General features: G+C 36.3%; 2 protein-coding genes across 4 annotated transcripts; both read right to left on the reverse strand.

The window, feature by feature from the left end:
• Positions 1-7,499: 7,499 nt before the first annotated feature.
• LOC131031015 (methylesterase 1) lies at positions 7,500-9,935 on the reverse strand. 3 transcript variants are annotated; one of them, XM_057962015.1, is made up of 4 exons: positions 9,588-9,935; positions 9,126-9,266; positions 8,024-8,155; positions 7,500-7,932 (listed from the first exon to the last, which is right to left on the reverse strand). In XM_057962015.1, exons 1-4 carry the CDS (start codon positions 9,810-9,812, stop codon positions 7,657-7,659), a joined length of 774 nt encoding a protein of 257 aa, XP_057817998.1. In that variant the 5' UTR covers positions 9,813-9,935; the 3' UTR covers positions 7,500-7,656. The 3 variants fall into 3 exon arrangements, with proteins under 3 accessions (XP_057817998.1, XP_057817999.1, XP_057818000.1); XM_057962016.2 differs by lacking the exon at positions 8,024-8,155 and having other exon boundaries at positions 9,588-9,931; XM_057962017.2 differs by lacking the exon at positions 9,126-9,266 and having other exon boundaries at positions 9,588-9,927.
• A 55,019-nt stretch (positions 9,936-64,954) lies between these two features.
• On the reverse strand, positions 64,955-67,047 carry LOC131031014 (methylesterase 1). The gene is made up of 4 exons (XM_057962014.2): positions 66,688-67,047; positions 66,469-66,609; positions 65,454-65,585; positions 64,955-65,370 (listed from the first exon to the last, which is right to left on the reverse strand). Exons 1-4 carry the CDS (start codon positions 66,916-66,918, stop codon positions 65,095-65,097), a joined length of 780 nt encoding a protein of 259 aa, XP_057817997.1. The 5' UTR covers positions 66,919-67,047; the 3' UTR covers positions 64,955-65,094.
• Positions 67,048-72,089: the final 5,042 nt, after the last annotated feature.

A 72,089-nucleotide genomic window follows, 5' to 3' on the forward strand; every position in this document is an offset into this window, starting at 1 on the left:
CTTATCTCAACCACCAAGGGAGTATCAATGTTGGATGAAGATGAAGCCATTGTAACCAAACATGAAAGCTAGGGTTTTTGAAAACACGAAAAATACCTTGAAAATGCTACCGAGAGATCAAATTGCTTGAAAGAAAGTGCTTGCTCAATTCGCTCTAGAACTCTGAAATGCTCTAGAAATTCGCACACTTGAATACTCGATCATTGTGTGAAGAAAATAACTTAACTTCCCCTTTTTATCGTCGTTAACCCTATTTTTCCATTGTAATAAATGTTACCGGTTAGGCTTGACCATGTCACATGATCTACAAGTGGATTTCGGTAAACTACTAAAATCTCCTCAATATCCATCCGCAATCAGAATCTTCTGACTACAGACCTAATCTGAGGTATCTACATGATCTTCAATGATTTGCCTACCCCTAAGGCCGAGTGCCTTAGTTACCAGTTGAATCTACTGCCGGTGTAGGACTTGATGACTCTGTCGGTTGTTCTATTGATGGTGTATCAAATCTTCTTACCCATCTCATCTCATGTTGTTTCTTGATATCTTCCACTTTTTCTTTTCCTTTCTCATATGCATTTCCTGTAGTTGCCAGTGGTTTCTTACTTCTGCAATATTTAACAATGCGCCCAATCTTGTTCCATGCATAACAAACAATATTTTTTTTTTGTACTGCTTTGTTAACTCCTTGGTTTACTTTATTTCCTTTTCATCTTCATTGGTTAGGCATATGTCCAAATCTACTACATGCATGACATCTTACATTTCCAAGACCGGTGAGCGATGCATTGTTCTGATTATTCCTATTTTTGCACTGACTAGCCATATGACCAAATTTATTGCAAATAAAGCATGTACCATTGAATTTGTGAGAATTAGGCTATCTTACCAGTGATTTATAATTTTGGTTGACATGATTCTTCTTCTGTCTGGTTGATGTATCTTGTCGTGCAGTACCAAAGCTTTCTCCTTCTTCATAACCAAGACCTCTTTTGTCATTAGCATCTCTCTGATTGTTCAGTAGTTCATCAAGTTTAGAAGAGCTATCCTTGAAATTGTCCTTGTACTCATTTTCAATAACCAAATCATCCCTCATGATTATAATCTATCTTTCAAGTTCATGTTCATTGTTTTGGGGCTGGATCAACTCAAGTTTCAGCATATCATTCTCATGAGTCAATCTGTTGCATTCCTTAGATCTATTCTTCAATGCTTGAGTTAGGTTTTCTTCATTTTTCTTTCTGTCCTCAATCTCCTTGCACATCCTCATAGTTACGGCTTGCATCTCATTCTTCAAGACAATGTTCTCCTGAGTAAGTTTATGACAATGATCCTTCATAGCATCTTCCTCATCATTGCTCTGATTTTGCAATTGATCACAAAGTTCTCTTCTCTTAGCCTTGACAACTAGAAGCTTTCCTTGCAATGAAATGATGTGTTCACGAGCTTGCTTCAATTCATTTTTCAGTTTACTGTTCTCTATTTTCTCATTATCAAGATCCTCAAGAGCAAGTCTAAGTTGCTGTTGCAGACCAGTTTCCATTGATTCCAAATTCTGGATCTTCCTCAAGTGGTTAAACTTATTCTGAGGAACCAAGCTCTGATACCAATTGTTGGAATCTAAGAACACTGAGAGCGGGGGGGGGGGGGGGGGGGGGGTGGTGAATTAGTGTTTTACTGATATTTAGTTATTTTTTTAACTTATTCCTTATTAACCGCTTAACAGTAAATAAAATTAGAATGCATACACAAAATAACACAATGAAAGGCAACACCATAACACCAAAATTTATACGTGAAAAACCTTGCAAAGGGAAAAACCACGGTGGGGTTGATACCCACAATATCTATATACTTGATCAAGGTATTCAAATATTACATAAGAGGGTCAACACATGCAGAAAGGCCAACCGCCTAGAGCTCACTGCTCAAACACAAAATATAGAAAGTCTCACTAACTTACATAACACATAAAAGTGTTTACAACTGAAAATGAACTTATAAATAGCATCTGACCATGCTGGTTAAGTTTCGGTGAATGCTCTGATAACCTCATCTGTATTTCGGTTCTCTGATACTCTGTTATGCTATTGGTTAAGTAGTGCATGAGAAACTACACATAGTCGCTTCCAATCGCATACCAAAACTCACTGAAAATGTTCGCAATCAAAAGCTCTCATAACATCTAACACATATCTAATCTATCGCTGAAGTGATCTTCTTAAATATCTATCTAACTTAACCATGTTGACTTCAACAAGAAATATAAAAACGTTGGCTGCCGGAACATAATGAAAATCAAACATAAATCCAATGACCATGTCAGCCATCACACGTTACCACCAAAATCCATGAAGACATAATTGGGACCAAAACATTTCCTTAGTTGGGTCCTATCCATTACCAGGTTCTATATACACGTTACCGGGATCATGACTTAGTCGGCTATGAAATGAATGTCAGAGCCGAAGCTGGTGCCGATGTAAAGCAATGTGAATACCAATACCAGTTAAGTGCAATGTATGCCGGTTAACCAAACTATGAAACCATTTACCCTGAGATGATGAGTTGCCATCAATGACAACCCATAATACCATGAACCTTACCAGATGAGTGTCAATTGCCAATAATAAGGATAAATCACCAAATCAATTTTCCCTTTGGGGGAGGGATTCCTTTACATTCAAAAGAGGGGAGGAATCCACTAGATTCAGTCAAAAATCAATAAAGACTGAATACTAAGTGAAGTGATTGATTATGATGTGTTTTTCCCTCTTTTGTAAGTTGAAATGTTGATTTAGGGTACAATGCTGAAATTGAAGACAAAACTGAGAAAATAATGAGCTACAGGTTTGGGATTTTGTTGTGCACCTGGATCTGAATAATATAAGTTGATTCGGATATGCCTTGAAAAAGTTGGGATTGTAGCATAGCAACACGGTCCTCCTAATTTATGCACACCAAAAGGGTTGTTCTGTCTCTATGTCTGAAGCTTATTTAGAGAAGTACAACTATGCACCTGTTTCCTGCACATAGAAAGAAAGGGAAATATGTTGGGAGTAGGGGTTTTCCTAAGTCAAATCCTGGTTTAGAATCAACCTTGAATGAAATATTGAAATAAAATGATGGAAGGATATACCTTAGTTCTACAATAACTGATAATGATGCTTTGCTTCTTGAATATAATTATGTATATGTTGTATGAAATGGCATGAACGTGACAAAACCCTAATCACACACACATGCTTGCAAATGAATGATGTAATGTTTCTCCACAATGGATAGATGAAGAATATGCAGCCTTGAAGACCTCTAGAAATGCTTGATGATGAAATTTTCAATGCTTGGATGCTTGATTTCTTGAGATCCAATTTTTCCTTCATGAATGTATCTGCCTTCTTGTCCCCTTATCACCTTATTCCAAATGAGAGGGGAAGACCTCCTTATATACTTGCCTGTCATCAAACATATTAATTTTCTGACATAAGCCGACATGGAAGTAATTTATGCCCAAATTTTGGATAGGGCCAAGGGTTCAAATTAGGCCCCAATTAGGGAGGACCATGGTGTTGCACCATGGTCCTAATGAGGACCAAGACACCACGCCCTGGTCCTACCCCAAATTGGGTCGGGGTTAAGGGGTCCCAATAAGGTAAAATATAATAATATGACATTTATTGCATGGTAGAGACGTAAATAGGTCCTGATCAAATGTGAGGATGAGAACACTAAGGTGAGGGCCCCAAATGCAGTCAAAACTGCAAAGGGTGCAATTTTAGGATGCTTCAGTGATAGAGGAAAATATAATTGTGATCTTTAATTTCTTGAAGTACTTTATTTTCTACAAGTAGCATGACAAGATAATGTGTAATTGTTAATGGTGATAATTGTAGCATCATAATTTGTAACCATGTACAAATTAATGCTACTTTTTGTGCCCTTGCCTTAGTGTTGCCTAGCTCTTATCCAAGCCTATTTTTAGCCTTTGTATTGCAAAACTAATGCCATATGTCTGCATGGTGATTCAAACCTTTTCCCTAGATTGAGTACACCTTATCCACGACATATTCAGGGAACTCTTGTCCTAGACAAGGGTGCCCTCAAAACTAGGCCCAAATTTTAATATGTTAGTTCTTGGTTCCTTCCAATTGGTTATCGAATCGAATGTCTCAATATGATCATTAAAGGTCGACCTAATTTATAAAATACCTCGATAACCCTATATAAGAGTATTCTTTCATTTCATTTTCATATTACAAGCACTCTATCATACCCTCATCATCTTCAAGTATCAGGGTGACATTTCATCCCAATGCTACATCCTTCAAGCATTCTTTAGATTTGAGAATTATGGAGCAAAAAGTTGCAACAATATTTGAATGCAAGCATGTTTTCATGATTGATTCCTGTATACAGTGAAATTGGAAGACTAAAATTGTAAAACCAAATAAAGATATGACCAAATAAACCCTAGTTCTACAATGAAATCCACCGTACACCAATGAAGAACCTAAAAACATGTGAATAACAAATATAAAAATATACCTTTCACATGCTCATTAAGGTTTGATCTCTATTGTTTCCTATCTTCATTGATCTTGTTTTGATATATTGGTTGCTCTTAGATTTTATGTGTGCACAAGGGCTCAACAAAGAGCAAATTGTGTTTGTGTAGATGATTGATAGCTATGAGGATTCATGCGAGCTTTAAAATTCATTAGGGATTGATAAGGATGAAAGGATCCTATTATATAGAGAATGCCCTAGAAACAGAGGGATATGATTAAGAGGTGGGGGGATAAATGGTTGGCTAGGATTGAAGGGTATAGAAAATAGGAAAATATTAGAGAGATGGTTAAAGGTTAATTAAGAGATTAATGATAAGTGTCATGGAGGGAAAAAGCTAATGAATTAATTAAATAAATAAAGATTTATTTAATTAATAGAAGATGTGGTAAAGGATAATTTAAATAAATAAAAATATTTCTTTAAATGGAGAAAGGCTAGAAAAGGTTAAATGAATGAATTAAATAAATAAAGATGTATTTAATTAATAGAAGGCTTAGGATAATAATTAAATAAATAAAATATTTATTTAATTAGGCTAGGACGATTTTAAGTTTCTACAATTCCTTTATGTCTTGTCATGTCATGCTATTGCATCAACACTTATGATCACATTAAAAAAAGAACATTACATAATCAACCTTCAATTAAATTAAGAAAGCTTGAGGTATAATATTCAACATTTTACTTAAGAGCTTTCTTTTCAATTTCAATTCAATTATAGGGTTAATTCCAATCCTAGGGTTTGAACTAGGCAAACTCCTATCAACTAAACCATTTCCCTCCTTTGAATGTGCAGGTGATAGGATCTAGAGATGACAGATATAGATTCAAAAAGTGCTAACTTGACACATAAAACCAACTTTTGCAGAGGCAGAAATTGGAGGACAAGGTTGCCCTAGGCACATTTGTTTGACACATTTTTGATGAAACTTTAAGGAAACACTTAGAACAACATCATGATCCTCAAAATATTCCTTGTATTAGGGGAATAAATATTAAAAATATTTGAAGACAAAGTAGTGGGCATGAACTTAACATCCAGGCTAATTTTGGAGTGTGAAAAGAGAGCTCCCATAAATTATTTTAGGTTCTAGATAATGACTATACCCCCCAAAACCCCATGTGAAATTCATAAATGAAAAAAACAACATTAGTCCATATATATTTAGCAATAGCTTGAAATTTGTTCTCTATCATTTTAACTTCTTGAAGGAGATAAATATCTATCTTATTCTCAAGAATGCAATTCTTGAGTGAAAATTGTTTTTGAGGACTATGAAGTCCTTTGAAATTCTGGGAGGGTATCTTCACTTACAGGTCTTTTCGGAGGATGTTTTTGATGTTATTTTCATTCCAATTAGAGCTATTTTTTTAGCTACTTCTCTGTCTTGTCTTGTCTTGTCCTAAGAAGGTCTGCCCACCTTAATGTCAAATCTAATGCCTACTTTTTTCTTATTTCCTTTCTTTCAAGGGTTTGACCATCCTTCTTGGTCTAAAGAGTTTTGAGTGTCACTTATCTTTCTTGGAACTTCCCATTAAGAAAAATATAAGCATTATTTCAGTAGGGAGTGAGACTCCATTTTATTCATTTCAGTTGCCTTTAGCAAGATGCCTTCAAATTGAAGGGAATATGTTTTAAGGAAAGAGAGGTAGGGGTTTCATTGGTGAGCTCCCCTTCTTATTTATCCTCCAATATAGGGGAGCCCCTTCTATGTTGTCATTTGTTTATTTGTCAGTCAACTATTAAGCCCAAAACATAGAGGTATCATTCCTAACAGGGGTCGGGGCTATGGGTGTCTTCATTTCTAAGAGATAGTTCTTATCACCAGTACCCTCATATGTAGTTCTATCATTTTTAATATGCATTTGGTTGTGGGAGTCTTCTTCTCTAAGATAAATTTATCATCACCATAGCCTGGTTGCTAAGTTTCAAACTTGTGAATTGATGATATTTAAAATATGTTCTTTAAATGGGTATTCAATTGACCCACTATCCTAAACTATCACGTTTTATTTCAAATTTTTAGTCTGCTTCAACGGTGATTTATAATTAGTGATAAGGTAAACAACTTTTGAGAATTTTTTATATTAGTAGTATTTTCATATATGTTAGGTTGAGTCCACTTGAATCTGAATTGGGAATCAAGAATATTTGATTCAAAAGGGTTTTGTAGATATCAATATTAACACAAAACCAAGAAAAGCCAAACTTGGATTTATCCTTTGTGATGTTGTCGATAGAGGTAAAGTGTTCAAGGGAGTTGCCAATTTATATGAAAATCTCTTCATCCCAAAAGTTAAGTGAGAGGCCAAACAACCTAATCCAATAGGGACTATTTTGTTCAGGTTTACAATAGGGTCAATACCTAGCTTCCATATATAGAAAGAGACTGTACTTGAGATAGATCCACGAGCCAATGGTGAGGACTAGAAGGAGAGCTTCCTTAGAAATAAATCGAAAAAGGAAGAGACGGCTTACCATCACGCTTACAATTTAATATCACACATTAGGTTGCATCCACATGTACTCTAATTGAAAGTGAGGATTGTAGAATTGAAGTTTACATAATTTAAATATTGCACAAGTTTTACTATATTCATTAATTCAAAGAAAATCAATTCCTACATTATAATAAATATATCTTACATGATATAAGTAATCTTATGCTATTATTAATTCTAGAACAAATACCCTATCCTGTTATTTGATTATAACAATTATTATAAACGAGTTAAATTTTGTCTAAATTAAATATATACTTAATGATTACGTTCTTTTAATTAACCTAAATAACTTAAGAGAAGCATTATATTTTTTCCAAAAAAAATGTAGGTTATCATAGAGAATTTAAAAAATTACTTCTTACAAATATTTTGGCTTAAACAACATGTTCTAAGATTTGAATCAGGTCTAAACGACTCATATAAAATCAGATTAATAGATGAACCAAATATGCTATTTAAACTTGCCCCTTCCTACTGAATCCACACTTCAAATATGAGTATAAACTTTAGTAAGGCTATTCTTTAGAGGATTTTTAAAGTATCATATGGAGAAATATGAAAAGAAAACGAGGCACAACGTTAGTCACACAGGAATCTATTAGCAATTTGTAGGAGTGTGTGAGCAAGTTGATCAGGCTTGGAGAAGAATGGAGAATGATCAGATCCTTCTATCTCGTATACCATTTGTGGAAGATTCTCTGCAATCATTTTTCTCTGGAATTCCTCCGATAAAATTTTATCATCTTTGGCCACAACATATGCTCGGGGAACTCGTCCATAGTTTTCATTCGAGTAGGAAATGGCTTCTTCCCCCAAAGGAAATGTTTTGAGCAGAGAATCAGTCAAACAAATATCCTGCATGAATTCCATTATATGAACCAGTTAAACAAGCAATAATTTAATTCGATAAAATCAAGCCTAGGAGTTGTTGATTTAAATAGTTTACCGAGGAGGGCGTGTTTTGCATCAAAAATTCTCGTGTAAACTGTTTGCCAAACTTAAAGGATCTGGGTTTATTTTCTGCTCCATTCACAAAGGAAATTGTAGAGTCTCCGAAGTTTCCAACTCTAGATAGAACCTATAGATGCATAAAACTATTATAAATATAAAAATAAAAATTGAAATTAAAATTTTATATATAAAATGTTTATTGCATTATTAGATCAAATCTATAAACAATTAGAAATATAAAATAACAATTTTTTTACCATATTTTGTGAGTGTTGATATGGATAAGGTGCTGTGAACTATGTTTTAAATTTTGGGCTTTGAAATAGAGAATTAAAACAAGTTCTCCTTGCAGATTTGCTTTCATTGTCATAAAGTTAGGTGCACCATATTCAGGCAAGAAGTATTATTCCATCTCCCAATCATAAGAAATAGATTCAGAATGTTGAGAGAATTTCAGAATTTAAGAAGAATTTAAGAAGTGCTCTGTTATGATGAATTTAGGGAATTAGTTTGGTACTATAGTTGTGGGTCTCATGGGGAATGCGTTCGTTCCATAGGGAGCACCCATGGATCTTCATTAAGGACAAGAGAGAATCAGATGCAGAGACTAGGAATTGTCCTCTGGGAGAGCCTAGATCTTCTTTGAAAAAGGGCAAGATGGTTCTTCATATGGATCAAGCTGATTCCACTTTAGAGTTCTTTTGAAATCAGATGCAGAGACTAGGAATTATCCTTTGGTTGAGTCTAGATCTTCTTTGAAAAAGTAGAAGATGGTTCTTCATATGGGTCAAGCTGATTCCACTTTAGAGTACTTTGGATAGGTTCGGATTCAACCCTCCACCATTGTTATGGCAGCTCTCTTTTTATTTAGGATTTGGTTTTGTATTTCAAGGTCGTTCTGAATTTGAAACTTATTTCTTTATAACTTCTAATCTCATGTTACATTTGCTCTTTCTTGATGTTCATGTTTTCAAAATCCAATCAAAACCCTCTTTCGATTTATAACTTTAAGATAAAAAACACACATCTGTGCAACCAAATAAACAAAACATTCACCAGAAGATTGCAAGATTGAAAACGGAAAACTAGAAATAAACCTCTTTGAAACTGTCATTGACAGTCGGTCCGCTGAGGGCCATAACTGCAGTAACAAAAACAGCAGCAGCAATTTTATGTGGGAAGCGCTCCATGGTATAAGTTACATTGATGCCACCAGCGCTATGGCCAACCAGTATCACCTATACAATATTGTCCTCTCAGATTTAGACTACTGTCATGCCACTTGTTTTATAGATCAGCTTTATAAAAAATGCACACCTTATGATGGGAAGAAAGAACAATAATGTAGTCTGCCAGAGGTTGATTGTGATGCTATTTATTAATGTCCAGAGGCATTTAGGACATAATAATATTAGTGTTTTAATGAAAGTATATCTTTTATATGTCTAAATCATTATCTTTTTGAGAGATGTATTTAAGATATCTATGCTAATTTTTCATCGACTGTAAACAAATGTAAAAAATAAAATAAAAATAACTGTTTGCACTGAAACACACACCTTATGATGGGAAGGAAGAGCAGTAAAGAATTCTGTGAGAGGCTGATTGTACTCCTCTAATGTGGAAATGTGATCTGCATCAGTGGGGTTAATGCCTTGGCTAGCCATGTCAAGTGCAGAGACAATATGACCGCCCTTAATAAGGAGGTCTGCAACTTTGTACCAACACCAGGCGCCAAAGCAGGCTCCATGGACCAACACAAAGTGGAAGCTTCTGGAATCCATTACTTTTACCCTTCTCCTAATTTCTATTTGTAGGCTCTCTAATATTTCATACTGAATTGTATAGATCTATAGATTCATATATTAACATATAGAGACAAAATTGCGTAGCATCCAGCTTGATTAATATCACATCTGTGCCGTGTAGTGTACAATTATATGTTTGAACTTTGTCCAATTTTTCTTAGAAACTAGTTGAGATGTCCACTCGTTTTATGTGGTACACAATGCTTTTATGTTTAAAAATCTCTGTTGTTTTTATTGTCCACCTGTATAGCAAAGTCTACGTGGGTCAATTGCTGGTTAATGAATGATGTGTACTTATTCTAGTTTGACAGGCACATTAATCTCTCTTTCCAGCTACCAGTCTTGCCATCTAATACATTTAATCTTTCACACCTAAGTTTACATATAATGCATATAAGAAATACGATATTATTGAGCAATTTAGAATAACAAGTTGATAGATCCTTTTTAAGATTTAGTGTGTTTGATCTAGAGATATCATGTAGACAGTTTCATAAAAGTGTCATATTTCTTTATAAGAATCCTGATATTTTTCTTGCGTCTGCCTTTTACCTATGTGCATGTGTAATGATTGCTACTATATTGATAATACTTTTGAGTTATTCATATTGATAAATTGGTTAGTGGGTTTGTGTGATAATTTTGGTCGGTTACAGGGATCTATTTGGATTGTAAGTTGAAGTAAATTTTATGGTCTTAGTGATAAGAGATAGATAAATGGGAATGCTAGTTTTAATGTTAAGACTTTATATGAGAATGTCAGTTTCAATGTTAAGACTTCGTTTATAACTTTTGCCCAAGTATAGGTTTGTCTTATTTGGTATTGGGAATGTTGAGTTGTTAACTGATCCTTTACCCATAGTTTGAATGTGCATGTGTGATTGAATCTATGTGTAACATTGAGGTTAGATGCTTTGTCTATCACAATATTGCTTGTTTTGTTTATAGGGTAAAGATACAGGGTTAACTCCTAACAAAATCTAACCACTTAATCTAAGGACTAGGATTAAGTCATTAAAATATAACTAACACATAAACAAATTTAAATAAAAATAAAAATATTCATATGACTATATAAAATATTTCATGGGAGGGCACATGATATATTGCTTGTGTCATCAAAATGAAATGCAAACAAAACATATAAAAGAAGAAGAGAAAAATGCGACAAAAAACAAAACATGAAAGAAATTATTGAAACTATGACCCCATAGGACACCATATGACCCCATACACCACCATATGACCCATTAAGACATCATATGGTCCCAAGGGGCCATATGGTGTCCTAAGGGGTCATATTGTGTTGTTAGAGGTCATATGGGCTCCTAAGGAGCCACAAGTGTGTTAGAACACCATATGACCCATTAGGACATCATATGGTCCTAAGGGGTCATATAGTGTACTAAGGGGTCATATGGGGTCCTAAGGGGCACACATGTGTTAGAACACCACTTAGGACACCATGTGACCCATTATGACATCATATGGTCTTAAGGGCTCATATGGTGTCCTAAGGGGTCATATGGTGTCATTAGGGTTCATATGGGGTCCTAAGGGGCCACACGTGTGTTAGAACACCACATGACTTGTTAGGACACCATATGACCCTTTAGGACATCATGTGGTCCTAATGGGTCATATGGTGTCCTAAGGGGTCATGTCGTGTACTAAGATGTTAAAATGGGTCATATGGTGTCCTAAGTGGTCATATGGGGTCCCAAGGGGTCATATGGTGTCCTGAAGGTCATATAGTGCCCTAAGGGGTCATATGGTGTCATTAGAGGTCATATGGTGTCCTAAGGGGTCATATGGTGCCGTTATGGGTTATTTGGGGTCCTAAGGGGCCACACATGTGTTAGAAAACCATATGACCCATTAGGACAACATATGCCCCATTAGAGCATCATATGGTCCTAAGGGGTCATATGGTGACCTAAGGGGTCAATCATATGGTGTTGTTAGGGGTCATATGGGATCTTAAGGGGCTAGACATGTTTTAGAACACCATATGACCCATTGCACATCATATGGTCCTAAGTGGTCATATGTGGCCTAAGGGGTCATATGGTTTTGCTAGGGGTCATATGCAGTCCTAAGGGGCCATAGATTTGTTAGAACACCATATGACCCTTAGGACACTATATGACCCATTAAGACACCATTTGGTCCTAAAGGGTGATATGGTGTCCTAAGGGGTCATGTCGTGTACTAGAATGTTAAAAGGGGTCATATGGTGTCCTGAGGGGTTATATGGGGTCCTAAAGGGTCATATGGGGTCCTAAGGGGCCACACATGTGTTAGAATATCATATGACCCCTCAGGACATCATATTCTCCTAAAGTTTCATATGGTGTCCTAAGGGGTCATGTCATACATACTAGGATGTTAAGAAGGGTCATATGGTGTCTTGAGGGGTCATATGGGGTCCTAAGGGGGCACACATGTGTTGGAACACCATACATATGGTGTCCTAAATGGTCATGTCATGTACTAGGATGTTAAAAGGGGTCATATGGCATCCTAAGGGGTCATGTCATGTGCTAGGATGTTAAAAAGGGTCATATGGCATCCTAAGGGGTCATGTCATGTGCTAGGATGTTAAAAGGGGTCATTTGGTTTCCTGAGGGGTCATACGGTGTCCTAAGGGGTCATTTGGGGTCCTAAGGGGGCACACATGTGTTAGAACATCATATGACCTCTTAAGACATCATATAACCCCTCCTAAGGGGTTACATGATGTCCTAAAGGGTCATGTCATGTACTAGGATGTTAAAATGGATTATATGGTGTCTTGATGGTCATATAGTGTCCTAAGGAGTCATATGGTGTCCTAAGGAGTCATATGGTGTCGCTAGGGGTCATTTGGAGTCCTAAGGAGCCACACATGTGTTAGAACATCATATGACCCATTAGGACATCATATGGTCCTAACGGGTCATATGGGGTCATAAGGGGCCACACGTGTGTTAGAACACCATATGACCCATTAGGACACCGTATGACCAATTAGGACATAATATGGTCCTAATGGGTCATATGGTGTCAGTAGGGGTTATATGGGGTCTAAGGGGCCACACATGTGTTAGAACGCCATATGACCCCTTAGGACACCATATGACCCATTAGGACATCATATAGTCCTAAGGGGTCATATGGTGTCCTAAGGGGTCATATGGTGTCGTTAGAGTTCATATGGGGTCCTAACATGGGGGCTTCACTAACTAGGCAATATCATATCATGTGTGTTTATATTGGGGAGTTTAATATCCCAAAAATGAGGGTACAATATATTGCCCATTGGTGAAAATAGGGGGGCTTTTAATTCGAGTTATGAAAAAATGCAATATTTGGTGAAAATAAGGGGGGATTTTAATTCAGGCTATGTATTGGGAGAGGGTGACAAAAAAGGAGTTTAGGGAAATATTTTTTGAAAATAGGGGGATTCTTTAGTATTGCCATGAACGTAGGTGATATAACCTAGGTTCACTAAGTGAAGCCCCCGTGGGTCCTAAGGGGCCACACATGTGTTAGAACACCATATGTTGTCCTAAGGGGTCATGTTGTGTATTAGAATGTTGAAATAGATCATATGGTGTCGTAAGGGGTCATATGGTGTCCTGAAGGGTCATATGAGATCTAAAGGGGTCATATGGTGTCGTGAGGGTCACATAGTGTCCTAAGGGGTCATATAATGTCGTTAGAGGTCATATTGTGTCATAAGGGGTCGTATGATGTTGCTAAGGTCCATTTGGGGTCCTAAGGGGCGACCCATGTGTTAGATCACCATATGACCCCTTAAGACACCATATGACCCATTAAGACATCATATTCCCCCCACACTTCTTGTTCCCTTCATGTTTACCTCTTTATCCCCCCCACCCCCCTTACCCCCATCTCACCTCTCTCTCCCCTATAGACCTCTCACCTCCCTTCCCTTTTATGCCCTTTATCACCAAGTCTCTCATTCCCTTCATGTTTACCTCTTTATCCCCTCCCCCGACCCTCCTTAAACCCCCATCTCACCTCTCTTTCCCCTCTAGGCTTCTCATCTTCCTCCCTCTTTATGTATTTTATCCCTAAGTATCTCATTCCATTCATGTTTACCTCTTTATCCCTCCCACCCTCCTTAAACCCCCATCTCACCTCTCTCTCTCCCCTCTAGGCCTCTCACCTCCCTTCCCCTCTAGGTCTCTAACCTTCCTTCCCCCCACCATCCTTAAACCCTCATTTCACCTCTCTCCCCTCTAGACCTCTCACATCCCTTCCATTCTATGCCCTTTATCACCAAGTCTCTCGTTCCCTTCATGTTTACCATTGTATCCCCCTCCCACCCTCCTTAAACCCCCATCTCCCCTCTCACCTCCCTTCCTCTCTATGTCCTTCATCCCTAAGTATCTCATTCCATTCATGTTTACCTCTCTATTTGCCCTACCCTCCTTAAACCTCTCTCTCTCTCTCTCTCTCTCTCTCTCTCTCTCTCTCTCTCTCTCTCTCTCCCCGCTCTAGGCCTCTCACCTCCCTTCCCCTCTATGCTTACCTCTCTATCCCCCCCACTCTCCTTAAACCCCCATCTCACCTCTCTCTCCCCTCTAGATCTCTCATTGAGCCCTTCCCTTCTATTCCCTTTATCACCAAGTCTCTCATTCCCTTCATGTTTAACTCTCTATCCCCCCTACCCTCCTTAAATGGATCTCACCTCTTTGTCCCCTCTAGGCCTTTCACCTCCCTCCCTCTCTATGTCCTTTATCCCTAAGTATCTCATTACATTCATGTTTACATCTTTATCCCCCTCCCACCATCCTTAAACCCCCATCTCACCTCTCTCTCCCCTCTAGACCTCTCACCGAGCCCTTCCCTTCTATTCCCTTTATCACCAAGTCTCTCATTCCCTTCATGTTTAACTCTCTATCCCCCCCACCCTCCTTAAATGGATCTCACCTCTTTTTCCCCTCTAGGCCTCTCACCTCCCTTCCTCTCTATGTCCTTTATCCCTAAGTATCTCATTACATTCATGTTTACATCTCTATCCCCCTCCCACCATCCTTAAACCCCCATCTCACCTCTCTCTCCCCTCTAGACCTCTCACTGAGCCCTTCCCTTCTATTCCCTTTATCACCAAGTCTCTCATTCCCTTCATGTTTAACTCTCTATCCCCCCCACCCTCCTTAAATGGATCTCACCTCTTTGTCCCCTCTAGGCCTCTCACCTCCCTTCCTCTCTATGTCCTTTATCCCCAAGTATCTCATTACATTCATGTTTACATCTCTATCCCCCTCCCACCATCCTTAAACCCCCATCTCACCTCTCTCTCCCCTCTAGACCTCTCACCTCCCTTCCCCTCTATGTTTACCTCTCTATCCCCCCCACCCTCCTTAAACTCACATCTCACTTCCCTCTCTCCTCTATACCTCTCATCTCCCTTCCCTTCTATGTCTTTTATCACCAAGTCTCTTGTTCCCTTCATGTAGACAATTAGATAGGTGAGAAACCTAGAGGAGGAGAGAGATGTGGGTAATATTATAGCGAGGTGAAAAGGGAGGGAGGGAGAGCCCTAGATATGGGGAGAGAGAGGATATAAGGGATAGGTAGTGATCAAGAGAGTGGAGAGGGAGGGGAGAGAAACAATAAGAGAGTGAGAGAGAAGAAGAGAGATGGAGGGAGTCAAGGATCGAAATGGGGGTAAGGAAGGATTGAAAGGTAGAGAGGGTGGGATATACCTAGAGAGGGGAGAGAGAAGTGTGAGAGACAAAAGAGGGAAAGAGATAGGTCTAGAGTTTGGGGAAGATAAAGAGAGTGAGATACAAACATAAAAAATGCTAATAAGAGAATGGTGATTACTGAAATTTGACATGCTAATTACTGAAATTTGTCTGTCTAAAATTTTATATGACCCTCTAAAAACTATAATCTACAATATGAATCCTATAGAGTTGAAATCACTCTCAAACATCCTGCCAATATATACATGAAATATAACATTTAAGTATAAGAAAGGAAAAAGATATATTGAAATGTGACATACTTAAATGTTATATTTCATGTATATATTCTCCTTCGGGGGTGGGTATAACTTGTACCCAAATTGGAAAAATGCAAAAATTAATAATGCACAACATTTAACAATGCAGAACATTTGGCATGCACCAAATTTGGCGCTCGCCAAATGCAAAAATTTCAATTTTCACAGTTGGCCAGCACCAAATTTTGCGTGCGTCAAATGTGAAAATTCAAAATTTTGAATTTGATGAGTGTCATTTTTGGTGCTCGCCAAATGGTCTGCATTGGAGAATACCAAACCTTTAGGTTAGATTTGCCTTGGGCATCCAACCTGAAGGTTTAAACAACCATTTCATGCCAATGATTCGTTTTTATGAAAAGATAAAAAGTGACACCTTTTTGGTACCACAACATGGTGCACTTACCCAATGTTTATCCCACATTCAATAAGTGGATGAAATGTATAGGAGTGGGAAGTGATGAATATAAAATGAAGTTTGATATGTAGGAGATTTGGAAAATAGATTAATAATAGAGTATATTAATGGATTTAAATGAATTAATGAAGACTTTAATATTACTAATTGAATTGAAAGAATAATTATGAATGGAGAATAATGATGGATTATGATATGAATACTATAATGTAATGAAGAAAAAAATAATGAATAATGGATAATAAGAATATTCTATAATAAGGATCCACCTGATAATGGGAAAAATTAATTAGGAGGACATTTTTATGATTTTTTTTATGTATAAAATCTTCTAAAAATGAACATGCATGTGGAATACACTAGTAAAGTGGTCACAAATTTTTTACATGTGGTACCTATATTTAGATCTTGCTTAGAACAATGACATACTAATGCATTATGCGAGTAGAGATTAATATTCCAACAATTGTATTATTGTTGGTACTTTCCTTTTAGATGTATACGTGTGTACTAAAACATAGATAAAATTATACATATTGTATGGCATGACACATATTTGATGTTATTAATCTCTAAAAACTAGTTTTTAATAGAGGAAAATATAATTGTGAACTTTAATTTCTTAAAGTACTTTACTTTAGATACTAGTTTCATGACAATATGATGTGTAAGTATTAATGGTAATAATTATAGCATTGTAAATTGTGACCCTGCACAATTTTATACTACTTTTTGTTCCCTTTTTGTAGTGTGTTTTCTCCTAGCTCTTATCCATGCCTATTTTTGGCCTTTGTACTACAAAACCGCTGTCATATGTTTGTATGGTGATCCAAACCTCTTCCCTGAGTTGAGTGTACCTCAAGTGTCAACAACTTATTAACCCTATTTTGGGCGGAAAGGGTGTTTAGGGTGGCCTTTTCCTAGACAAAGGTTCCTAAGGTGTCCTTGTACCTCAAAACTAGCACCATATTTGAATATGTTAGTGCCTGGTTCCCACTAGGTGGTTCCCAATCTGAATATCTCAATATGACCATTAAAGGTCAACCTAATTTATGAAATATATCTAGAACCCTATATAAGAGCATTCCTTCAATTCATTTTCATATTACAATAACTCTATCATACCCACATCATCTTCAAGTATCAAGGTGACATTTCATCCCAATTCAATCTTCAAGTGCATTCTTTAGATCTGAACATGATGGAGCAGTATGTTGCAACAATCTTCATCCAAGCATGTTTTCATGATTGATTCCTTTATGTCTTGTCATATCATGCTATTGCATCAACACTTGTGATCACATTTAGAGAGCATTTCATCATCAACCTTCAACCAACTTCAACAAGCTTGAGGTAGAATATTCAACATTTTACTTCAAATCTTTCCTTTCATTTTCAATTCAATTTAGGGTTAATTCCAAACTCGAGGTTTGACCTAGGCAAACCCTTATTGACACTACCATTTCCCTTCTTTGAATGTGTAGGTGATAGGATCTAGAGATGATAGATACAAAGTCAAAAAGTGTAGACTGAGACACACAAAACCAACTTTTACAGATGAAAAAATTAGAGGACAAGGTTGCCCTGGGTGCATTTGTCTAATAGTTTGCTAATGGAACTTTAGGGAGATACTTAAAACAACATATTGATCTTGAAAATATTTGAAGACAAAGCAATGGAGTATGAAGGGAGAGCCCCCATAAACTTTTTTAGATTCCACATAGTTACTATACCCTCAAAAGACCCATTTGAGATTCACAAATGAAAAAATCAAGATTAGTCCATATATATTTAACAATAGCTTGAAAATTGTTCTCCATCAGTTTAACTTCTTGAAGAAGAAGAATATCTATCCTATTTCGAATAAGGCAATTCTTAAGAGAAAATTGTTTCTGAGGACTATGAAATCCTCTAAAATTTTAGGAGAGTATCTTCACTTATGGGTCCTTTTGGAGGATTTCTCCAATGTTCTTTTCATTCTACTAGCTATTTCTTTAGCTACTTCTCTTTGTCTTGTTTCATGCTAAGAAGGTTTGCTCATCCTAATGTCAAATCCAACAACTACTTCTTTGTTATTTCCTTTCTTTCGTGGGATTGACCATCCTTCTTGGTCTAGGGAGTTTTGAGTGTCACTTATCTTGCTTGGACCTTCCCATAAAGAAAAATATAGGAATTATTTTAGTAGGGAGTGAGACTCCATTTTCTTCATTCCAGTTGCCTTCAGAAAGATGCCTTTAAATTGAAGGGAATATATTTCTAAGGCAAGAGAGGTAGGTGCTTTGTTGGTGAGCTCCTATTTTTATTTATCTTCCATTATAGGGGGTGCCCTTGCATGTTGTCATTTTTCTATTTGTTAGTCAACTATTCAACCTTAAACATAGAGGTATCATTTCTAATAGGGGTTTGGGCTATGAGAGTCTTCATTTCTTAGAGATAGTTCTTATCGCCAACAATCCCATACATAGTTCTATCATTTTTAACATGCATTTAGGTTTTGGGAGTCTTCTTTTCTGAGAGACAATTCTCATTACCATAGGGTTGCTAAGTTTCAAAGGGGAACTGATGATATATATTATTTAAATGGGTATTCAATTGATCCATGATCCTAAACTATCATGTTTTCTTTCAATTGTGGAGTCTACTTCAAGGGGGTTTTACACTTAGTGATAAGATAACCTACTTTTGAGAAGCTTTGATAGAAAATAGTACATACATTTTAGGTTGAGTCCACTCAAATCCAAATTGAGAATAAAAAAATATTTGATATGGAAGGGTTTTGTGGATATCAATATTAACACAAAAACAAGAAAAGTTAAACTTGGATTTAGTGTTTTTGATGTTGTTGACAGAGGCAAAGTGTTCAAGGGAGTTGCCTATTTATTTGAAAACCCATTCATCGCAAAAGTCAAGTGAGAGGTCCAACAACCTAATTCAATAGGTGTGCTATTTTGTTCAGGTCCACAATAGGCTTAAAATGTAGCTTCAAACTCTAGAGAGATAGATTGTACTTGAGATAGATCAATGGGCCACTATCGAGGACTAAAAGGAGATCTTCCTTAGAAATAAATCTTAAAAGGAAGAGACCACCTACTATCATGCTTACAATTTAATATCACTCATTAATTTGAATCTACATGTATTCTAATTGAAAGTGAGGATTGTAGAATTGAAGTGTACATAATCTAGATATTGCACAAGTTTTACTACATTCATTAATTCAAAGGCAATCAATTCCTACATTATAATAAATAAATCTTACATGATATAGATAATCATATTCTACTATTAATTCTAGAGTTAAATGCCTTATCCTCTTACTTCATTACAACATTTTTTATGAACAAGTTAAATTTCATCTAAATTAAATATATACTTAATGAGTACGGTCCTTTAATTGACCTAAATAACTCAAGAAAAGTATTATATTTTCTGCTCCATTTGCAAAGGAAAATGTGGTGTCTCCCAAGTTTAATCCAATTCTACTTGCAGCCTATAAATGCAGAAAAACAATCAGAAATATAAAAACTGAAATTGAAATTAAAATAAGTTTATATATTATATTAAAAAATTATAGTCTTAAATATAAAAAGTGTAGAAGAAGAATGCAAGAACTATTTATTTAGTAGTCTGTTTTTATTAGACATGGAATGCCTCCAAAATTTTTAGCCTCATTGAATGTGCCATGATCCAAAATGGAATCCTTGGACATCCATTAAAGCATTAAGGGTACAACAGTTTTGTCCAATGTAGTTGAAATTACTCTGGTACAAAATGTATGCAAAATGTGGAAACATAACTAGGGGCGGGAACTATTTTGAGATCACATTTATTACTAATTTACAAGAAATTCGACATCCTTATTCTATTATGCATTTCTCTAAACTTTTAGCACTCTTTTTGTTTGTTGTTATCTATAATAGAGGTATGGTTGCAAACATCCTTATATTAAAAAATGAAATTTGTTCTTTCAATAAGCAACTTCGGTTTTTTCAATAGGTTCTATTATTATCTATCAAACTTTTAAATGTCTTTAAATAATTTTTTTATTCATAAATTTAGCTGCTTGTAAATCATTTTTCAATAGAGTCTCATTTAGATTAAGAATTTCATTTGAGACATATTAAGAAATTGAGCTAGAAAGAAAACTAATTTATTATTTATTTGGTAAAGGTTTTTTATGTGTTTGTGTTAACTTAAATAAATCCATTTAAGATAATTGAAAAACGCTTTCCTACATTTAAATTATGTAGGCTATCTATATTCTATTTATATTTGTAGTGAACTTGATGTGAATCCCAACCTTCATTATTTATTCCTCTTTTCATCCTTAAAATATATTTTCTCTCTAAACCCCAAACTCTCACTCTAATGTTTGGAAGTTAATTATTCTACATTGATTTTTAAATTTTGTTGTCATTCAACGAAACTCTATGTTTTAGTAAACAATAAACATAGTCACAATATATAGACTATATAACAATTAGGTTACTATCCATTTGCTACACTATTGTCTTTGTTTTTATTTTAATTGAAAAAACTCTAAATTTTTCTACTCAAATTCCCTATAGCATATGAGGATGAATCATTTTTCAGTTCTTTGATCCAAATTATTATCTTTCCTTCTTTGACTATTCCTTCCTTATACATTATCTCTTATACGAACCCTTATCTTAACCATCCATGTATTTCCCTTCCTCTTCCTTTTTTCATTACCTTCGTTCCTCCAAAGACATCCAACCCACATGTCAAGTCTACATGTCTTACAATGATGACCACTTTGATAATGAATCCCTATTAGATGATGCTAAGTTTGTCACTCACCAAAATTGACTACCACTTGCCTCTCCTCCAAAGTATCACACTTGATGATGTCACCTACTCCTTAATATATATCATCATTACCCATCTTGAGGGGCTAGAGATATTACAAGGTATAAGACATATGATCTAAAATCATGTCCCTTTATAGTCTAGCTCTCCTACCTTAAACCCACTCTTCTAGCCAACTTATTTTCTTTTTCCTACCACTTAGTATTCCTTCACCTAAATTTGGATGCCTACACCTTCTTATCCAACCCATGTTCCTACCATTTATGTGTCTCTCTTTGTTCTTCCTTTTAACTATGATCATGATCCTTTAGGCAAATACTTTACCTCCTACCACTATGTGCAATCTTTTCAACCCTTACCCTTCACTTATATTGTTTGATCCTCTTTTGCCCCTACTTTTACTCCCCCTCCTATTTTACCATGAACCTCACAACCCTTGCCACACTCTTAGGTCAAAACATGATTTTTTTTGCATCTCCTACCCTCAATGTCCCAACCTATGTCCTTAACTCTATTGTTTAACACCCACTTCATGAAATATCGATAATGCAATACTAGTTATCTATTCTCCCATCATCTTATACCCCTAGGAAATGAAACTTTAAACCTCTTTCACAACATAATATGTTTAGATATAATAAATCAGCCACAAGTACCATAGTTCATCACATTAAACACTGACATATGTGTATGATTGGATAAGAGATCTTAAGATACATGTTCTAATCTTTATAGATCAATATGAATTGACTATTACTTTGATGATATATTTATAGCTAATCCTTTATCTATTCATTAAGAAGAAATCATAAAATGGTTATATTATCTATCTACCTATTATATGGGTTCCTTCATTTATCTCTCTCATCTTTTCATGGAACACATTCAACTCAACATAGGATTGTAAGTCAATTTCACCAATTTTTATGCATTGTAATCAAGGTGCAAATGAGAAGGTGATGGATTTAATATTTTATTATCAATGCATTATTTCATAGATCTCCTATCTTCTTCTCAATTCTAATATCAAGAGGGTATTTATTGGGATATTTTTCCAAATCTTCGCAATAAAAAATTCTTGCATAAATATCTCTCTTTTATAATGCTTTTAACCACTCTGTATGATTATACATAGGTGATCTATAGATCATTTTAAGGCCATCTCATCTTTGACCTCTAATGCCTCCATTTATTTAGCCCCATTCTCTTCTCAACAAAACCAATAATTTTACAAAGGACACCAATAACTTATAATTTTCTCCCTAAACCAACTCTAATCAAGCAATTAAGTAAAGTATTTGAATTGCCTTACTCCTTGTCATCTAAATTTACTCTCTCCCTTTTTGTAGAAGGTAACACTAACTGGATGAAGCTAGATAAACTCCCTATTCCATCTTTCACGAATTTATTTCCATTAACTGTATCCAAAGTTTCATGATATTCAACCCTTGAACTCTAACCTCTTCTTATTGTACCAAAATTTCCAATTCTTTTAATCTATAGACCTATTTCACTATGAAACTACCTTACTATCATCCTCTCCTTTTAGTTTTTCTTAATTATCTCTTTGAATTTCCTTCTCACCAAATCATTTTGACCCTTACCTAAATATTTTTCTTCACTTTCATAAGATTATCCTAGGATATGCTTCTATTAATCCAACCCCAATAAATTATTGAAATTCATTTTTATCTTTTTTCTTAAGTTTCTACATGGTCTTTTTCTTGAGGTTTTTCTTTTTTTTTTTTCCTTTTTATTATTTTTCCAGTTTATCTTTTCTCATTGAGGATTCTCCTATTCTATATTTGATTTCTTAGATTGTCTAACATTTTCTCCTTTACCTTAGCTATTCATTACTACTTTAGCCTCGTGTTACATTTAGACTAGATAATTATTCACTTTTTAGTCATGGTGCCAACACTTCTTATAGAGTGACTAAATTTGGGACAACTAGAAATATCATGTCATTTATCACCACAAAAATAATAGGTGGAGTTTTCTCCTATTTTTATTTTGCACACTTTAGTAGAATATCCTAGTTTATCATAGTTATACAATTTTGTCCTTTTGGTCCTTCATCTTTCTTTGACACCTTAATTATTAATGTGGTAGCTTCCCCTATGATCTCCTTCTCTATAGTTATCATGGTAGCTCATATAGGGTCATACATCTTGAATTTGTGGTACTACATAGGGCATATTTCCAAATGGTCTTATACTTGCTCTCAATTGAAGCTCCCACTATCCATGTGCCAAATAAACATTCAGTGTTCTCATAGCTTGATGATATGCTCTATACATACTCCTATCCAAAATCCTTCTCTAGTCAATCCATGAACCGTTGGTGCATAGTTATCTTCTTCATGAAGAAAAATTGAACACCTTTTTTTGTCATGTTTGTCCCAGTTTATATTTTATAATTTATACATACTATATTTCTAGGGGAACTTAACCCTGTTAGTGTGGTATCTCTCTTGGTACCTTAGATGATCAAATGTTCATTCCTTAGATGTTTTTTCATACTTAATTTTTAAACCAATTTTTACTTCTTCTAAGTTGGGTAGAGGTATCGACTTTTTCACCTTTCATTAGGAATTATTATTCAAACATTATGTTTCAACTCTAATTTGAAATGGCCATTTTCATCTTTTCTCACTAAATCATTCTCCCATATCTTTGACTAGGATTCTATTATGGTGATCAATTCTAAGAAATCCCTATATGAAGCGGAAATCTTCTCATCTACTTCTATTATAATATGAGGGGTTAAACTTAAGATAAACCACTCAGTTTTATTGAACTTTTATGTCAAGGTTTCTTCTAGTATTCTAACCACACTATTAAATTATTGTTCAAAATATTTTTTTGATTCCTCAAATTTTCTTCATCTTCATTGTTTTCTTAATTATTTTTGTTCACACATTAGGTGAATGGATTTTTTTCAAAAATAAGACTCAATTATTTTTATGTTTTATCCTGCTTTGGACGTTCTTTAATGCACCATATTAGTGCCTCGTTATTGAGGGTCTTCACAAAATCATATCATTGATTCTAATCATCATTAATGCCAATTGTACTCTAATGATTGTCTAATGTAAAGAGATGTTTGCTAGCATCCTTTGAGTATCTATTATCTCCAAATTTTCCTTGGAAAAATATAAGTTTTTGGTGATTTCTAAGTTTATTCTATTGCTAGATATTATCTCCTCTTCACCAATTAACAAATTCATTTCCTCCCTTATTTACTTCCTCTTCTTCCTCATGGAAACCCCACCCATAGTATCCCTACAAATAAGGTCAAACTTCTCTAATTTCATTGTTGTCCTATTTTCTTTCAATTGCCATAAATCATTTTAGTTAGATTTTTCACTATAAATTTGATTTACATTATAAACCACTCCATTTATTTAATATTCATGATTTCCATGTCCATTGAGGATATATCTATCTCAATACTATGGTTTTTATATATTTCATCTCTCTTGATGCTTCTCACACGTTTTTGAACATTTTTCATTATCTTTCCTCTCAGTCCTAGGATTGTTTCAACATTTTTTTTCTTCCTTCTTTTTTATCATGGTCATTAAATTATCTTCAAAACCTATCTTGATCATCTCACCAATACTTATTCTTTCTCTCTTGTTTACAACTTTTTCCATAAACATTTAATTGATTTAATGTATTCATCATTAACTCTTCTCTTCTTAGTACATTAATTTATCAAGTGGTAGTATAAGACATGTAATACTACCACATCTTTCTTTTTAATATCTACAACGACTTCTATCTTATTTTATATTCTAATAGAGTAATTTTACATGACTTATAGGTTTTAGTGCACTTATAGGTCTTCATCATTAATCTCTATTAAGTTGCTCTTTTTATTTTCCTAAACTTAATAAGGATAGATCCAACCAACCTTTAGAATTTTTAGAGAGGCATTCATGGGGATATCATGGCTCAATCTAAAAGCCTTTTCCAAGGGATAATGTGTTGCATAGGACTAAGGAATTGAAGAATATTATCAAAGTAATCTAGATCATTGATGAGGGTGGTACTTGAAAGAAAATCTCTATAAATTGAGGGTAGATTTCCTATAGACTAAATATGTATTGTTGGGCTATGAAAAGGGATATAGTTTGCTTGGATATTGATAGGGTTTTCTTGGATATGGAGGCCTTTTGATTAGTCACTCTTTTAATTATTAGAAAGGCATCCCTAGGGAAATCATTGCTTGGATACGAAGGTCAAATTTAATCACATCAAAACATGCACTTTTCCACTTGCTTTGGGTGATTAGGTGCATGTAAGACATGTATCATGTTGTGATTAATTCAAGAAAGTGACTAGATGACACATAAGAAAATGCCACTATCAGCATATGGCATTAGCTTGGTCATTAAAGGATTATCTTGTGGCAAGGTTTATTTGGTTTGTAGAATCTATAAAAGCCTAAGTTGCATTGAGTAGTTGGGAAGTAGGTTTTAGGCTTACCTCATACTAACTTACTTTAGGGAATTTGTATAACTAATCTTATAAGTTTGAAAGAAAAAAGATGCAAAGAAGAGAAAGGATCGGTGAAAGGGATACCCAAAATTGATGGAAGAAGTGGGATCAAAGTGAGGGAAAATTCGATACCACTAAATAGTATGAAAAAAGGTAAAGGAAAGGGATCAAGGATTAGGGATATACTTTATGGTAAAGTAAAATATATATGTTCAAAAGTCTAACACAAGAGAAATGGGTTAGGGATAATTAGTGTGGTGTTCCTAATGCTAGAAGAAGAAAAGCAAGGAAAATAGGGTGGAATACATTCAAGGTTCGAAGATTAGTTTTACCACATGTACCTTATACCTTTTGGGTATGATGGTATGAGTAATCCTACAAGTATGAGTCCCATAAGGAGGAAGAGAGATGAAAAGTGGGTAGGAAAAATACTAAAAGCCCAAGATTTTGAGACAAAGGAAAAGTGAATCCTCAAATTAGGAATTGGTGATTTTGAATACTCAATGCAAAAAATAGAGGAAGCATAGTTCAAAAGTGTAGGTGGAGAATAACTCAGGTTCATGGATTAGTCTTGTAACTTAAGAAGTACATGATTATTTGGAGACCTCAAATCCTAGGGCCAATGGCAAAAACAAAGTAGGGAGTGCAAGCATGGGGAAAGTCGTGATGAAGTACATAGATAATGAGAACTTTAAGAGAATAAAATAGTCAATGGTCTCAAATAAAAATTAAAATGTTGGATTTCAAGGAATGGAAAGAAAGAATATCGGTAAGAGGAAATATATAGACCCAATAAAGGCTAAAAATAGACATAGACACTCCTAACACTTGGATTTTTTTTTTACAATTTTGAGATACTTAGGCACATGGCATGTATAAAAATAGGCAAAGCACTACAACAAGAACATTTTTGAATAACACGGTTTATTGAAAGAATTCTTAGATTGGTTATAGATAGTGGCCAAAAAATGGTTGTATTAAGAAACAAAGCACTAGATTTGGATAAATTTACACTTACTAATATAGACACCAATATCACTTAAATGGGGCAAGACATAAATATCATATAGCAACTATAGGGACAAAATATAAGTCTTTTGTCAAATATCAAATAGGGACTTTATAAGCAACAAAATCAAACTAAAAGAGAATTATAAGTACACTAGAGTCCTTATACTAAGAGTGATATGCATGGTAAAGGCTCAAAAGGATAAACATTGATGGAGAGGTTCACTAATTTTATCTAAAATTAGAGATGGTATTGTAAGGCATATAGAATGTTCCTAAACATTCTATGATAATTAAACAAACATAAGGACCCATTTATTTAAGGTTTATCATAATTAAAGCTTTTCAAAATTACTTCATACAAGAAATTAATCCTTATGATTTAATAAGGCCTTGGAGTAATCCATGAAAAAATGTGTGTGCAAGCGAGTTCATTTCCTCTTCACGAAATCAACTAAACTAGGGGAAAGGACCCAGTAGTCGTGCACCCTAACTTCACGCTTCTCAAAATCCTACTTGGAAATTTTGAATCACTCCGATTTTTTTACAGCAGCTTACTTGGCAAGTCCCCTGCTTATAACTAAGGTTTCAGGGCCACATCATCAAATATGATGCCACATCAGCATGCTTTTTGCCAAGGTGTCCAAAACAGCCCCAAAAAAAAGTGAGACCAATAGGCGTGCAAAAGAGACCCCAATAGTTGTGCAGCCGATGTGGCATCACCTGATTGGTTACTTTTTACAATATTAGTACATTTCTTAACAACTATTGGTACATTTCCTAACAACTGTTGGTACATTTCCTAACAAAAATTGATATTTTTTGTTTCAAGCAATAGGTTTTATTTGTTCAATTTTTGGAACAAAAGGTATCAACAACCCTCACAACAATTGGAACATGCTCAACTACTGGGTCCTTTCCCCTAATCATTATAGGTAGGAATTGCGACAACATTAGAGATAAACCTCATTATAGTGTGGCAATCAACACATACTCAAAGGCTCTTAACAACTATAATAGTTATTTTAGAGGGGCATGTTTGGAAAACCAAAAGCAATTGTCAACTTTTCACTATGATGGTAGACAAATAATGGTTTGTTTTCCTTTTTCACACAACTAAGTAAATACCTTGCATCTAAAAAAGACCTTGTTGCTTTCATCTCCCAAACTGATTTCTCCAACTTTACATAGATCTACTATGTTTATGATGTAACCTATCTCCTACACAAGAATGTACCATTTTATGACCTTCAAATCTAACTACATTCAGAGATTTTTTTGATTCCTTATCTTCCATCGATCTTCTCACCATTTGCTCATCATATGCCCACTTAACATAGATGTTTGAGAGAAGAACATAAGTCACATCTCTTTTAGAATCCCTGAGCCTGTTTTCATATGTGATTGCAGGCAGCATGAAAACATATCCCACACAACTGACATCTTAATGACAAAAGTTTAAGGTGTTCTCCAAATAGACATGAGCAAGTAGGTCAATCATTTACACATAATAATCGAGTGTAATGCTAGAAGGGTTACCCGTGTGATTGAAATATGTACAGCCCACATACACTTAACTTGCATGGCTGCATGCACATATAACACAAACAAAGTTGAAGCATTCTTGCAAAATTCATTTGTGCATATCCCACAAACATTACATTACATGATCTGACCACATTTTTGTGCCATGTTTATACTTCCACATTTTTCATACGTGTCTATCAGTGCTGCGTTTCCAACGATTATATCTGAGAAAACCCTCCCTTCCGTGGAGCTTTGGTGGGATGTCTATACCCTGTTCTTAAGCTACCATATTGGCATAGGTGGGGAGTATGCTGCCAATCATTTTGTTTGAAAGATTTTATAGCCTTGTCACAAATCCATTTTGTGCATATCCTGCAATCATGGCACATTCCATGAGACCACGTTGGAGGCATTTTGTCAAACAATTACCGCCCCCTGTCAGGCTTCCACATTTTGCATATATGTCTACTAGGTTCGTTACAACTACAATATCTGGCAGAATTCCTCCGTCCCTTGTTTGTGCTTCCACATTTTGCATGCATGTCCTATCAGATCATTTCACATGGCTTCTTTGGCTGCGATGACAACATTATGTGACAGGATTTCTCTCTCTGTTATGTGATCGAACTCTTTACTAACACCTACCAAACTTACGCAACGCAGGAGCGATTTTGAATTCGGTTTGGATTATAGGCGGGAATTTGGCAGTTAACTACTGACTGCAACAGTTAATGGGGTTGCTGCGGAAAACGGAAACGGACGCCGGTGAAGAGAACATACGGAATGAACCCCACAAAGCATAGCGGAATGGGAACTATTTAGAAATGCTTGGGTAGACATGTATGCAAATGTGGAAGCACAGACAGACGCGTAAACTATATGACGGGATGCCTCAAAAAAACGTACTCAGGAAATGCCATGATTGCAGGATATACGCAAAAGGGATTAGTTGAAAATGCTTTAGAAAATTTCAAGCAAATGCGATTTTCTGGGGTAAAGCCAGACTCTGCAACCTTTGCTAGCATTCTCCTGCATGTGCCGATATCGGACCTTTGGAACAGGGTATGGAAATTCATCAAACCATAAAGGACAAAGGAATTTTGACGGATGCATGCCCATCTATCAGATAATAATACAAGGGGTATATTTATGAGATATTATTATGATTGGAAATTTTCTTGTAGACATATATGAAAAATGTGGAACCATAAATAATGCACGTAAACTGTTTGACAAAATGCCTCAATGAAACGTGTTTGTGGGATATGCACAAAATCGATTTTTATGGATGTTTTCAAAATATTTGAATTAATGAATCATTTTGGAACATGTTCTGAAATTATAAACATTGCTTCCGTTATATGTGCATGCAACCATCAGACATACTTCAATGACTGCATTACACCTACAGTTAATCATTATATGTCTATTATTGGCCTAGGGGAAAGGACCTTGTAGTTGAATACTTTACAATTGTTGTGATAGTAGTTGTTGATTTAATACTCATACTTGTCGATTTAATGTCCAATTGTTTTGACAACATTGCACCAATAGTTGTGACTTTAAAGTTATTGCTATGATGACTACCCATAATTGAATGAAATATACCCTTAGTTGTAAAAAGCAACCAATCATTTGATGCCACATTAGCTTCACAAGTATGGGAGCCTCTTTTGCATGGTTATTGGTCTCACCTTTTTTTTGGGTTGTTTTGGACACCTTGGCAAAAAACATGTTGATGTGGCATCATATTTGATGATGTGGCCTTGAAACCTTAGTTATAAGTAGGGGACATGCCAAGTAAGTTGTTGTAAAAAAATGGGAGTGATTTGAAATTTCCATGTAGGATTTTGAGAAGTGCAAAGTTAGGATGCACAACTACTGGGTCCTCTCCCTTACTTGCACGTGTTGGCTACCTTGAGGACACCCTTAACATTATCATCAAGATGCCAGTTAAACTTGGGGATAATATGTGGATCTTTTTTCTTGCTGCCTATGTGGATATATTTTCTTGTTGCCTACAAATCACCAATGAATATAGGCTTAGAGTATTTGTAGCAACGCCACATTTGAATCCTAAAAAAAGATGTAGCTTATGTTCTCTCACATCTAGGCGAAAGTGGGTAGGTGGTTTGAGCAAATGATATGGAGATTGACTAAAGATAAAAAATAGAAAAGCTCCCTAGTTCTAGTTGGATTGAAGGCCATAAAGTGGTATGTGCTTATTGTGTAGGAGATAAGTGACATTCATAGATAGTAAATTTGTGCAAAGTTGGAGAAATTGGCTAGGAAGATGAAGGCAGCAGAGTATTTTTCAGATATGATGTAGAAAAGGAAAGAAAGAAAATTATTTTTCTACCACCATAGTGAAAAGTTGCCAATTGCTTTTGTTTTTCTAGACATGCTCCCTAGGTCAATTATTAAACTTGTTAAGAACCTTCAAATATGTATTAATTGCCACATTGCAATGAAATTTGTCTCAAGAAGATTGTTGTAATTCCTACTTCTAATGATCAACTTAGTTTATTTCATGAAGAGAAAATGAACTCACTTCCATACACATTTTGCCATCAACTAGTCCAAGGCCTTGTCAATTCATGAGGATCAATTTCTTGTATAAAGATTTATATTTTTGTCTCTATATCTGTTATGTGACATCTTTGTCTTGCCTCTTTGTGATGTTAGGGCCTTCCTTTCTTAATAGAACCATGTTTTCCCCATCTATAACCAATCTATGAGTTACTTCAATAAATCCCCTTATTCAAAAATGTTCTTGATATAGTGTTTTGCCTTCCATTATACTTATCACAAGCCTAAATATCTTAAACTATAGAAATTTTGAAGTGTTATAGATGATTGTGTTTATTTGTAGCCTTTATTAGATTTATAGGTTTCCTCTTGCTAGGTTTCTTTCCCTCCGTTCAGTGAAACCCATCATTTACATTTTGTTTGAGACCTTAGACCATTTCAGTCTTTTAGACTTCTTATTCCCTAGGTATTTAACCATGGCTTTACTCATGTTTCCACTCCCTACTTTGTCTTTGCCTTAGGCCCAAGGATTTTAGGTCTCCATGTTTTATGTACTTTTTAAGCTATAAGACTAATCCATGAGCCACAATTATTCTCCACTTACACTTTTCCATGCTTTCTCTCCATTAGCATTGAGTATTCACCATCTATAATTCTTAATTTAAGGATTCACTTTTCCTCAAAGTCTTAAAATATTGGGCTTTTATTAATTTCCCTACTCATTTTCTACAGGTGCCCACTTCCCATCTTCCTTCCTCCTTGTTGAACCCAAACTAGTAGGATTACTTACACTATCATAGCCAAAAGGTATAAAGTATGTGCTAAAACCAATCTCTAAACCTTGAAAGTCTTCCACCCTATTTCACCTACTATTTTTTCCTTCTAGCATTAGACACACCCTATTTCAATTATCTAAGGTTAACTATATAATATGATTTTTTGGACATGATAAAGATATGATCCACTAAGGAGGGGGATATTAATGTAGACTAAAGGCCAAGTAGAAATTGTAGATAGACTAATAAGGTTTATAGAGAAGAAAAGGAAAGCTTAATAGAAAAATAAAACCTACTAAGCATGATGAAGAGAGGATCCTACAATAATGATAAAAAAGTAGTCACATGTACAAGAAATAGCCTACTCAACAAACAAAGAAGTTCATTTTTTTCTAAGAGGTAAAGGATTTTTTTGGTGAATTCTACAAGTGTGGAGAATTGAGCCATAAATTATTTGAATTCTCACAAATGGAATGACCACATAGAATATATTTTATCATGAAGAGAACACTACTAAAACAAACAAGAAAGTAGAAGGAATCAATGTGATAAGATAATCTATTAATGATTGTGTGCAAGGAAAATGTTATATGCAATAAAGTTTACTTATAGAATAAGTTGTTTAGGTTCCTTTGAAATGGTAAAAAAATTAGGGCTAGGAAGAGTATCTCACTTTAGTCCATATAAAGTATCTTGGTTACAAAGAGGTAATTGGATATTGTTGAATTGATTAGGTAGATTTCAAATATGAACTTATTATGGTAAAACAATGATATTCCATGTAATTCTACAGATACTGTGGTAGAATGGTAAGAGAGATACCCATTATCTGATAGAATGACTACTCATACCTTTGTGATGAACATAAAAAATCATCATAAAATTGATCACCCAAAAGAGAGAGGTGTAAAGAAATAAAATAATGTTATTATTTGATAGTTAAAAATTTGTGTTACTATAATTATTACCAAAGAAATATAAGTAGACATAGTAAAGGGTCTCAAATGCAAGTATGCATGTCTTGATACTAAAACTTATGAGATCTAACAGGCACGTGCAATAAAAAGAGTGCATAGTGTCAATACATATGTTGACAATGTAGTATCTATGGAACTATAATTTTGAGCAATGTGTGATATTAAAAAATGTTGCAACTAGATAAAATATATGTGATAGCAAGGAGCCTCAAAAGGAAGAAGAGGATCAATAGTTGTTGACATTTTTTTTTTATTATAAAAAGGGATGTATTGAAGAGGAAATAAATGTAAAAGGTATGGTCCAAGTTGATTAATCTAATTAAGGGAATGGAAGAGGAAATAGAGAAAGTGTCAATCATGATAGTGAAAGAGGATAGAATGCATGTTATTACATTCAAAGGACTATATGTTGATACAATGTGTGATTGATAACTAGTTTTGAAAGTGAAGCTAATATGTGAGATCTATAATGAACCACTAAAAATCAAAGAGGAGGTGAAATTTTTTTAGTGTTACAAGTATGGTTAGTGGAGGCACATATTTTTGTTTTCCCTTTAAGGGGCAATAAATTATAAATAGACATAGTATAGATAAGTATGTAATAAATTGGAGAAGTACAATTCTACAAGAGAGGAGAAAAATGGGTAATATATGCTCAACGCAACCCAAGAGGGAGTAAGTGACAATGATGTTATAGTGAAGAATGGTGAAGTATAGAAGGAACTATATAGAAGCACATATATAAATTAATGATTGCTATAATAATATTCTTATTGATTTCTATGGAGAAGAGAAATATTGTGTCCAATGGTAGATAATAAGGAGATAAAGGAGAAGGTGCACGTTAGAGAATAACGAGATAAATAAGAAAATAAAATAATGGATGAGTACTTTGAATCCATCATGCAAGTAGAGTTGATCTCTAAAGAACAATTTACTCTACAAGATTACGTGTTAAATAAATAATCAATAATGATGTAGTAGACAAGGATAATAAGGGTGAAAAGAGCTCTATATTTTATCTGATAAATTTGTGCTAATTTACTTATGTCATACATATTAATGAGGAGAGTTTTTTTTTTATGATTTGTATATGATTTATATGTAGGTAGTATTGAACTACATATTTTACAATATGATGAAGAGGATATGTTAGATACATGGAAGAAGAAGGTGGTGTAGGATATCCAACTATAATTTTACTTTCAGGAACATAGTTTACGAACTAAAATAATAAAATTTTGATAGTGAGAAAAGAATCACATTTTAACCCTATTAATTTAGTGTTCCAAAACTCCCATTTTGGCATAGGCAGGCAGAATGCTAGCTTTATAGCTATGAATGTCCATATACTTTGGAAGTTTCATTGTCAGCAAATCCATTTTGTTCATATACTTTGCAACCATGTTTACCAGGGCAACTACAACTACAACATCTGACGCCTGTTTCCAAAGCTCCTATTTCGGCACAGGCAAGGAGGACGCTGGCAAGGGTTGGGGAGCCTGGCTTAACGCCTGCAGAGTGCATTTGCTTGAAAGTTTCTAAAGCCTTTTCAACAAACCCATTTTCTGCATATTCCATGGTCAAGCAGTTCAGTGCCTCGTCTTTGCTTCTGCATTTTGCATACATGCCTACCAGAGCTTTTGTATAAACTCGTACATGCTTTTACATTTACTTCTGCAACACGGCAACTTGTCATGCCGGGTGAGCGGGAGAAGAAGTTTGAAATTTTAAAGTCACCAGCATCCACCAAACGGCATCAGTTAACGGCACACAAGAGCGGACGGATCACGGCTGTGCCCACACCAGCCATCTAAGCGCGGTCAACGCTTCGAGTGTGTTGGTTAAGCCCAGTCGTCTGTGAGAGGCTGATTGTCATGCTACTCATCAATGTTGAGAGCTAAAAGATGGAACAAGAGTTAATAAAAGTTTAACTTTTATATATTTAAATTGAACTGAAATTGCACGGCAACCAGCTCGATTAATATCACTTCTGTGCCGTGTCGTGTACACTTCTACATGTGGACAATGTTCAATTTTTCTACAAAGTAGTTGAGGATTTCCAGTCGTTTTGTGCAATTTAAATTGCACAGCAACCAGCTCGATTAATATCACTTCTGTGCCGTGTCGTGTACACTTCTACATGTGGACGATGTTCAATTTTTCTACAAAGTTGTTGAGGATTTCCAGTCGTTTTGTGTGGTGCACAATGCTTCTATCTTTAAAAATCAACGAAGCCATGAGCAATGGTCAGTAGTGTTGTTTTCACTGTCCACCTGTATACCAAACTCTACGTTGGTCAATTGCTGGTTAATGAATAGTGTGTATTTATTATGCCGAAGGCGTCTCTTTATATGAAATGGACAGTCTTATTGAAACGATCAAACAGTCCACAATCATCAAGAGCTAGTGCAAGAGCAACCGTCAATTCATTTTGATTTACCCTATCATATCTGTCAGTCTCTGCAAGCGATGGGACAGCGAAAGCGATGCTTGTCCATTCTACTCTGCATGTGTTCCAAGAAGACAATGGCTACGCAGCAGACAAAACGGCCCACCCATGCCATGCCTTCCCATCCCCATCCCCCATGCCATCACCGTCCACTCAAATGGTCCCATCAAAATGTTTTTAATTTTTTTAACTGGGGAACAGAGATGCCTCGTGTTGCCTCGATTGTTGTGTGGGCTTCTCCATGCCTTGAAAAGGAAGCAGGGTTGTTTTTGATGTTTTTTTTATTTGTTCATTTTTATATGAAGTTTTTTATGTTTATATTATTATTTTATTTGTTTTTTTAATATAAATTTTTAAATGTGTATATCATGTATTATTTAATATTTTTTGATAAATATGATAGAGAATTTTTTTTTCTTATTGCTATATAAATATGCATAATTTTTTTATTTAATTATATTTTTTTTTATTGTTATAATATTATTTATTTAATAGATTTATTAAATTATAATGTTTAAATTTTAAGGAAATTTATGAAAAAAATAATTTTAAAATTTATTTTAACTTATAATATTACTACAAAAATCTATAAAATTAATTTTAAGTAAATTTTTATAGTAATTTTTTTTCATAATTGTTTATTTTTAAAACATCTTTGAAATTTAATAAACAATTATGAAAAAAAAAATTGCTATATATTTTAATTAAAGTTGGAATTCAAGTAGGGTTAAATTTTAATTAAAATTAGAGTTCAATTAAATCTTAGGGTTTGTCCGCTGCGTAGCCATTGTCTTCGTAGCCATTGTCTTCAAAGAAGGGTTCCGAATTTCCGTATGTGGCGTGAAAATTACGTTTGCGTGCACATTTTAACAAAACTTGCGTGAAAATTACGTTTGCGTGCACATATTAACACAACTTACGAAGATTTTATTAACTCGAGTCATTAAAGTTTTGTAATGAACTGAATACGGCAATTATTAATCATGACAGATCTAAATTCAATTTGCTTTGTTTGCCACTCCTTACAACTCTGCCTCTGTTCTTTTTTTCACTTTATTTCAGTTGATTTTGGAGACTACACGTATTTTTTAAAACAAGTTTGAAATCTTGAATGCCAATTGCATTTGCTTAAAATTTTCTAGAGTCTTATCAACAAATCCGTTATGTGGATAATATCCTTCAATCGTTGCATGCCATGAGATAACATCTCTTTTAGGCATTCTGTCAAACAGTTCACGTGCTTTATCTATGCTTCCACATTTTGCATACATGTCTACCAAGGCAATTGCAATTGTAACGTCTGATAGAAATCCCCCTTCTCTTATGCTTTGATGGATGTCCATACCCTATTCCAAGGCTTTGATGGATGTTCATACTTGTGGAATTTGGCTTTACACCTGCCAATTGCATTTGATCAAAAAATTCTAAAGCTTATTAAAGTATCTTTTAAAATTTCATGTTCCTGTCTCATAGATGAGCCTCAGTCGATCTTAAAACAGTTTGAATTCACCTTTAGACTTGGGAAGGGTGATATTTAGAACACCATTTTTCAATTCTGCCTTAGTCTTATCAGTCTCGTAGTTGTCAGGTAATGAATGCATCGACATCCCCTTTCTCCTGTTTTGGTATGCTTTGATAACCAGAGATCCGTCATCAATTGATACCTTGACGTACTTCTTCGAGAATCCAAGCAAATCGAACCTCATTTTAAGTTCATTTTCAGTCTCCATCATAATATAAACAATATTATTATTAAACTTAAAAAATAATATTTTGAATTTATTTTTTAAATATTATTTTTATATTTAGATTTTGTATTTGATTTATTCTATTTTAATTTTAAATTTTAAAATCTATTTTAATTATTATATCTTTTTATCAAATTATATATTATAATTAAAAATATTAGAATTAATTTATTTTTAAAAATTTGGTTTTACTTTTTAATTTATTAGTTTATTTTTAATTATTATTGTTATTAATATTTAGATTTTGATATATTTATATTCTGTATTTAATTTATTCAATTTTAACTGTTATTTTAGATTTAATTTAAAATTTATTTGAATTATTTATGTCTTTTTATGAAATTACTTATAATAATTAAAAGTTATTAGAATAACAAGCGCACATTCATTGATACGTTAAATTAATTAAATATTTTAATAAATATTATTATATAAATATATATTTAATTTAATTTCAAATTAATAAATATAATACTTAAATAATACATTATAAGTTTACAATTTCTACAATTTTTTATTTTATTTATTTTAATAATTATAATATTATAATACATAATAAAAAATTGTGTATAAGAGCAAATAATGATATTTTTTAATAAATATAATTTTTTTAAAATTTTAATATTTTTGTCATATTTGAATCCTTGTAAGTGGATGCATAGTTGATTTGAAGTTATCACTTATTCATTGAGACCTATTTTATACAAACAATATCATTTGGTAAATGGCCTACCAATTCACATGATGAACTACACGGAAGTATGCAAACAATAGACAACAATCTTCCTTCTCTCTATCAATCCATATCTCTCCCCATCCCTTACCCTTTCCATCTTCCTAGACCTCTATATCTAGATTTCTTCACCTCCACATCTCCATCTCTTCCTTAATCTGTTTTGCCCCTCTATTTTCATCCCTCCATATTTCTTCTTTTATCTCTTCCCTTATCTCTATCTTACTATTTCCTAATTCAAAGATTTTATTTAAATCATGTTTGGATTTGCTTGAGTGGATACATAGCTAATTTGAAACTATCACTTCTCCATCGAGACCGTTGTTGCAACATGATTTGCTTGAGTGGATACATAGCTGATTTGAAACTATCACTTCTCCATCGAGACTGTTGTTGCACAAACAACATCATTTTCTAAAGGTCCAACCAAATGGCCTCACGTATTACACGAGTACAAAAAAAGAGACAAAAAAAATTCAAATTGACCTTCCACACCATTTCGGAGTACCCATTGCACACCAAGGTGCAATTGCTAGTTATATCTTGAAAGACACATTAATCTCTCTTTCCAGTAGCTAGTCTTGACATCTAATACATTTAATCTTTCATGCCTAAGCTTACATACAAGGTACACAAGAAATACGATAATATTGAGCAATTTAGTATAACAAGTTGATATATCATTTTAGCATTTAGTGTGTTTGATCTTTTTAAAGAGATATATCATATAAAAAGTTTTAGAGCACAGTTCTATCTTTTTAGAATTTTTGTTAATTTTCTTCCATGATCTTTAATTTCATGGAATTTATGATTATATTATGTTTAATGAATTTATGTGCACATGTGTGATGATTGTGATATGTAATATTTTGTATTAAGAGAAAAATAGGTTTTGAGGGGGACTTGAAATCCTGAACAACAAGTTTTGAAGGGTCCTAAAACTTTCAAATTTTGCAGTGATCCAAAACCTACTCATAGAAGAATGTTGCAACAAAATATTACTCAAGAAACCAATAGCCAACCCATAACCATACAACACAAGCTAAGCATGAAAGAATTGGTTGTAAAATCAAAAGGCTGAAGCCACCAGACTAAACTTCTCAAACAAAGATGAGAAAAGGGTTTTTCTAGGCTCTCTTAACCTTTACAATGGGTTTTAGAATGGTTCCCATAATGTTCACTTCCAGTAACCTAAAGATATTATAAAGTAAACTAACTAGATAAACTTGAACCTCCCAAACCACCGAGAAGAGGAACAAAGGGTTTTGACAAGCTCCCCAAACATTAACAATGGGTTTTAAAATGACTCCCAAAGCCATCTTGCAACAATCACAAAGGCCTCCAACCAAAAAGTCCAAACCACTCTTGCAAAGCTTCTCTCCACCTCAATAGAAGATGATCCCACCTCAATAAGAACAATAGAGGAAGAAACCACCAAGAAGAAGAGCCTCACATGATCTAACCTTGCATCCAAGTGGCCAAAGATGAGAATCCCTCACAAAACCACTTTGAACCTCTCCCACAAGGAAAGTCGCCACCTCCATAGGGGATGCCACCACCTCAATAGGAACCACAAAAGAGGAAGAAGGGAGTAGTGAGTGCCAAACCCAATCCATAGCCACAATAAAAATCCCCACCACAATAGAAGCCACATAGAGGAAGACCAAAACAAAAACAACATGATCCCATTTAAGAACAAAAAAATCTTGAAAGCACTAGGCTCAAACAAGGCTGGCCACAACCCAAAAATAGGAAAGAACCCTTAACCAAAAATAAGGAAAACCAACAACTAGGATGTGCCCTTAAAAATTAGCAGCAACATCCTGACAAGAATAGGGAAAGAGAAGATTAAAAAGCCAAAACAAAAACCCTACAAGCTAAGAAAGAGGCTCGCCCCAAAAAAGGATAGGTTGAGCGTCAACCACTCCAAATAGGGACCAAACCCAAGAGCCTCAGACATGGAAAAAATACCACCTCCATGTGTGCCCAGAAAATATGCCTCCTTCGCACTAGTCACAAGCACAAGGAGGCAAAAGGCAAGGTAGAAGCAACAAGAAAAACCATGAAAAGAAGAAAACACTAATGTCTATGTCAAACACAAGAAGGAAAAGGAAGCCCACTCAACCCAAGATGGCTCATGCCAATGCCAAGGAAGAAAAGAGAGAGCAACCCCAAACCCAACTAGTATCACACCAAGGAAACCCAAAAGGGTCAGTAAAAGCTAACGACCAAAGGACAAATGAGACTGGGCCCACACGGATAGAGGAGGAAGCCAAAAAGACACAACAAGCACCAATAGACCCCTCCTGAGTTTTACCATTATCATTATTTTGTTATTTTTTAATTTAATGTATTGATTATACTTTTGATTTACCTGGATTAACGAATTGTTTAGTGGACTTGTGTGAGAATTTTGGTTGGTTGTAAGTATCTGGGTTGCAAGGTGAACTAGATTCTATGGTTCTTGTGATGAGAGATAGACAAAGGGGAATGCCAATTCCAATGTCAAGATTTTTTCTTGTAACTTTCGTTCGAGCTTAGGTTCATCTAACCTAGTATTTGGAATATTGAGTGTTTTAAACTGATCCCTTATCTATAGTTTGAATATGCATGGGATGATCCAATCTATGTGTAACCTTAAGGTTAGATGCTCCATCCATTACATTGTTGTCTTCTTTTCTTATAGGGTAAAGGTACAAGGTTAACTCCTAATAGAACTTAACCACTTAACCCAAGGGCTAGGGTTAAGTCAATAAAATTTATAAATAAAACATATATAAATAAATTTTAAAAAATAATAAACAAAAAATAAAATATATACATATAACTATAAAACATATATGGTGGGAGAGTGCATGATATAATGAGTGGCATATAAAAAAAAATTTCATGCCATCGAAAAGAAATGCAAGAAACACATAACAAAAGAAGAGAAAAATATGAAGGAAAATAAAACATAAGAGAGAGAGGTGAGCCTAAGAAGTCATTGACCTAGAGGAGAAGTCATCAATGGGGCTGCCTACTTCTTCCTATAGTTGGAGATAGCTTGTGATCAATGAGAGTGGTTATGGGCATGGGGAGAATAGGTGATAATACCTTGAGAGGCATGACAAACTTTTGAATGAGCAATGCTTTTGTAAAGCTTGACAAAAAATGACACACTTTTGGGAGACCCGACCACATCCTCTTGTCTCACCTTCTCATTCTCACCTTATTATGAGGATACATATTAAGGGTTGCACATAATTAGTTGACTACCACAAAATAAAAATAAAAATGGAAACGGAAAACAGATCTTGAATCTCAGTGGTTTTGTGATATTTGACTAGAACTATCCCATTCCCTTGCCCAAGAATATAATAAATTTTAATAGATAATAAATAAATGAATTTAATAGAAATAATCTTTTCAAAATTCCACAATTAAATATTGTTATGTAATGATTAGTATTGTAGTTGAAACTAGAAAATCTTTGCAAATGGTAGCGATCTTTGCAAATTAATTATGTATAAGGTTGGGTGTTTTGGCCTACTCAACCCTAGTGTATCCTCTACATTACACTACAAGATAAAATGGAGGACCTATGTAAAGCCTTCAATACACATATGGAGATTTCTAAATGACAATTGGCTCAGATTCATGCGACAAAGAAGTAAATTCAAACCTTGGAGACTTTGGTGTTTAAGAAGGTGCAATAGTGGTTGAATGAATCCCTCCAAGAGGGTATTTGGGATCTTATGAAAATGTGGTGGACACTTAAACTGATAATCAATGAACATTTGAGAAGGAGGTAGATTCTATAAAGAAGTATCTTGGTTTGAGGTGAAATAAACAACTAGAAGAGGATATTTCTAAGTTGAAGGAGAACTAGAGGACTCTCATGAAGAGTATCGAGGACACCATTAACTGTTGCAGGGATTCTATCAAGAAAACAAGGACTACCATCCAAGTCTTACAATAGGAAGACAAAAGAAGAAAGGAGAAGCATTCGAAGATAGAAGAACATATAACGAACATAAATCATGTTAAATATTCTACTGCTAATTAATATTCTTATTTCCATTGGAACTAAATTTAGAATGTAAAATAGTAAGCTAATTAATATTCTTATTTCCATTGGAACTAAATTTTAATTGAACATTGTCTTAAGATAGAAGAACATATAACGAACATAAATCATGTTAAATATTCTACTGCTATAGAATCTTAATGCATGCATATATTATACAAAAGATCGTATGTTAATTTAGTCAAGGAGTTGGAGGTTAAATAGCTAAATGTTAATTTAGGAACAAATATTGGACTACTATTAAGAAAGTATTCAAATATCTTTGTGGCACTTTAGACTATTCTATTTTCTACCAAGGAGGATTTGTTTCGGGTAAGGTGTTGAATAAATAGGGTTTCGTGGATTTAGAACCATGCAAAGTGTTCTCGGCCCACAATAATTTCTTAGAAAGAAAGTCAAACTCTTTTATAAAAACTTTAGAAGTTGAAAGAACCATAAATGAATAAACAGGAGGAGCCTATAAAATGGTTTTCAGAAGAGTAAAGCTACCAGTAAAAGACAACCAACCAAAAGCCTACTGATTGAATTTTATCCTGATTGATAAGAATTTTATTTCGTAAGGCGACCAAGAGATCCATTTGACAAAGGATACCTAGATACTCCATACAAAGACTTAGAATAAAAGCAATTTGTTGTTAAATGGCCGTGTGGCACTAAAAAATAGGATATCATACTTATTTTCATCAATCTATTGACACGAAGCTGCCAAATATACATCTAAGATATGTTGTAGATGAACATCTTCTTGAACTCTAACTACTCCCATCAAAAGAGTATCATCCACAAATTAAAGATGAGAAATGCAGGGGATTGCACAATGCATGGATGTACCGATTGGCCTTCATTTTTTCCAAGGCTACGCCATCTGTAGAGCTCTCCGAAGTCATAATTACTCCCAAACTTCCTTACTTTGGTACCTCACTCCAATTTACACCCTCCTCATCTTGGGAGTCAACAACAAATTCAACTTGGGTCTCTGATGGCATATACTCTTCCTCTCACAATCTTTTGAGTTCCTCCTCTTTAACAACGACTTCTTTTTCAACATCTTTCTACCCCAAAATTCCAATGTCTACATAGAGACTATCATCAGCTCCAATCGAGGCATCATGGTGTTCAACCTTCACCACATGAATGGCAACAAATTTTCGGCCATTAACAACTTGGCCAATACATGCCATAGTTGCCTCAAGAGACGAAAAGTAAAGATCTGAGCATCCTTCTCTTCAGCTGAATTCTCCTATTTAACTAATTTATCCTCTTTAGCTGAATTATCCTCTTTCATCTAGCCATCCCAGCAATGTACACGACGCCTGAATCACAGAGAAATATGAAACATAAAACAACCATACATCTTCTGAATTTTACCTCCTTCTTCAATCACTGCTTAAGCCAACCACGTCTCTAATGCCAATTGTCAGTTATAAACAAGCAGAGAAAACATAATGAAATGAAACTAAAACAGACATAAGCACATTGTTGGAGATTGTTGTTGCTAGGATATGTTGTTGTCATTGATGCCAACATATTCCTGTGATTTATTGCTCTGGTGGTTGCGGATTGGTTTATTGGGATCATGGTTTGATGTATGGAGTATTTCTAGTATCATTATATCTTTTTGTATTGGTTTCGATGATTCTAGAAGCTTAATTGATCATATCATATGATCTAGTTTGCAGTTTGTTTTTCTGATCAATGCTTTGCAGAGGTCAGTATTTCCTCTGGTATATTCCGGTGTGATCAAATCTTGAGCTAATATTTTGGAAGATTGTTTGGGATGGTCTTGTGTATCTTCATTTCAGATGGTTCGTGATTTGGTGCTCCGCAAGTTATCTTTCTTCGTGACAATTGTTGTTGTTTGAATACTCTTGAGTTTCAGATGTTGATCGATGAAAATTTGATAATTGGTGTTGGTGCAGCTGTTACTGATGACTCTAACGTGCCTATTGGTGTTTCCTAATTGTGTCCTGTTTGTTTTGATGATCTGTAATGATCATTGTGTGAGTTCTTGGTGACTTTGTTGAATCAGTGATGTTCTTCATGTTATGCGGTATTCCTAGTGGTGTAGCATGTTGCGATTGATCTTGACTTGATTTTCGGTGGTGTTGAATATTTGGGAATTTGATTTAGGCCCATGTTATGTCATGTATATCATTATATTGATCTGGTGGTCGATCTTTGTATCGCACGATGTAATTTTGTAATTATGAGTTGAGGGTTTAGCTGAACTAGTTGTCAAGGTTGATGAATTGTATAAATAGGCGATATAGTCATGTAATTTAGGTATTGAGGTTGTGTCTCCATTATCAAAGAGTAGTATATGTGTGAACAAGGGATTCATCTTTCGGTGTGGTGTATTGAGCAGAGATTGGTGTAGAGAAGACAAATGTGCTTAACCAAAACTGTCACCAGGCATTTGTAGATGTTATTATTGCAGTTCATTCCTTCCAGATTGTAGTCCAAATCTTGTTGTAAGTTAGTGAGACTTCCCTAAGAGTTGCAGCCTTCCAGGTTATTGTAGCTTGAGCTGTAAGCTCTAGCTAGTGTGCCTGAATGCTCGTGCAGTCCCCATTGAAACTATTTTGATAACTACTGCATAGTATCATCTTATTGTGGGTAGGTTCCCACCGTCATTTTTTCCTTAACCGGGTTTTCTACATCAAAATCTTGGTGTTGTGTGTTGTGCTATCAATTTTCTTATCTTTATTGTTGTTGCAGTTTATCATAATTGTATTTGTAGTTGAGTTTGTTGATCTGGTGAAAACTGATCCATCCCCCCTCCCCCCTCTTAGTTTTCTCTCATTGTTGTTGCCAACACACATAACAATGCATAACATGATAGTTTAACGTGGTTCACCAATAAATGGCTATGTCCACTCTCAAGCAAGGAATACTTGTATTAACCAATATCTAGTCTCACAATACATCATGTATGAGCTGCACACAACCATATATATAAGCATATTTAGATATGAAACGAAAAGTTTGGAGAAGGTGAATAGTAATGTGACTGTTGGGCTTCACATTCCTAACAATTAAGGGTAAGTGCACAAATATGGGGGACCAAAAAGGGGTCTTAAGATGCCACTTTTTCTTTGAAATCAACAAAGTTTGAACTTCGACAAGAAAATGAAGATAGTTACACTCAAAATATGAGGATGCTATAAGAAACAAGAGTTGTAGTGCTCTGAGTCTACTTTCTAAACTACTATTTTTTTTTTAAATGGTGGAGATTAAGGGTTTCAAAAAAGGGGAGCATACAAAGTGGTGTTGTTTTTTCAGAAAAAAATAATATAGCACTTGGTGTGCTCCCCCTAAAATGTCAACTTTTTTTTGGAATTTTTAAAATCCCTCTAGTGAGAAATTAGCTAATACCATGTAGTTTATGCCAAATTGTTCAGCTAATTTTTTAATGAATATATGATTTTTTACCAATTTTCGAAGTGGACACTAATTTTTTAATGAAATTTGAGTGTGCTCCCCCTAGACATTTGTGAAAACTAATCAAAAATTAATTTTTTTAAAAAAATTGTGTAGAATGGAGTCTAGTTTCTGAAAAATGTAATTTTGTTCAAAATTGGATAAACGAGTAAAATCTATGGCCGAAATACGACATGTTGGTTTTTGACAAAAAATGGACACACTAACAAAATAAATTATGAATGAAGACCTTAACATTATCAAAATTTTAAAATAATTATATGGTTGGATAGCTAAGAGAGAGCTTGACGATTGTGTGGTGTTTTTTTTTTTATTTCATTGAAACACGTGCAAACCTGACAAAGAGAACCAACAAAAAAGTAAGAAAATTTTTAATACTTGTTGAAAAACACATCACAGGCTTGAGAGCCCAAGGCAAATCCAAGCCTTGGGCTTGGTGTTTTTCAATGCAGCACATATGGCGCATGCCAAATGAAAAAATCTAAAATTTCATTTGGTGCACACCTTATTTGGCATGCGACAAATGTATTTCACAACATTTTTTCATCTTAGGATGCATAAAGTGTTCTCTCTCTTGGAATATATACATAAAATATAACATTTAAGTATAAATCACAGTTCTATACTTTAATTTATATTTTATGTATTTATTGTCAAGATGTTTGAGAGTGGTTCCAGATCTCTAGGAGTTATAATGTAGATTCTAGTTTTTTGAGTATTCATATAAATTTCAGACTTAGTCAAATTTCAGTAATTAACATGCTCGTATCAATATTATATCTCTGGTCTCTTCCTTGCATTCCTCATCTCTCTTCCTTAACCCCTACCTCTCTCTCTCTTAGGTCTCTCCCTCTACTTCCTTCCCTCTCTCAGGTATCTCTCTCTCTCTTTCCCATCTCCCATCTCCTTCACCCTCTCTCTCTCTCTCTCTCTCTCTCTCTCTCTCTCTCTCTCTCTCTCTCTCTCTCTCTCTCTCTCTCTCTCTCTCTCTCTCTCTCTCTCTCTCTTTAGTCTATCCCTCTCTTTCCCTCTTTCACTTGAGCTCTCTCTTTCTCTCCCTCTCTCAAGTATCTCTATATATCACTCTCTCTCATTCTCTCTCTCTTCCTCCCCCTCCCTTTCTCTTCCTCTCTCTCCACCTCCCTTTCTCTTCCTCTCTCAAGTCTTTCTTTCCCTCTATCTCTCTTTCTCTTTCTCTCCCTCTTGATCCCTTTCTATTTCTCTAAAGTCTCTCTCCTCTCTATCAAGTCTCTCACTCTCAACCTTTATCTATCTATATCTCTCTCCTCCTCTCTCAGGTGTCTCTCTCTCCCATTCTTTCTCACTCTTTCCCTCTAACTATTTTTCCCTCTTCGTCTTGTTCCCTCTCTCCCTCTCTCTCTCTCTCTCTAGCTCTACTTCCCTCTCTTTCTCTCCCATTCTTCCTCTCTTGAGTATCTCTCCCTCTCTACCTCTGTCTATCTATCTCACTCTCCTCTCTCAAGTGTATCTCACTCTCCTATCTATCTCACTCCCCTCTCTCAAGTGTATCTCTTTCTCTCTCACCATCTCTCTTTCTCCCTCCCCCATCCCATCTCTTCCCTCTCCCTCTCTCTCTCATCCTCTCTCGCTCTCTCCCTCCCCTATCCTATCTCTTCCCTCTCCCTCTCTCTCACCCTCTCTTTCTCTCTCTCCCTCCCCCGTCTTATCTCTTAGCTCTCCCTCTCTCTCTCTCACCATCTCTCTATCTCCCTCACCCCTCTCTCTTTCTCCCTCCCCCATCCTATCTCTTCCCTCTCCCTCTCTCTCTCACCCTCTCTCTCTCTCTCCCTCCCCCATCCTATCCCTTCCCTCTCCCTCTCTCTTACCCTCTCTTTCTCTCTCCCTCCCCCATCTTATCTCTTCCCTCTCACTTTCTCCCTCCCATTGTTTCCTTCCTCCATCTCTCTTTCTCGCTCCCCCATCCTATCTCTTCCCTCTCCCTCTCTCTCTCACCCTCTATTGCTCTCTCTCCCTCCCCCATTATATCCCTTCCCTCTCCCTCTCTTGTTTCTCTCTCCCCTCTCTCTTTCTCCCTCTCCCATCCTATCTCTTCCCTCTCCCTCTCTCTCACCCTCTCTTGCTCTCTCTCCATCCCCCATCCTATCTCTTCCCTCTCTCTCTCACCCTCTCTCACTCTCCCTCCCTCCCTCATCATATCCCTTCCCTGTCCCTCCCATTGTTTCCCTCCCCCTCTCTCTTTCTCCCTCCCCCATGCTATCTCTTCCCTCTCCCTCTCTCTTTCTCACCCTCTCTCGCTCTCTCTCCATCCCCCATCCTATCTCTTCCCTCTCCCTCTCTCTCACCCTCTGTCACTCTCTCTCCCTCCCCCATTCTATCCCTTCTCTCTCCCTCTCTTGTTTCCCTCCCCCCTCTCTCTTTCTCCCTCCCCCATCCTACCTCTTCCATCTCCCCCTCTCTTTCACCCTCTCTCACTCTCTCTCCTTCCCCCATCCTATTGCTTCCATCTCCCTCTCTCTCTCTCACCCTCTCTCACTCTCTCTTCCTTTCCCATCCTATCCCTTCCCTCCCCCCTCTCTCTTTCTCCCTCCCCCATCATATCTCTTCCGTCTCCCTCTATCCCTCCCATTGTTTCCCACCCCCTTCTCTCTTTCTACCTCCCCCATCCTATATCTTCTCTCTCTCTCTCTCTCTCTCTCTCTCTCTCTCTCTCTCTCTCTCTCTCCACCATCCTATCTCTTCCCTCTCCCTCTTTCTCTCACCCTCCCCCACCCTATCCCTTCCCTCTTCCTCTCTCCCTCCCATTGTTTCCCTCCCCCATCTCTCTTTCTCCCTCCCCCATCCTATCTCTTCCCTCTCCCTCTCTCTCTCACCCTTCTCTCTCTCCCCCTCCCCCATCCTATCTCTTCCATTTCCCTCTCTCCCTCCCATTGTTTCCACCCTCCCTCTCTCTTTCTCACTCCCCCATCCTATCTCTTCCCTCTCCCTCTCTCTCTCACCCTCTCTCGCTCTCTCTTTGTCTCTCTCTCACCCTCTCTCGCTCTTTTTCTCCCTCCCCCATCCTATCTCTTCCCTCTCCCTCTCTCTCTCACCGTCTCTTTCTCTCTCCCTACCCCATCCCATCTCAATCTCCTCCTCTCTTAGGCGTATCTCTCTCCCCTTCTCTCCCTCTTTCCTCCCCCTCCCTCTCTCCCTTTCTCATTATCACTCTTTCACACTCTCTCCCTCTCTTCACATCTCTCTCTCTCTAGTCTCTTTTACGAGCTCCTTTTATCCCTTCCTGTCACTCAAGCTCTTTCTATCTCTCACTCTTTCTCTCTCTCTCTCTCTCTCTCTCTCACCATCCCTTCCTCCACCTCTTAGGTATCTCTCTCACATTCCCTCCCTGCACCTCTTAAATCTCTCTAAGAATCCCTCCATCCACTTCTCAAGTCTCTCTATATCTCCCATACTCCCTATTTCTCTCAAGTCTCTCTCCTTCTTTCTATCAAATCTCTCATTCTCAACCTTTATCTATCTATCTATCTATCTATCTATCTCCTCCTCTCCCAAGTGTCTCTCTCCCGTTACTTCTCTCTCTTGTTCCCTCTAACTCTTTTCCCTCTCTTCATCTCATTCCCTCTCTCCCTCTCTCTCCCCCTCTCTCTAACTCTCATTCCCTCTCTGTCTCTCATTCCCTCTCTGTCTCTGATTCTTTCTCATTTATGTCTCTCTCCCTCTCTACCTCTATCTCTCTATCTCACTCTCCTCTCTCAATTGTATCTCCCTCCCATTCTCTCCCTCCCCCTCCCTTTCTCTTATTCACATAAGTCTCTCTCTCTCTCTCTCTCTCTCTCTCTCTCTCTCTCTCTCTCTCTCTCTCTCTCTCTCTCTCTCTCTCTCTCTCTCTCTTTGCCATTCTTTATCTCTTAAGTCTCCCCCTCTCAACCTCTATCTCTCTATCTCACTCTCCTCCTCTCTTAGGTGTGTCTCTCTCCCAATCTCTCTCTCTCTCCTCTTCTTCCCTCTCTCCCTTTCTCATTATCTCCCCCTCTTTGTTCCCCCTCCTTCCCTCCCTCACTAGGGTCATATGGTGTCCCAAGGGACTACATATGTGTTAGAACACCATATGATCCCTTAGGACACCATATGACCCATTACGACATCAGATTGTCCTAAGCAGTCATATGGTATCCTAAGGGGTCATATGGTGTTGTTAGGGGTCATATGGGGTCGTAAAGGGCCAGGCATGTGTTAGAACACCAAATGACCCTTTAGGACACCATATGACCCCTTAAGACACCATATGACCCATTTGGACATCATATTGTCCTAAGGGGTCATATGGTGTCATGTCATGTACTAAGATATTAAAAGGGGTCATATGGTGTCCTAAGGGGTCATATGGGGTCCTAAGGGGCCAAACATGTGTTAGAAGACCATATGACCCCTTGAGACACCATATGACCCCTTAGGACACCATATGACCCATTAGGACATCATATTTTCCTAAGGGATCACATGATGTCATAAGGGGTCATGTCGTGTGCTACGATGTTAAAAAGGGTCATATGGTGTTCCATGTCATATGGTGTCCAAAGGGGTCATATGGTGTCATTAGATGGTCATATGGGGTCCTAAGGGCCCACACATGTTAGAACACCATATGACCCCTTAGGACACCATATGACCCATTAGGACATCATATTGTCCTAAGGGGTCATGTCATGTAATAGGATGTTAAAAGGGGTCATATGGTGTCCTCAAGAGTCATATGGTGTCCTAAGGGGTCATATGGTGTTGTTAGGGGTCATATGGGGTCATAAGTGCCCACACATGTGTTCAAACACCATATAACTCCTTAGGACACCATATGACCCCTTAGGACACCATATGACCTATTAGGACATCATATTGTCCTAAGGGTTCATGTCATGTAATAAAATGTTGAAAGGGGTCATATGGTGTCCTAAGGGTTCATATGGTGTTGTTAGGGGTCATATGGGGTCATAAGTGCCCACACATGTGTTCGAACACCATATAACTCCTTAGGACACCATATGACCCCTTAGTACACCATATGACCTATTAGGACATCACATTATCCTAAGGGGTCATATGGTGTCATAAGGGGTCATATGGAGTCATAAGGGGTCATATGGTTTCCTAAGGGGTCACATGGTGTCATTATTGGTCAAATGGGGTTCTAAGGGACCACACACGTGTTAGAACACCATATGACCCCTTAGGACACCTTATGGACATCATATGGTCCTAAGGGGTCATATGGTGTCGTTAAAGGTCATATGGGGTCCTAAGGGGCCACAAATGTGTTAGAACACCATATGACCCCTTACGACACCATATGACCCCTTAGGACATATAGTGTCATAAGGGGTCATATAGTGTCATAAGGGGTCATATGGTGTCCCGTGGGGTCACATGGTGTCGTTAGGGGTCATATAGGGTCCTAAGGGGCCACACATGAGTTAGAACACCATATGACCCCTTAGGACACCATATGGACATCATATGGTTCTAAGGGATCATATGGTGTCCTAAGGGGTCATATGGTGTCATTAGAGATCATATGGGGTCCTAAGGGCCCATGCATGTGTCAGAACACGATATGACCCCTTACGACACCATATGACCCCTTAGGACATCATATTGTGTTAAGGGGTCATATGGTGTCGTGGTGTAGGAGCACCCTTCCAAACTCTTTCTCTTTCTTGTTTTGTTGGTGTTTTGCTTCTTATGAAGCCATTGTACATGAATAAGAGCTATGAGCTCATGTGTGCTAGACTAGGTCCTAGTTAGGGTCCTAGTGGAGATCTTAGGGGTTATAAGTCAGGATTGTGATTTTCTTGAAGATGGAAGGTATGTGTGTCCTGGACGTGTTTAGGGGTCCTTCATATCATGGTGGTGTCCTTAGGTTGGCCCATTGTGGGTCTAGGAGTCATAAAAAGAAACATTGGGAAAGTTGCTCAAAAGTTGCAAAAGTTGCATGACAACTTTTCCACCATGATGTCAAGTTCTTTAGGTGAGCGTGGAAAACCCTAGTTTGGGCACACAGACCAAGGCAAAGGTAGTATAAGTACTTGCAAACCCTAAATTCATGGGTTGGATGTCAGACATAGTATGACCCTAGCAAAGAGATCAGACCGAGACTGTAAAACTATTACCAGTCAGTTTGAACGAAGAAAACAAGCAAGTTAATGGATTGAGAAATGTCCAAATCTATGTGGAATGTTTGTCATGGTGTAAATACTTTCATTTAAAGCAATTAGTTTAGGTTTTTATTTGCAGATTGAGTGTGTTTGTAAATAGTCTGTAAATTGTCTTCTTACTGTCCAGTTTTGGACAGGATTGTGTAAATGAAGTCTTAACTCCATTCCCCATTGTGGAACCACCATGAAACCATGGGGAATGAGAGTGAAAACCTTGTACCATGAAACCATGGGGAATGAGAGTGAAAACCTTGTACCATACTACAAAACAAGCAGGGCCCTTGAAAATGCAGGAAGGCCAAGCAAAGACCTACTCCTAGGCGAGACTGGACAGTGCCCGGTTAGGAGAGGTTGAATTGCAGAGGTCTTGGAGAGCAAGGTTGGACAGAGAAGAGTACATCCTTTGGAGGAAGTGTAGAGGAGTGTTTGAAGCATCATTGGTGTGAAGGAGGAGCCTCCACCAATCCAAACAAGGTGGCTAACACACAAAAACTTCACCATGACCCAGGCAGACCACAAAACCCTCACAAAACCCTTAAAAACCCCAAAATTCGCCCTAGGCATTGTACGGCCACTTGGAGGCCCAAAACCTAGAAAATCCTTGAGCCCTTTCCAATTGAATGGTAGTCCATTTTGTGAGTTAGGGTTGTTTGTGCATTGTTTGTGAGAAGGATCCCTAAAAGACCAGTTAGGAGGCCTAATTGGTCCTAAGCCTTGTAGCCCTGTTTTGTAAGCAAAACCACAAAACAGTGAAATCGGTAGAAAGGATGAAGGAAGCAACTTCTTGGGAGCACATGGAGGGATGTAAAACATGGTTTGAGACCTGATTTAACCTTGCTAAGACCTTGGAAGGTGAGGAACAAGCCTTAGCCCTTATTAGCCATAGTAAGGGGTTTTGAGTCTCATGAGTAGGTGAGACCTTAGGAGCAGCATAGCAACTCATTGGTGGGTGGATTGGGCAAGGTCAAGGGATTCCTCAAGAAAAGGGAGTCCTAGAGACCCTAGGGTGTGAGGAGAACACCAAGTGATCCAAGGAAAGGATCCAGGAGCATAGACTAGGCTAGTCTATCCCAAACCCCATCCCATCATGTTGTAAGGGGTCATATGGTGTCTCGTGGGGTCACATGGTGTCGTTAGGGGTCATATGGGGTCCTAAGGGGCTACACATGTGCTATAAGACCATATGACCCCTTAGGACACCGTATGGACATCATATGGTCCTAAGGGATCATATGGGGTCCTAAGGGGTCATATGGTGTCATTAAGTGTCTTTATGGGGTCCTAAGGGCCCACACATGTGTTAGAACACCATATGACCCCTTAGGACACCATATTGTCCTAAGGGGTCATATGGCATCATGAGGGGTCATGTCATGTACTTTGATGTTAAAATGGGCCATATGGTGTCCTCAGGGGCCATATATTGTCCTAAGGGGTCATATGGTGCTTCTAAGGGTCTCTATGTCTCCCCCACTCCCTCTCTCTCATTGTCCCCCTCAAGTGTCTCTATCCCATTCTTTCCCTCTCTCTCTCCCTCCCCATCGCTTTCTCTTTCTCTCTCAATTTTATCTCTCTTTCCCTCTAATTCTCTTTCCTGCTTTCCCTCCTAGTCTCTCTTTGTCTCTTAGGCGTGTCTGTCCCATTTTGTCCATTCTCTCTGTCTCTCTATCTCTTTGTCTCTATGTCTCTCTCTCTCCCCTTGTCTCTCAAGTGTCTTTGTCCCATTTTGTCTATTCTCTTCCTCCCCCTCCCTTTCTCTTTATCTCTCAAGTCTATCTCTCTTTCCCTCTAAATCTCTCTCTCTCTCAAGTCTCTCTCTCTCTTTTCCTCTAACACTTTTTACCTCTCTCCTTCCCAATCCCCTTCTCCCTCTTGCCCTCTATCTCTATCTCTCTCCCATTCTCTCCATTCTTTCCCTCTCTCCCTCCCATCCCTTTCTCTTTCTCTCTTAAGTCTCTTTCCCTCTAACTCTCTTTCCCTCACACCCTCCCAATCCCCCCCCTCTCTCTCCCTCCCAATCCCCCCCACTCTTTCTCTCTCTCATCAACCCCCTTCCTCTCCTCTCTCTCTTTCTCTCTCTTGGTCTCTTCCTCTCATTTCATCAACCCCTACCTCCCTCCATCCATCTCTCTAACTCAGATTCTCTCTTTTCCTCAACCCCTCCCTCCCTATCTTACTTTATATATATATATATATATATATATATATATATATATATATATATATATATATATATATATATATATATATATATATATATATATATATATATATATATATATATATATATATATATATATATATATATATCTCCATCCCTTCCTCCCTCTCTCCCTGATATATTCCTCTATTTCCATCAACCCCTTCCTCCTTCCATCTCTTCCACTTGATCTCTCTCTCTCTCTCTCTCTTAGTTCTCTCCCTCGACCCATTCCTCTTTGTCTCCACACCCCTCCCTCCATTAAACCCTACTTTCCTCCCTCCCTCTCTCTTACTTGGGTTCTCTCTTTGGTCTCTCCCTCTATTTTCATCAACCCTCTCTCTCTCTCAGGTATCTCCCTCTGTTTTCATCAACCCCTACCTCCCTCCCTCCATCTCTCTCACTTGGTCTCTCTCTTTGCCTCAACCCCTCCCTCTCCCTCCCACTTAATCTCTCTCGCTCTAATATCCACCTCTCTTTCCAACCCTTCCCTCCTCTCTCCTTGATATATCCCTCTCTTTCCATCAACCTCTCCCTTCCTCCCTCCATCTCTCCCACTTGATCTCTCTCTCTCTGGTCTCTCCCTCAACCCATTCCTTCCTCCCTCCCTCTCCCTTTCACTTTGACTCTCTCTTTGTCACTCACTTAAGATCTCTCTATCCTTGGTGTTTTCCTTTCTTTCCGTAAACCACTCCCTTCCTCCCTCCATCTCTCACTTTCTCTCTAGTCTCTCTCCCTCTCTCCCTGGTATTTTATTTTCCTTCCATCAACCATAGAGAGGGAGAGGGAGAGGTGGAGAGAGAGAGAGATGGGGGTTGAGGGAGAGACTTGAGGGAGAGAAATCCCAAGTGTAAGAGAGGGAGGGAGGGAAAGAGAGGGATAAACTTGAGAGAGAGAGAGAGAGAGGGGGGGGGGGTTGAGGAAGAGAGAGAGGGGGAATGCAAGGAAGGAGAGGGAGAGACCATAAAGAGAATGTTGATACGAGCATGTTGATTACCAAAATTTGACTGTCTGAAATTTGTATGAATACTCTAAAAAATAGAATTTGCATCATAACTCCTAGAGATCTGAAAGCACTCTCAAATATCCTGCCAATATATACATAAAATATAACTTATACTTAAATGTTATTTTATGTATATATTTTGAGATAGAGAATGAAAGGAAAAGACAAATTGTGTTTTTCAAAATGAAAATGCACTTGTCAAAATGTAGAACCATGTGGCGCACACCAAATTTGGTGCTCGCCATATTTGGTGCTCACCTTATTTGGCGCACACCGAATAGCTTTGGCATGACCAAACCTTAGGTTTGGCACACCAAACCTATTTGGTGTGTTCCAAATAGGGTGCACGCGCTTGATGGGGGCGAAAAACGTATTTGGCATCTTTTTGGTCCCCCATCTTTGTGCACTTACCCTTAATTACATAGCCATCTACTTGCAATTAGTTACATAGGCTTCTATTAGCAATTTACAGAAGTATGTGAGCAAGTCGATCAGGCTTGTAGAAGAAAGAAGAGTGATCTAATCCTTCTATCTCATATACCATTTGTGAAGGGTTGTCACTGATCATTTTTCTCTACAATTCCTCTGAAAACAATTTATCTTCTTTGGCTTACAATGTAAGCTCGCGAAACTCATCGATAGTTTTCTTTGTGTAGAAAACAATACCTCCCCAGTAAAGAGATCTTTTGAGAAGAGAATAAGTCAAACAAATATCCTGCATGAATTTCATGGTACCAACCAGTCAATCAAGCAATTAAGTCTATTATACAATTAAGTCTAGGAGTTGTTGATTTGAATAGTTTACCAAAGAGGGCGTGTTTTGTAACAAAAATTCTTGTGAAAATTGTTTGCCAAACTTTACGGATGTGGGTTTATTTTCTTCTCCATTCGCAAAGGAATATGTGAGGTCTCCAAAGTTTCGAAGTCTAGAAGAAATCTATAGGTCAACAAAAAAATAATCAAAAATGTAAAAATTAAAATAAATTTATGTATTATATATTAAAAAAACCTTTATGGTCTTAAATATAACAAGTATATAATAGAGAATACAAGAACTATCTAATTAAGTGGTGAATTTTATCTATGAAAATGCTTAGTTTTTATTTTATTTTGTGCGAGTGTGGGTATTGATAAGATGCTGTCTAATGTTATAAAATTGTGTTTCAAATTTGGGGTTTGGAGTAGAGAGTTCAAAATGAGATCTCCACGCATGTTTTCTTTCATTGTCATAAAGCTGCACATTTCTCCCATTCGTATAGAGTATCAAAAGAAAAACAATATTCAGATAAGAAGCATCATTCCATCTCCTAATCATGGGAAATAGATTCAGAATGTTGAAAGAGTTTGAGTTTAAAGATTGCCCTTCTATGAGAAATGAAGGGAAGAAATTTGGCATTATAGTTGTGGGTTCCATCAGGAGTGCACAGGGATCTCATTAAGGATAAGAGGAAATCAGATGCAAAGATTATAAATTGTCCTTTGGTTGAGCCTAATATTTGAAAAAAATGTAAAGATGGTTCATCTAAGAACCAACTTTTAAATCCGTTTTAGAGCTCATACAGGTTTGGATTTAATCCTCATCCATGATTGTTGTTGTGTGATCCAATTCTCATCCATGATTGTTGTTGTGGTTATCCTTTGTTGAGAGTTTGCTGTTTATTTCTGGAAGTCTTTCTGAATTTACAGCTTGTTTCCTTGAAAGTTCTAATCTCATGTTGTATTTGCTCTTTCTCTCATACGGAGATCTGCTTTTGGCTGGCCATGTCAAGAGCAGAGACAGTATGACCCCCTTCCATAAGGAGGTCTGCAATTTTGTACCAACTCCACCCTCCAAAGCAAGATCCATGGACCAACACAAAATGGAAGCTTCTTTAATCACAGATTCACAAGCCATTACTTTTAACTGTTACGATTTTCAAAACATCTCTGCTCCTAGACTATATTCGTAGGCTCTTTAATATCACTACAGTGGAATGTACAATTATAAGTTTGGACTTTGTCCAATCTTCCTACAAAGTTTGGGCTTTTATCTGTAAAAATCTACGGAGCCATGTGCAATGGTCAATAGTGTTTTGCTTTCACCCTCCACTTGCGTACCAAAGTGTATGAATGATGAGTACTCATTACTGTTTGACAGACACATTATTGATGTTTAGCAGCCAGTTTTGTCATCTAATATATTTAACCTTTCACACCCAAGATTTAATTCAAGTCACTATTATTGAGCTCTTTAGAATACACAAGTTACGTATCTCTTTAGGAGTTAATGTGTGTTTGATCTTTGTGAAAAGAAGCTTGGCATAATACAAGGATTAAGACCTTTCTTACAGGACTGACTGTTTATCCGGATTTGTTTCAGTTAGTCGGTTCTTCCTCTTTTTTTTTTCTTTTTTCTTTTTGTCTCTGGGTAGTTCTATTGTCACTATGTTCAGTCTTTTATGTAATTGATAAATAGTAGGTCTATTTTATGTACTAGTTTCCTATGTAATTGTCAATATTGTCTCCATTTTCTGGTAGTAGGTACTATTGGTTCTCTTTGTGCAGCTCTTTTGGTCGTCTTCTCCTTGATGGTTTTTTTGTGCTTGTATTCTAAAAGCTAAAGTTGCTGTTATAAGATGTGCATTTTATTTTTGTACTTCATAACTGCAATTTAATATTTGTAATTTACTTTTATTTAACACAAAAGGAAAGATATATCTATAGAAAGTTTTAAAAAGATTTGAGTAAATTTTGATACTATTGCACAAGAAGTGACTCCTTTGATAAAATCTACCATTCAAAGAACTATTATGGTATAGACATCTCACACAAGCTAGTTATTAATGAGTATTACTTCTGCTAACGATTTTTCTTCTTTTTTTCAAGTTGATCAATTATGTGGCTCTAGATTTAAGATTATGTGAAAACTTTGTTATAAAGAAAAGGACTTGTATGACATGAACAATGTACTCAACCCGTTAGCATCATAGGAGAATAAAGAATATTGTGGTATTGGTTATATGCCTAAGAATATGAAGAAATGCTTCTGAAATAATAGAAAAGGAATTTAAGAAAAGAACATTTAGTTAAACTCACCCCAAGAATGGGAGGGGGGTGAATTAGTCTTGAACAATCACTTAAAACTTTTCAATCACAACTTATTATTTAATCAATCCTTAGTCTTATTAATAGCAATGGAAGAAAAAACAATGAACACCTTACACGAGAAAACTATATATATGTGGAAAACCCAAAAAGGGAAAACCACAATGAGAGTCAACTCACAATATATGAACACGATTACAATGTTTGTTTTAGGCAAACTACAAAGAAAGCTCGTTGCTCCTGGAAGGACTTGTAGGCTAAGATGCACTACCCTAGGGCAAGATACAAGAGACTTGCAAGTTGAGATTCATTGCCTTAAGCAAGATACAAAGAGTTCTCGAGGGAGAATAATTATTTTCGAGCAAGGTACATGAATGTATGAATCAAAATGAATAAGCCTTCAACAACACTGCTTCCAACAATCTCCTTTGAATGTAGCTACTCACACAAGAAACCATTATGCAATCAAACACCAACACTCACACCCAACCATATTGATTTGATTCTCCATATATATCCTCCTCTTCATCACAAACCATCAATTAGGTCATCCAAAAAAAGGGACAAGCATAAGTCCTATCAAGTCAGCCACCAAGCACAATTGCGATGAAAGTAGTCTAATCCAGGAGATAGAAAAGACCTAGAACATCATATTACAACTTTCTAACCGGTCCTAAACATCAAACATGTTGGTGCACAACCTCAAAATTTAGTAACAAGAAAACGTGGAGATGAGCCATGTAGCACACAAATAGTTAGCCCAAAAACATATCTTCTAAATGAATTAACTCAATGTGGATCCCCACAACCTAAGGTAGGATGCAAATACATCTTAAAATAGTCTACAATGCCGACACAAATCTCCGAAGGACATAGCACAAGTAGGAGAACAAACTCAATCAACCAAACCACAATAATTATCTTGAACAACTATAGTGCAAGTAGGAGAACAAACTCAATCAACAAAACCACAATAATTATCTTGAACAACTATCACCAAAAAATAATGCGACACCAAACAAATCATTTAACATCATGCATAGCACATAAGGATGTTCCTTGAACATCCAAAGACATTTTTCAAACACTTCTTTCTCATTGTCACATCAAAACATGTCAAAGCAGCTCAAACAAATACAAAACACTTAAATTCTGAAAAGCCAGAAGACAAAGTCATGAACAAGCATCATTAACTACACTTATAAAATAGTTCAACACTTGAAACTTGAATTGAGACACATCTCAAAAATTTTAAGCATGTCCTCCAAGTTGCAACAATAAAAACACCAATGTAGAGAAATGCAGAGCATTTTCTAGACCAATCCTGATAAAAAACTAGATTGCCGACAAACTATAATTACCAACCACATAAGCTACAACCCCAAGGACCTAGAAAGATAGGAGTGCAATGTGCGTAGTGCATACATATTATGGTCAAATATGCAAGACCATGTCATCAAATCTGGAGGAATATAGATAATTCTTCCAAACCATCTTTAGCATGCATTCCTATAATTATTTACTCCAACAATCTTTCAAAGACTAGAGAGAAGAGCCCGAGAGAGAGGGAGAAACCATAGGGAGAGAGAGAGACCAAGTGAGTGGGAGGGAGGGGTTAAGGAAGAGAGAGATGGAGGGAGGGATTGAGAGAGAGCCCAAGTGAGAGAGAGGGAGGAAGGGAGGGGTTTAGAGAGAGATAGAGAGGTGGGGGTTGAAGGAGAGACTAGAGAGAGAAAGCCCAAATGCAAGAGAGGGAGGGAGAGGGGGATTGAAAAATTGTTATTGCAATACATTTGGCATCTGCCAAAGTAATTGCCTTGGGAAACACCATGTCGTAGGCTTGGATTTTCTTGGTGCATCCAACCAAAAATCTTGGACGTCCTTTTTCAGGCCCGAGACATGTTTTTTAGAAAACATACAATTTTTTTAACATTTTGTTCATGATCTCCATCAGGTTTGCACATGTTTCAATGAAAACAAAAAAAAAAACACTATGACAACATTAAACTCTCTCTTAGCTACAAACCATACAATTCTTTTCAAATTTTGATTATGTTAAGGTCTTCATTTCTAATTCTTGAAATGTGGTGACTGATCAACAAAGTACTGTACACTTAGCATGTATCCTCGCCAGGGTCCGGGGTCGGGCTGGGCCCCGGGCAGGGGTTCGGGGGCGGCAGCCCCCGAGAAATTTTTTTTTGCCGTTTTTTCGTTGATGAAAACCGACATTGTAATAAAACCCTAAAAAGGCCGACTTTGTTTATTGCCCTAAAAATGCATGTTATAAGCGACTGGGATGCTTAAGGCATTGTAAGGTTGATGTACTGTTTTTGCTGGATAATAAGAAAGATTGGACGACTGTGTATGGTGGATGTAACCTATTCTGGGTGAACCACGTTAAATCTCTGTGTTATCTGTGTCTTGTTTTATTTCTTTGTCTTTTGTATTTAAATCTGCATATAATTGTTAGTTCATATTTGCTTCAGATCTGCTTGAAACCCTAACACTAATTTCTTTTGTTAGTTTGTCCCTTTTTTTGTCAAAAACCAACATGTTGTATTTTGGGCATAGATTCATTGAATTTTGAAACAAAATACATTTTTAGATTATAGACTCCATTCTACACAATTTTAAATTTTTTTTTTTTTTTTAATTAGTTTTCACAAATTTTAGGAGGAAACACACTCAAATTTCTGTTTTTCAAGATGTGTTCACTTCGAAAATTTGTAGAAAATCATATATTCATGAAAAAAATAACCGAAAAATTTGGCATAAACTACATGGTGTTAGCTGGTTTCTCACTGAAGCAATTTGCAAAATTCTAAAAAAAAGTTAACATTTTAGGGACACCACATTTGGTGCTATATTATGTTTTTCTGATAAAAACTTACCAATAAATGCAGTGCCCTTTTTTGAAACCTTAATCTCCACCATTTTCAAAACAAATTAGTAGTTTAGAAAGTAGATTCAAAGCACTTCAACTCTTGTTCTTGTTGCATCTTCAAACTTTGTGTACCTATAATCAATTTCTCATCGAAGTTCAGACTTTGCTGATTTCAAATATAAAGTGGCATCTTAAGACCTCTTTTTGGTCCCCCATCTTTGTGCACTTACCGAAATATATAGTATCATATTTGTGTACTAAAACATAGATACAATTAGACATATTGTATGACATGACACACATTTGATGTTATTATATCTCTAAAAACTAGTTTGTGATAAAGGAAACTAAAACTGTGATCTCTAATTTCTTGAAGTATTTTACTTTCCACAAGTTGCATGACAAGATAATGTGTAAGTGTTAATGGAGATAACTGTAGCATTATAAACTGTAACCCTATACAATTTTACACTACTTTTTGTGCCCTTGCCTTAGTGTATTTTCTCCTAGCTCTTATCCAAGCCTATTTTTGCCCTTTGTATTGCAAAAATGATGTCATATGTCTGTATGGTGATCCAAACCTTTTCCCTGGATTGAGTACACCTTATCCACAACTTATTCACCCTATTTTGGGTGGACAAGGGTGTTTAGGGTACTCTTTTCCTACACAAGGATGCCTCACTCAAAACTAGGCCCAAATTTGAATTCGTATTTAGTGACACATCTTACTCATTCATTAATATGGATATTGTAGCTAACACGATCTATAATTATGGGATTACTTTTAGTGCATTTATTGATTCATATCATATTGATTCAATTGTGAATTGCAATGTTCATTGATGACCTTACCTATTAGTGTGAATTAAATATGCGTTATATCATTTACATACACATAATATCATATCAAAATATTAAAGGTAAAAGGAATATAAATAGTTTCCAACATGATTCCACTCATAAGGTCAATATACATATCACTTAAGGGGAGTCCATTTGAAGGATCCCTCTCAAGCCTCACTCCTAATGTTGTCTATTCCTCATTCTAGATCTAGATCTTGACCTCTGGCATGACTAGTTACTAGTGGCTATCATCATCCATTGAAGCCTCTTGACTTGCTTGCATAGATGTTTTATATCCAACCATCTTTTTTGAATCTCTACCAATAGGATTTCTACCTACTATAGTTGCATGATGGTCACTACATTTCCTCCATATGTAAGAATGTCCATTATCGCATATACTTTAGTCAACTCTATTTTTATCATATCCCTCTTTATTCATAATTTTATACATTCCTTAATTGTGACCATGCATGATGTTTGTGCCTAAATAACAAGATAAAAAATTGGATTGAACTAATGAAAATGCATATATTTTCTTTCCACTTGGTCAACATGATAATAATCATTCACTCAACCAGATTACTTACATGCCATGCCACATGAGATATAGATTTTTATTATACCATTTAATTTTATAAACCACATTATGCTACATCTATTCGTTTAGGGTGAAATTTGAAAGTTGTGTTAGACCAATGACGCTCATTTTTTTCCCACTGAAATAGCTTTGGCCAAACCAAATTTAATCAAAATCAAACATATCACAATGTGATGTCTAGATGAATAATTGATTTTAACTGTCATAAATTCAATTTTTTAAAAAAATTATTAACCCTTAAATTAACAAACACTATCCTTTCCCTCCTTTCACTCATTTTTTCTCATCACAAATTCTGTGTTAGTCTATCCAAAAGAAACATTGTTCATATGTTCAACACTCGTATGATTTTCTAGATATGTTTTGATTTCTGCTTCAATATATATGTTTTTATTAAGATAAGTATAGGAAGAGCCCCCAACCCCTAAAGATCAGGACATAAAGAGTTTAAAAAATAGCAAGGAGGCTTGAAGGTCAAACCAACAGAAAAACAAATAAATTACATAACCATACGCATAATAAAAACTATGGAGATAACCAACTTACAGAGTTTGGAAACACCTCAGGAAAGAGCCAAAACAGAAAAGGACTAAAAGTTAACATAGGAGGAAACCTAACTTAGTCCCATTCTTCAGCAAGTTTCTCCAGAGTTTCTCCCTAGCTAGTAGCAGTCGCAGTCTTTTTGGCCTTCCTCTGGTCTGCTACTTTTGTTCTTTTGTGCATTCTTCTTAGCTCTTCTCTCCATTTTTTACCAGCCATGATTAACATATCCATTATAAAGTCAGCTTAGACATGTTTGTATGACATGGGGTAAAACCCACCAGACCAGTATCTATTCCATGAATTATCCAATATTTATACTTACATATGAATTCCAATGTATAAACAATCAGATTCCCTCATCCTCCTATGCATAAAGTCAATTTAGACGGACACTGAGCAAAACCCACTAAACCAGTTTTTATTCCATGAATGATCCAAAATTTATACTTGCATATGACATCATAAACCTATATATCATTGCATAAAAGTACCAGACCAAACCCATAGAATCCATTTGTATACCACGAAACAAATGATGAATTCGGGGAGGAAAATATCGAGGCCAAAGAAAATTGACACAATTCATTCCCACTTAAAAAAAATCAAGATTCATCATTGGTAGAAGTGTCAACAGAGAAGCCAGAATACTCTCAGCCTTTGCACTAAGTAGATTTGTTGAAAATCGAATTGGCTTAAGCAACTTCCAAGCATATGCACCTGGCAGGCGTAAGGCCAAGTTCCAGTGTCTGCAAAATGTGGAAGCGTTGACAGGGTACGCCAACTGTTTGACAGAATGCCTCAAAGAGACTGTTTACGATATCCCCTCCGCTATAATTCTGTTAGGAACTAACAACAACCACTTCTTCCTCCACCACAAACATAGCAGGAGCATCACTAAAGAATATGCACATTGTCTCTTAGCACAACTTTTAGAGCCATGTAGTGTTAATGGTAAAGTTTACATTACCAATGAGCAAATAGGTAATACAACCATGAAGTCAGGCTTCGGCATGGGCACTTTGATGAAGTCATTGCATATCGATTACGTAGAAGTGGGATGTGGTGTCGGATTAAGGGAGATAATAGAAAAGAGCAACAAAAGGGTGTCGAAGTGTCGGCCTAAGGGAGATTATCAGAGAGATAACAGAGCAGCAAGAAGGATCTGCATAATCAGGTATTAACTATTCTTCAGCACTGCTGTTGCCTTCTCCAGTTGGTTATGATGAAGGGAAGGGCAGAGACAAACTTGAATAATAGAACATCAAATTAGTTTTATATATATATCAAGTTAACAGAGGGTAGTGCACTCTATACTTACAGAGGTTTATAATAGAGTGTTCTGTTTCAAGAAAACTCTGGACAACAGACTCATTCACACACAAGACACAACTTTAAATGTATTTTCCATCTTATTTTCATTATATTTTTTATTATTTGCTAGTGATGATGAATCTAGAACTATGAGGGAAATATTAGATTCAAAGGAGAGTAAATCTTAGATGAAGGTCATGAATGAGGAGGTAGTCACACTAATAAGAATAGGACTTGGGAGTTGGTTCAATTGTTTAAATGAAATAAACTTGTTGGATGTAAACATGATGTCAAGAACAAGTTCAGCATTGAAGAGAGAGTTGAAAAATCTAAGATTAAGTTAATTTTTTTGAATGGAGATAAGGAGAGATAGAGCTAATAGAAGATTTTATTGAGTTAGACTTGATGTTGTGGTGATTTAGAATTTGGAATGTAAAATAGTAAGTCAAATAATGATCCTAATTCTATCGGAACTAAATCTTCATTGAAACATAACTTCTGGTTTAGAATGTAAAATAGTAAGTGAATTAATATTTCCTATTTCTATTATAGCTAAATTTTCATTGAAACATTGTTCTAAGAAGAGACAGCGGTCATGAATCATGTTAAATATTCTAGTGCTATAGCGTGCATATATTATATAAAATATCATATATAAATCAAGTAGTGGCGGCTTAAGTAGGTTTATGTTTAATTTAGGAGAGTATTCACATACTTTGTGGCACTTTAGAGTATTCTATTTGCTACTAAGGAGGATTTGATTTGGTTAAAGTGTTGAATAAATAAGGTATCACAGATTTAGATTTGGCTAAAGTGATCCCAGCCCATAATAATTTTTTAGGAAGTGTCTATAAAATGGCTTTCAGAAGAGTAATGCGACTAGCAAAAGACAACCAACGAAAGGTCTAGTGATTGAATTTCATCCCGGGGGAATAAAGAATTTTCCATTAGGCAATCAAGAGATCCATTTTACAAAGATGCCTATCTATACTCCATACAAAGTCTCAGAATGAAAGCAATTTGTTGTTGAATGGCGCCATGGGAGTTTTAAAAAATAGGATATTTGACTTACTGTAGATGAACAACTTCCTGAACTCTAACCACTCCCATAAAAAAGAAATCTTCCAAAAATTAAAGATGAGAAATGAAACTAAAACACCCAACTACTTTCCATCCCTTGATAAAACCATTATCTGTGGTAGTTGAGAAACCTTCCCAATCCTTCAACCAGAATGAACCAACTAAATACCCTGTCCTTTTATTTAATTATAGCATGTAGTATGAACCAACTAATTTAAGTTATTACATTTATTTAATTTAAGAAAAGTACTATATTTTCTTTACACTTTGATACATTCAAAGATCGATGCAGATCACCTGACAGAATTTATAAATTTTGCTTCTTACAAACAAGCCCATGCTTTCATTCAAAGTACGAGTATTTGGTAAGGCTATATTTTACAGGATTTGTAAGTATCATATAAATATTGTGATTCTTACTATGGATTACATGCAAAGAAAAGGAAAATGAGGCACGTCATTAGTTACATAGCCATCTACTTGCAATTAGTTACATAGGCATCTATTGGCAATTTGCAGGAGTATGTGAGCAAGTTGATCAGGCTTGCAGAAGAAAGGAGAGTGATCTGATCCTTCTATCTCATATACCATTTGTGGAGGATTGTCTGCGATCATTTTTCTCTGGAATTCCTCCGGAAGTAATTTATCTTCTTTGGCTACAATGTAAGCTCGGGGAACTCGTCCATAGTTTTCCTTTGTGTAGGAAACAACTCCTTCCCAGTAAGGAGATCTTTTCAGCAGAGAATGGGTCAAACAAATATCCTGCATGAATTCCATGATACCAACCAGTCAATCAAACAATTAAGTCTATAGTTAAGCCCAGCAGTTTGATTTCAATAGTTTACCGAAGAGGGTGTGTTCTGTAACAAAAATTCTTGTGAAAATTGTTTGCCAAACTTTACGGATGTGGGTTTATTTTCTTCTCCATTCGCAAAGGAATATGTGAGGTCTCCAAAGTTTCGAAGTCCAGAAGAAATCTATAGATCAACCAAAAAAAGTCATAAATATAAAAAATGAAATTGAAATTAAAATAAATTTATGTCTTATATATAAAAAATCTTTATGGTCTTAAATATAACAAGTATATAATAGAGAATACAAGAACTATGTAATTAAGTGGTGAATTTTTATCTATGAAAATGCTTAGTTTTTTATTTTATTTTGTGCGAGTGTGGATATTGATAAGATGCTGTCAAATTTTATAAAATTGTGTTTCAAATTTGGGGTTTGGAGTAGAGAGTTCAAAATGAGTTCTCCTCGCATGTTTGCCTTCATTGTCATAAAGTTGCGCACTTCTCCCATTCGTTTAAAGTATCAAAAGCAGAATCATATTCAGATAAGCAGCATCATTCCATCTCCTAATCATGGAAAGAGATTCAGAACGTTGAAAGAGTTTGAGTTTAAAGATGGCTCTTCTATGAGAAATGAAGGGAAGAAATTTGGCATTTTAGTTGTGGGTTCCATTTCAGGAGTGCACAGGGATCTCGTCAAGCATGCAGAGACTATAAATTGTCCTTTGGTTGAGCCTAATCTCTGGAAAAATAATATGGTTCCCCTAGGAACCAACTTTTAATTCCATTTTAGAGCTCATACAGATTTGGATTCAATCCTCTTCCATGATTGTTGTTGTGGTTATCCCTTTCTTGAGAGTTTGCTGTTTATTTCTGGAAGTCTTTCTGAATTTACAGCTTGTTTCTTTGAAAGTTCTATTCCCATGTTGTATTTGCTCTTTCTTAATGTACAGAGTTTCAAGATACTTTCAAAACCCTCTTCCAATTTATAATTCTGGTAAAAAAACATTTATCTAATAAACAACAAAACAAAACATTGCAAGATTGAAAAAAGATATTAGAAATAAACCCCTTTCAAACTGTCAAAGGCAGTTAATCCGCTGAGGGTCATCAGTGCAGTAACAAAAACAGCAACAACGATATTATGTGGGAAGCGCTCCATGGTGTATGTCAGATTGAAGCCACCAGCGCTATGACCAACCAGTATCACCTATACAAATATTGTCATATCAGATTTAGACCATTGCCATGCTACTTGTTTTAGCTCAGCTGTGTAAAAAGTGCACACCTTATGGTTTGAAGGAAGACCAGTAAAGAAGTCTGTGAGAGGCTTATTGTACTCCTCTAATGTGGAAATGTGATCTGCATCAGTGGGGTCGATTCCTTGGCTGGTCATGTCAAGGGCAGAGACAGTATGACCGTCTTTCATAAGGAGGTCTGCAACTTTGTACCAACACCACCCTCCAAAGCAAGATCCATGGACCAACACAAAATGGAAGCTTCTTGAATCACAAGCCATTACTTTTAACTGTTACGATTCTCAAAACAGCTCTGCACCTAGCCTATATTCGTAGGCTCTTTGATATCACTACAGTGGCATGTACAATTATAAGTTTGGACTTTGTCCAATCTTCCTACCTACAAAGTTTGGGCTTTTATCTGTAAAAATCTACGGTGCCATGTGCAATGGTCAATAATGTTTTGTTTTCACACTCCACTTGCGTATTAAGTGTATGTTGATGAATTGTTAGGCAATGAATGATGAGTACTCATTACTGTTTGACAGACACATTATTGATGTTTAGCAGCCAGTTTTGTCGTCTAATACATTTAACCTTTCACAACCAAGTTTAAATTCAAGTCAATATTATTGAGCTCTTTAGAATACACAAGTTACGTATCTCTTTAGGAGTTAGTGTGTGTTTGATCTCTGTCAAAAGAAGCTTGGCATAATACAAGGATTAAGACCTTTCTTACAGGACTGACTGTTTATCCGGGTTTGTTTCAGTTAGTCGGTTCTTCCTCTTTAGTTATTTCTTTTTATCACTGGGCAGTTCTATTGTCACTATGTTCAGTCTTTTATGTAATTGACAATACTAGGTCTATTTTATGTACTGGTTCCTTATGTAATTGTCAATATTGTGTCCATTTTCTGGCTGGTAGTAAGCACTGCTGGTTCTCTTTGTGTAGCTCTCTTGGTCATCTTATCCTTGATGGCTCTTTTGTGCTTGTATTCTAGAAGTTAAGGTTGCTGTTATGAGATGTACATTTTATTTTTGTATTTCATGATTGCAATTTTATCTTTATAATTTACATTTATTCAATTTAAAAAAGAGATATAACTTATAGAAAGTTTTAGAAAAGATTTGACTAAATTTTGATGCTATTGTACAAGAAGTGACTCTTCTGATAAAATTAACCACTAGAGAACTATTATGATATAGACATCTCATCCCAGCAAGTTATTAATGAGTATTACTTCTACTATTGATTTTTCTCCTTTTTTCAAGTTGATCAAGTATGTGGTTCTAGATTTAAGATTAAGCAAAAAGTTAGTTATAAAGAAAAGGACTTGTATGACATGAACGTGTACTCAACCTATTAGCATGATAGGAGAATAAAGAATATTGTGGTATGAAAAAATACTTTTGAAATAATAGAAAATGAATTTAAGCAAAGAACATTCTGTTAAACACACCTCAAGAATGGGAGGGGCGTGAATTAGTCTTGAACAATCACTTAAACCTTTTCAATGACAACTTCATATTTAATTAATCCTTAGTCTTGTTAGCAGCAATGGTAGATAAAACAATGAACACCATACACAAGAGAACACCAGATATAATTGGAAAACCCAAAAAGGGAAAAACCATTGTGACACAATATATGAACAAGATTACAGTGTTTGTTTTAGGTAGACTATCAAGAAAGCTCATTGCGTCTAGAAGGACTTGTAGGATGAGATGCACTACCCCAAGGCAAGATACAAGAGACTTGCAAGTTGAGATTCACTGCCTCAAGCAAGATACAAAGAGCTTGCTAGGGAGACTAACTATTTTCAAGCAAGGTACATGAATATATGAATCAATATGAATAAGCTTCCAACAATACTGCTTCCAGTAATCTCCTCTGAATGTAGCTGCTCACACAAGCAACCATTATGCAATTTGGCACCAATACTTTCATCACACACTCCTACAATCTCAACTTTGCATATTTCACTATCTGTTGGCAATTGGAGGACTTGATTATGTCTTGCATTGATGTTTTGTCATTGATGGCAACACCGGCTGTTTTGGTTGTTTACCAGCTTCCAGTATGTTCCAGTAGAGTGGTTGGTTTATGATATTGATCCGGTGTGCTCCGATATGTTTTGGCTTGTGGATTTGGTTTGGATCTATCATTCATGCTATTCAGATGGGTATCACGATCAATTGGTTTGGGATTTGATGACTCAGGAGCTATCATTTGTTCTAGTAAGCGTTTTGGTCACCGGTAAGGGTTCTATCGGCAGAGCTTTGTTGAAGATCTTTTGATGCACGTGATAAGTGGTGTTGGTGCGGCTTCTAGATGGCTTTCAGGATGCTGATGGTTATCTTGTTCGTGTTCTTGTTGATCGATGGTGTTGGATTTAGGTCCGGACCTAATGCTATCTTATTTGACTAGGTTATGGACCGGTTTATGTAACATGTTGGTGGATGATCCCGATGCATTATCGGTTGGGTTTATTGATTGGATTATGTTGTTTTGGTCTTAGGCCGACTTGGTTGATCATTAGATTGTGTGTTTAAGTTATGAATTTATTGTATTATCTTTTAGGTGGCCGACTTAATTGTTTAGGTCTCGAGTTGGTATAAATATGATGTAAGATCTCTTTGTAGATAATGGGATTATGGGATTATCTGTGTGCGAATAAAGTTGTGATTATATGTAGAGATTTTTGTTCAATCATAGGTGATCGAATTGGGTCGGTGAAAGAGGTTTATGACTTTGGTACTGAGCTTAACGAGAACTGTACTTAGGCATAGGAGATGCTATTCTTGCAGTTCATTCTTCTTTCAGATTGTAGTCTGGATTTATTTTGTAGTTAGTGAAGCTCCTTGTGTGATGAGCAGTGGGCTCTAGGCCGTTGGCCTTCCTGCATGTGCATGCGCCTCGTATTGTAATCACATACTTACTGCAGAAGTATTATCTAACTGTGAGTAGGCTTCACACCTTGGTTTTTCCCTTTACCGGGTTTTCCACGTACAAATCTTGGTGTTATCTTTTGTGGATGGTTGGTAAATGTTCCGAGGTTTATATTTGTGCTTAAAGTTCTATAATCTGTTGACAACTGATTCACCCCCCCTCCCCTCTCAGTTGTCCTCCGGTTATCTAAGCTATCTAACAATTGGTATCAGAGTTTGGTCCTCTCTGCAGAAGCTTAACCGTTTGAGGAAGATCCTATGGCATCTAATAGTGCAAGTTCATCAAGTTCATCTACTGTTGTTTTCCGGAGAGAAATTCCTAGGCTTGATGGGACAAATTATAGAGTATGGAAGATTTAGATGGAGACTCATCTGAGATGTCTTGTCAAGAAGATTTGGGAGATCACTGAGAATGGCTATACACCTCATAATCCGACATCTGACAATCCTCCCTTGGCAGGCTTGGATATGGACATTGAAATTGATTGTAGAGCTAGAGAAGCCCCTTTGTGTGCACTTTCTGCTCAACAAATAATGAGACTATTTGACAAATCAACTGTGAAGGCTATATGGAATACATTGGAAACTCTGAATGAAGGTGACCCTACTGTTAAAATTGCTAAACTTGATGGTTACCGGGTGAGATATGAGAACCTGAAGATGGAAGAAGACGAAAGGATTACTGCTTTTATGGAGAGAGTTAATGAGATTGTCATGGGAATTCAGTGTTGTGGTGGATCTCTGAGCGAAGATGAAATAGTTTCTAAAGTATTGAGAGCTTTGCCACCGGCTTATAAAATGAAGGCTACTGCAATTAATGAGTTGAGAATAATGGTAAACACCTCTGTTAATAGGGATACCTTGGTTGGGAAGTTATCTGCTTTTGAGCTTGAGGAATTCGGTCCTTCTGGAGTTACAAAATCTAAACCCGCTTTTCATTCATCTACATCATCTACTGATAAGAGTGATTGGAAAGCCTTATATTCTAAGGAACTGGAGGAAATGAAGAAAGAAGATGAAGAGTTTGAGCAACTTGAAGCCCTATTTGCTAGAAGAGTACCTAAAGGTCCTACAGGAAGTAAGTATGAAGGAAAATCACCTTTTAAATGTTTTGCATGTAATAAGATAGGTCATTTTGCATCTAGATTTTCTGAAAGGAATTCAAGATTTGAGGAAATAGTTAGAAGATCTTTGAGGCCTAATCATGATTATTAGAACATGCATAAGTATAGGAGAAACAAAGACAAAGCATGCTACTGTGTTGATGAGGAAGGTGTGACTGATTCTGATGATGAACCGGCACAAGATTCAACTAGAGGATCCCGCAATGGAAAGGAATGGGTATTTTTGGCTATCAAGGAAGATGATCCAGTACTTGAAGAAAAGAGCTTGTCTGCTAAAATTGAAGACAAAGATGAATGGGTGATAGACAGTGGATGTTCACATCATATGACTGGAGATAAAAGGAAGTTTCTATCTTTGCAAGAATTTGATGGCGGTCTAGTTAGATTTGGAGATGACAAAGCATGCATGATCAAGGGAAGATGAATTATATCACTGTATGGTAAGCATGATACTGATAATGTTTATTATGTTGAAGGATTAAGGCATAATCTTTTGAGTGTAGGACAATTGGTGGATAAGGGATTTCAATTACAGTTCAAGGATGAAAAATGTAAGATTATCAACAGATCTGGATTGGAGATTGCAACCGGTACTCAGACTAAAGGTAACATTTGTTGGCAATTAGAGGAATTGATTATGTGTTGCATTGATGTTTTTTCATTGATGGCAACACAAACTGTTTTGGTTGTTTATAGGCTTCCGGTAGGTTCTGATAGTGTGGTTGGTTTATGATATTGATTCGTTATGCTTTGGCTTGTGGATTTTCTTTAGATATGCCATTTATGCTATTCAGATGGGTATAATGATCAGTTGGTTTGAGATTTGATGACTCAGGAGCTATCATTTGTTCTAGTAAGCCTTTTGGTCACCGGTAAGGGTTTTGCTGATAGAACTTTGTTGAAGACCTTTTGATGCACGTGATAAGTGGTGTTGGCGCAACTTCTAGATGGCTTTCGGGATGTTGTCGGTTATCTAGTTCATGTTCCTGTTGATTGGTGGTGTTGGATTTGGGTTTGAACCTAATGCTATCTTATTCGGCTAGGTTATGGAGTGGTTTATGTAACGTGTTGGTGGATGATCCTGATGCGTTACCGGTTGGGTTTATTGATTGGATTATGTTGTTTCGGTCTCAGGCTGACTTGGTTGATCATTAGATTGCGGGTTTAAGTTATGAATTTATTGTATTATCTTTTAGGTGGCCGACCTAATTGTTTAGGTCCCGAGTTGGTATAAATGTGATGTAAGATCTCTTTGTAGATCATGGGGATTCATGGGGATTAATGTGGTCATAGGTTATGGGATTATATGTGTGCGAATAAAGTTGTAATCATATGCAGAGGTTTTTGGTCAATCATAGGTGATTGGATTGGGTTGGTGA

This window comes from Cryptomeria japonica, chromosome 3, assembly GCF_030272615.1.
Source record: "Cryptomeria japonica chromosome 3, Sugi_1.0, whole genome shotgun sequence".
Taxonomy (NCBI): Eukaryota; Viridiplantae; Streptophyta; class Pinopsida; order Cupressales; family Cupressaceae; genus Cryptomeria; species Cryptomeria japonica.

Coding starts and splice junctions, on each gene's coding strand:
- LOC131031015 (XM_057962015.1), bottom strand. CDS start 9,812: ATGGATTCCAGAAGCTTCCACTTTGTGTTGGTCCATGGAGCCTGCTTT. Junction 8,156..9,125: donor TCAATGACAGTTTCAAAGAG/GTTTATTTCTAG, acceptor ATGCATCTATAG/GTTCTATCTAGAGTTGGAAA. Junction 7,933..8,023: donor TGCAAAACACGCCCTCCTCG/GTAAACTATTTA, acceptor GAATTCATGCAG/GATATTTGTTTGACTGATTC.
- LOC131031014 (XM_057962014.2), bottom strand. CDS start 66,918: ATGGCTTGTGATTCAAGAAGCTTCCATTTTGTGTTGGTCCATGGATCT. Junction 66,610..66,687: donor GTCTTCCTTCAAACCATAAG/GTGTGCACTTTT, acceptor ATATTTGTATAG/GTGATACTGGTTGGTCATAG. Junction 65,371..65,453: donor TACAGAACACACCCTCTTCG/GTAAACTATTGA, acceptor GAATTCATGCAG/GATATTTGTTTGACCCATTC.